The 72,089-nt window shown below is 40.4% G+C and overlaps 1 pseudogene; it reads left to right on the top strand.

Annotated features, from left to right (window-relative positions):
* Window positions 1–10,891: 10,891 nt before the first annotated feature.
* Window positions 10,892–13,884, top strand: LOC147529407 (uncharacterized; annotated as a pseudogene).
* Window positions 13,885–72,089: the final 58,205 nt, after the last annotated feature.

Here is a 72,089-nt window from a genome sequence, read left to right on the forward strand (position 1 = left end):
CAGTTTTGAAAAGTGTTGAAGGACATTGAGGCCAACACACCTGCTCTGGGCACGCAGCAGGAGAACAAGTTTTGTCTCATGACCGTGCAGCTGCACCAAGTTGCGAGAGCATGGCATTCAGTTCACAGGCTGCGTGAATACGCAGCAATACACAGGCTCATTTTCAAACAAGGGGATAGTTTTTGTACACCTGTCCCTGAGAAAATATTTCTTTCTGCACCGCAGTGGCCACAGGTATGTTTGTTTAGCTGCCTCCAACAGGAGGAAGTACCTCAAATAAACCATTGGTGCAAAGGAAAACAGAAAGCAGAGCCGTGAATCCAGGGTAACTGCCAAAACAAAGTTGTAAATATGTAAATACCTTGGTACGTTAGCTGTTAGAAAGACTTCCTCCCTCTCCCAACATTACAAACTGCCATTTACCTTCCAAGCTTGATACTGAATGTGCTTTGAGGCCTTTGCTAGGACACTGAGCACCGGGAGTTGTATGCTGTGCTGAGGGGCTTTTGGAGGTATCCTCTGCTCCACAGGGAGAGATGTGTGCACAGAGCAGGCATGGCTTTGCCTGGCAGAGCACCAGCCAGAGGATAAGCATGACACCACATTCCAATGGCTCGGCTGGAAGCACGTCCTGTTTCCTCAGCTCAAGCCGATGTACAGGGAAAGTCGTTGCAGCCATCCATGTAGATACACCAACAGCTACGGCTGGATTTTGTCAGCCTTGGATGATGATGGCTCTTAGGCTGAGAGCAGCATTATAACTGTGCCCACGCACTCTGCATGTGGCCGGAGGGTGTCTGCAGGGGCGCAACGTCTGCCTTTTCCTTCTTACCAGTGGTTTGGGTACAATACTGAGGTCTGAACAAATCTTTACCTTGCAATCAGCTTAGGCAGATGATGAGGTAGTAGTGGTTTCTGTTGTCCTGTGTTGGTCCTTCACAACACATGGGGGTGCACAAGAGGCTTGAAATTCTCTTGCAGCCTTTGAACCACCATAACCACGTAAGGGCCAGTGGGAATAGCTGCAATTCATATAGAATCATAGAATCATAGAATGGTTAGGGCTGGAAGGGACCTTCAAAGGTCATCTAGTCCAACCCCCCTGCAAGGAACAGGGACATCTCCAACTAGATCAGGTTGCTCAGGGCCTTGTCCAACCTGGCCTTGAACGTCTCCAGGGATGGAGCATCCACCACCTCTCTGGGCAACCTGTTCCAGTGTTCTACCACTCTCATAGTAAAAAATTTTTTCCTAATATCCAACCTGAACCTACCTCCCTCTATTTTAAAACCATTACCCCTTGTCCTATCATAACTGGCCCTCCTGAACAGCCTCTCCCCATCTTTCCTGTAGGCCCCCTTGAGGTACTGGAAGACCGCTATAAGGTCACCCCGGAGCCTCCTCTTCTCCAGGCTGAACAGCCCCAACTCTTTCAGCCTGTCCTCATAGGAAAGGTGCTCCAGCCCTCTTATCATCTTCGTGGCCCTCCTCTGGACCCTCTCCAACTGGTCCATGTCCTTCTTATGTTGGGGACTCCAGAACTGGACGCAGTACTCCAAGTGAGGTCTCACGAGGGCAGAGTAGAGGGGGAGAATCACCTCCCTCGACCTGCTGGCCACGCTCCTCTTGATGCAGCCCAGGACGCGGCTGGCCTTCTGGGCCGCAAGAGCACATTGCCGGCTCATATCGAGCTTCTCGTCCACCAGTACTCCCAAGTCCTTCTCCTCAGGGCTGCTCTCGATCCAATCACCACCCAGTCTGTATTTATGCCTGGGATTGCCACGACCCAGATGTAGGACCTTGCATTTGGCCTGGTTAAACTTCATGAGGTTGGTACGGGCCCACCTCTCCAGCCTGTCAAGGTCCCTCTGGATGGCATCCCTCCCTTCCAGCGTGTCGACGGCACCACACAGCTTGGTGTCATCGGCGAACTTGCTGAGGGTGCACTCCATGCCACTGTCCACGTCACCGACAAAGATGTTGAAGAGGGCCGGGCCCAAAACGGACCCCTGAGGGACGCCACTTGTGACTGGTCTCCACTTGGACATTGAGCCGTTGACCACTACTCTCTGAGTGCGGCCATTGAGCCAATTCCTTATCCACCGAGTGGTCCATCCATCAAACCCATGACTCTCTAATTTAGAGAGAAGAATGTCGTGCGGGACAGTGTCAAAAGCTTTGCACAAGTCCAGGTAGATGACATCCATTGGTTGACCCTTGTTCACCGATGCTGTCACCCCATCGTAAAAGGCCACCAAGTTGGTCAGGCACGATCTGCCTTTGGTGAAGCCATGTTGGCTGTCACCCACCACCTCCTTGCTCTCCATGTGCCTTAGCATGGTTCCCAGGAGAATCTGCTCCATGACATTGCCAGGCACAGAGGTGAGGCTGACCGGTCTGTAGTTGCCTGGGTCCTCCTTGTTCCCCTTTTTAAAAATGGGGGTTATGTTCCCTCTCTTCCAGTCATCGGGGACCTCGCCAGACCGCCACGACTTCTCGAATACAATAGCCAGTGGCTTGGCAACTTCATCCGCCAGTTCCTTCAGGACCCGCGGATGGATCTCATCAGGTCCCATGGACTTGTGCACCTTCAAGTTCCTCAGATGTTCTCGAACCTGGTCTTCAAGTACAGTGGGCGGTGGTTCATCCTCACAGTCCCTGCTAGTTCTTTCCACAGCTTGGGTGGTAAGACAAGAGGCTTTACCATTGAAGACTGAGGCAAAAAATTCATTGAGTACCTCAGCCTTCTCTATGTCCCGGGTAACCAGAGCACCAGTATCCTTCCGGAGGGGGCCTACATTCTCTTTGGACTTCCTTTTGTCCCCTACATACCTATAGAAGCATTTCTTGTTGCTTTTTATATCCCTTGCCAAATTCAATTCCTTCAGGGCTTTAGCCTTCCTCACTTGATCCCTGGTCACTCTTACAGCTTCTCTGTGTTCCTCCCAGGCTATCTGTCTCCGCTTCCACCCTCTGTAGGCTAACCTCTTCATTTTCAGTTGGTCCAGGAGCTCCTTGCTCATCCATGCCGGCCTCCTGGTCTTTTTGCCCGACTTGTTCTTCGTCGGGATGCACCTCTGCTGAGCTTGGAGAAGGTGCTCCTTGAATGTGGACCAACTTTCCTGGGCCCCTTGTCCCTCCAGGGCCACCTCCCACGGCACTTTGTCCATCAGGTGCTTCAAGAGGCCGAAGTCTGCCTTCTTGAAGTCTAGGGTACAGAGCTTGCTGAATGGTTTCCTTGCTGCCCCATGGATCTTGAACTCCACTGTGTCGTGGTCACTGCAGCCAAGGCTATCCTTAAGTTTCACATCGCCCACCAGTCCCTCCCTGTTGGTGAGCACAAGGTCAAGCATGGCACCCCTCCTTGTCGGCTCCTCTATCATCTGCAGGAGGAAGTTGTCATCCACGCATTCCAGGAACCTCCTGGACTGCCCGTGCCCTGCCGTATTGTCTCTCCAACAGATGTCAGGGTGGTTGAAGTCCCCCATGAGGACCAGGGCTTGTGACCGCGAGGCAGCTCCTATCTGGCTATAAAGCGCCTCATCTGCTCTGTCCTCCTGGCCAGGTGGCCTGTAACAGACTCCTACCGTAACGTCCCCTATCCGTCCCCGTCCTCTAACCTTGACCCATAAGCTCTCTGTCAGCTCCTCCTCCGACCCCAGGTGAAGCTCCACGCACTCCAGCCGGTTGCTGACGTAGAGAGCAACACCCCCTCCTCGTCTCCCCTTCCTGTCCTTTCTAAAAAGCTTATACCCCTCCATGTTGACACTCCAGTCATAGGAGTCGTCCCACCACGTCTCCGTGATGCCAATAAGGTCGTAGCCCTGCTCATGTACACGCATCTCTAGTTCATCCTGTTTATTTCCCATGCTGCGTGCGTTGGTGTACATACACTTTAGCAGGGCTCCCGACAAAGCCGACTCGCTGGCTGGAGTGACAGGGGTTCTCTTGGGTGGCAGCATAAGTTCATTTGAACATACCTGTGATCCTTTCTCAGCCTCTGGACCCTCGGTGCTGGCACTGGCGCCATGCTGACAGCAGTAGGCTGAACTGTGCTCCCCCTCCCCAGCAATACTAGTTTAAAGCTCTATGCACAAGTCTGGCAAGCCTTTGTCCAAGCACCTTCTTCCCTTTCTCGGTTAGGTGCACGCCATCTGCCCCTAGCAACCCAGGCTTCTCAAAATTTACCCCATGGTCAAAATACCCAAAGCCCTGGCTGTAGCACCAGTCCCTGAGCCATGAGTTAACCTGCCAGATACGTTTGGCCCTTGCAGGTCCCTGCCCCTCGACTGGAAGCACTGATGAGAACACTATCTGTGCCCCAGAGTCCTTGACTGCTGCACCCAGGGCCCTGAAGTCCCTTTTGATGTTTTTCAGATTGCTGACAGCTGTATCATTGGTACCCACATGAAACACCAGTAGTGGGTAATAGTCTGTGGGCCGTATGAGGCTAGGTAATCTCTTGGTAACATCCCTGATACGAGCACCCGGGAGACAGCATACCTCCCGAGACAGCGCATCGGGTCGGCAGATGGGTGCCTCCGTACCTTTTAGGAGGGAGTCACCCACTACCACCACGCGCCTCTTTTTCTTGGTGGCGCTAGTTACCACCCTTGTTGGTTGAGCTGCCTCGTCTTTCTCCAGTACCTCCCCCGAGGTGTTAGGTTTTACTTCTTCGGTCTGCAGAGTGGCAAAGCGGTTCTGCAGGGGTATCATGGGGTTCTGGGGAAGCTGCTGCTTCTTCCTGCTGCGCCTGCTGCGCCGTACAACTTCCCATTTGTCGGCATCTTCTGCCTTCTTACTTACCTTATGTGTCAGTGGAGGGGTTTCTGGTTGGTGCACTGGTTGCTGCGGTTCGGGTGCAGACTGCGCCTGGAACCAAGCATCCAGCTCCCTTTCAGCCTCCCTGATGTCCCTCAGCCTCCTGACAGCCTCTTGCAGTTCAGCCACCTGCCGCAGGAGCTCCTCCACCTGGATGCACCTTCTGCAGTCAGGGCTGGTGCCTGCCCCAGAAGTAGGATCCAGGCACTGCCTGCAGCCCAGGGTCTGCACCGCCGCCTCTCCCCTTGGCTGTTCCGTCTGCACGGAGACATCGACTGCCGCAGGGGGAGCCGGTGCAGACCTCGCGGCCGAAGCTGCAGCCCTTGCTCTAAGGCGGGTGTTGGCCATGTTATCCTGAGAACCAGGAACAGCAAACGTCCCGGGTCGGCGCCCTCCCTGCGCGAACTGCCGCGCAAACTGCCGCGCAAACTGCCGCGCCCCTAGTTCTGCCGCGCCACGCCCCTGTTTGCCCGCTCCTGGTCGCAGCGCTCCGGGTCGCTGCGCTCCTCAGGGCCAAATATATATAATATAATCAAATCAAATATAATCAGTTTGCTGTGAAGAAGTCCTTGCATTAATGACAAGTTGGTCCTTATATGTTGCAGAATTGACCTGACTGAGGAAGATAAGTTAAGCAGAAATGACCTTCTCTCCTTTTTGCACTGGAAAAATCTCTACTCCTGTAGATCACTTATTCTTGAAGGTGTCAGGAAGAATAAACATGTCAGAGTGTCTCATAACAACAAGAAAAGCTGCAGGAACAGCAAAAGCAGTAGATCTAAACAGTGTTTTGGCTTGCCAATGTATAGCCATAATGACAAATACTGAGAAGGCAATTTTAGTAAGATGTGTACACCTTATCTCCTGTCTTCCAGGCAACTTTCTAACATCTTTCTAAATTACTAAAGAGCAATAATATATTCTAATACTGTGACAAGTCTTATCAAGCCAGTACAATGTAACACCATTTTCTATTTTCAGTCATGTTGACCTGCAGTAAACCAGATCCAATGACTAAATACTGATAGCTAAATGTACTCATTCCAGTGTCACCCTGTAAATAAAGCAACACTTTTTTCACATTTGGCATGAACATTAAGTTGAATCTATATATTGAACATCTACACAAGCTATATATATCATTCTATTGTGTACAATATAAAACTCATTGAAACTAATTTTCTCAAAGTTACTTATGTTGTAGAAATAATATTTATATTAAAACAACAAACTTTAATTTCTGAGTACCAAAATTCTAGCTTTGCATTTTGCAACATTCAAAATAAATGGTATTATAAAGCCTATCATCAATAGCATCAAAAACACAGAAATTCTCTTTTCTCCATCTGGAAGTACTTGAAAAATAAATAAATACAGGCAGTGAGTCTTGACACAGTTAGTCATGGATATCATAAGTCATTGAGGTTGACTTGGGCTATAAACTGTCAGCTCCCATGGCGTATCTTGTCACAACAGAGAGCACTTTTCAAATATTATTAGAGATTGAAAATTATCTTATTCCTTTCTTACAGTTGACACAGATATAGTCATGTGGAAGATAGGAAATCTTATCATTTTTAATTTGAGTCTGGAAAATATTTCTCTAGTATATACTTCTATGCATTTTGTAAACTAAAACATTCTATATCTATAGGGAAGAAGTTAAAAAGAAGATTTACAGAGCAAGATACAGCTAAAAAATCAGAATTTCCACAAAACCAGAAAGAAATCTGTCACTACTTTGAGAAATCTTGCTGCTTTCAAATAACAAACTACAGGAAAAAAAACAACAAAACAAACATTGAAAATAACAAAAGTAATGCCCCTTTTAAAAGAACAGTAGTTTCGCTCCTCAAGCATTCAGAAGACAGAAAATGCCAGCTTTAAGACTGATATTTTCTGTGTGCATGATAATAACTTTGCTTGGTGTCAGAGATAACTCAGTGATGTCAAGAGGGAAAACATCCAATTCTTCTTACCTTCTAGCCCAGACACCTGAAACAAGAATATGTCTTTCTTCTGCCATATCTTTATCACATTTGCTGTCTTTATTTTGCAGTGAATGAGGAATACTTCCGGGTGAACAGTTCCTTCTAATTTTATTAAAACTTTATCTTAAAAAGAAATTGCAATCAGGATTAGTTAAAACATAATTTTATAGGTTTCGTATTTCTGAATAAGCACCTAATATTTATTTTTAAAAATACTGCAAAATACTTTGCACATGAAGACAGAAAATTATCACCAGGGCTCAGTCTTAAGGCTGTACGATTTGTATTCATCAAATCGGCTAAGAGAATGGCTAGTAATAGAAGCAATTTTTATTGACTTACCAGCCTTAGAAGGTGTTACCATTCATTTTTTTAACAGGTTTATTACCTGTTTGCTAGTGGAATAGCAATAAACATCAGTCTCTACAGAGGAAGAAGCTAGGACAAACAGAGCACAGATGAGGACTGAGGATCGGCCCAGGTTCATTCTCAAAGACTGAGTATTTCTTCTCGTTTGAACGAAACAACATGAAGTTTTAGGTGTGAGTCGCTTGTTCTTTTTTCATGTTGTTACAGTTCTGTTCACAGTAAAAACCTTGCTCTGATGCCAGAGTGACTTTCATAAAAACACGTAATATCAAATCAAACCGGTTTCTTTCTACTACAAAGTAACAGAGGAGAAATAATAGTTGCCATAGACCTTGGCTTATATAAGGCTTTGACACTGTACTGCATAGAATTCCAGTAACCAGACTAAGGAATATTAAGATGAAAAAAAGCAGTTGCCAAAGTCATGGGAAAATTCTACCTTGGAATTCATTAACAGATTCAGGTACATTATGTAAAGGACTGAGTAATGCTCTACAGACATCAGTCCTAAGGGAGCGGTACTATCAGATATTTTCTTTAATGATCTAAATGATCAAATAGAAAATGTGCTGATTACATTTGAAGACACCAATAAGCTGATAGTGTACACTGAGAAACAGGATTAGAGTTCGACAGGATTCTGATACACAGGGAAATGCTATAAAAAAGAAAAAGTACTGTTTAATAAGGGCAAATGCCAGACCGTGAACTTGGGTAAGAACAATGTAACTGCACAAATATAGGAAAAGGAACAAAGGGCTAAGTTAGAGCTCTGCGGGAGTATATTTAGAATTCTTGTGAATCATAGCTTCAATAGGAATCAAAAGGATTGTGTAAAGGCAAACTCCATATGATTAATCACCCACAATGATTAATCAACTGGCATAGCTAACAAGACATTTGAAGTAATCCTGCTCGTTTCAGCACCGACCTCTGCTGAAGTACAGCAACATTGAACATTGAGCAATGAAATTCAAAGACGATAGGAGTTACTTGGTCTGCTTCCAGAGGAAAAAAAGCTCTGGGAACCGAGAATGAAGAGAGGGCTACAAAACAGGTGAAGAGGAAAATTTGGGTGAGCTGGAGTATTTTTCCTTGTTGCCTCATTACTTTCAGGATGAGAACAAAGGCTTCATATTTCAAACTTTGAATGTTGAATTCTCCCGGGGAAAACGAAACTACTCATATGCCAAAGTCCTGTCATGGGGGATTTAAAGACTGTTCTCACTTCTCAGAACCACTGCAAGTGGCAGTGAAAGAGTCTACAATGTGACGAAGTTGCCAATCCCAGTTTTTCACAATTCCCTTCCTCATCCTCTGCCAAAAAAATCAACAATGTTCTTTACTTCACTTCTGTCATGGTTTAGACCGATCCAGCGACTAAACTCCACACAGCCGCTCTCTCACTCCTTCTGCAGTAAAGTGGAGAGGAGAAAAATACAATAAAAGAGCTGAGGGTCGAGACAAGAACAGGGGGAGCACCCACCAACCACGGTCCTGGGCAAAACAGACTCAGCTTTCTTAAAGCAAAACAATTTATTAACAGTTACTTAAAGAATAAAGACATTCAAAACCAGTTACTTGAGAGGATAAAAAGAAACAAAGCCAGATTGCAAAAACAACACCTCCCCTCCCCTCTTTCCTTTTCTTCCCGGCTCTGCCTCCTCCCCCAGTGGTGCAGGGGGACAGGGAATGGGGGAGTGCAGGTCAGTTCATCCCATGCTGTTACTGCCACTCCTTTCTTAAAGGAAGAGGAGTCCTTACACCCCTTTTTTCCCCTGCTCCAGTGGATCCCCTACTTACGAGGAAAATCCACAAACTTCTCCAGCGTGAGTCCTACCCACTGGATGCAATCCTTCCCCATCAAATTGCTCCAGTGTGGGCTTTACCACAGTCTCGAATTCTTAGGGAGTTGTGGCCACTCGCTCCAGCGTGGGTTGTCACACAGACTCCAGATGCCTCTCTACTGTGTCATGCGTCCCATGCTTCATGACTGTCCTCAGGCCCAGGCATCTCTTCTCCAACGTGGGCTTCTCCATGGGCCGCAAGTGGGCCTCTGCTCCACTGAGTCCATCCTGGCTGCAGGGGGCTGCCTGCCGTCTCGCCACTGGTTGCAGGGGAAACTCAGATCCGGCACAACTTGTCCCTTTCCATCTTCACTGACCTGGTGTATGTGTAGCCGCTTGTCTCAGATCTCAGTTCTCTCAGGGTGAACTCAGCCCAGTGGGCACCCCGGGAGCGGGGCTCTCTCCGAGTTCCCCAAGCGGCTCCACCGCCGCCATCCTCAGCGAGTGGCACCGGCCCAGCCTGGGCCGCCGCCCGGCCGGGAGCCGGAGAGCGGGGGCAGCGCTCCCCTCCCCTCTCCTCGCTCCTGGGCAAAGCACCTTTTCCAGTTCCTTTGTCCCGGCTTAAATAGGGCAATTCGCAGACGCGCCGATTGGCTCAAACCCCAAGGGGGATGGGAGTCCGAACTAGGGAGGTCACAGGGAGCAAATCCCCTCTCTTGCCACCAGAACCGCCACCCCCTATCAAGCCATCACAACTTCCTAGCTTTAGAGTCTTTAAGAAACTCTTATTTCACATCTTCAAGCCTTTCACTACTACCACAACACCTAAAAATATCTTTTTTATGTGCTCTCTTGATTCCAGGACTTCTTTGAGTCTTGCATCTTTGGGACTTGGGTCTATGGGTCTTAGAAAATATGACAGATACTTATAATATTGCCAGCAGTGACGGTCCCTGGCTTCTGACCCAGTTCCCATTGAACGGGTACTCACTGCTCAAAGCTATTATTTCAAGCTTATCCTGAACTCAAGCATTATGTCTGGATTGCATTCATTTTGCAAAACAGCCAGAGCTAATTTCTTTGTCTTAAAGGAAAGAAACAGAAAGGCAGAGAACAATTAAAAACTTCAGCTCCTTCTTCATGCTAGTTGCCTTCATTTTGTAAACTGTATTCAATGCTCTCTGAAGCCTCCAGAAGTGTGAGATACTCATTTAATCGGCAGAGTGCTGTGTCGCAAAATCACACTTGCCTGGTTGGAAAGAGAGAGGACACATCCTGATCCCTTGCTTGTCATGCCACAGTTTCTAGCTAAACAGTTATCCTTCAGAAGAGTCCACCATAGCAGAGGTGGTTTCTATGGCATGGACACACACCTGGGAAGCACCATGTTGATTTCTTAGCATACAGACGAGGAGTTAGTAGGCTGTGCAGTTTTCAGTGGCTAGTGTTACACAAACTGCATCGTTCTGTTGTTCTGGTGCCTTGATTGTCCAGATCAAGGACCTGACAGGAGGATTCATGGTCCAGGTTTCCTCCTCCAGATAAGCGAGGTGTGGGCTGAGAAGGGATGGGGCTAGTTTGATCTTGTCCTGACGTAGCCTTGGTATCTGGCCAGAGTTGGCACCTGGGCCCAGGGGCCGGGAGTGTTCACAGCTTCCACAGTATAGACACAACCACTAACACCTGAGTTTACCTAGAAATAAATCATGAAGTTGACAGGAAAATCTGGGCATGTAAACATCACTTTGGGCATCCAGTGTTCAGACACTACCAAAATTGCCATCCAGTTGCAAGGTACTCTAAAAAAAGTCTTAAGTGCCTCAACAACTAAATGCCCAAGGAATAACATCCTTTACTGCTACACTTCTATTCCTTGGGATGGATAAGGACTGATACACCAGGGGCAGGGAAGGGGTAGAGAGGATGAAGGGTGTGCAGTTCCGCTATGACAGTTACAGTATGATGCACTCCCGTTTGCTTTCTAACAGAAAGAGCATGTATGTGCTTGTTTCATTCATATAAAGGCTATCTCTGCCTCACATGAATGCTAAGCACCTATATCTCCCAACTTTTTGCTCCTATGACAATTCTAAGTGGTCAAGAGTGGCAAATAAGTATGATCACTTTATATGTCACTTAGTTTCTTCCTCAGTGTTTCAGTTATCCTTTTTTCTCTTCATTTTTCCACTGTGGCTCTTAAGAGACTCAGCTTCCTCTTTTTAACCAGTTATCAGTTGTGCTGGTTTTGGCTGGGGTAGAGTTAATTTTCTTCACAGTAGCTACTGTCTTTTGTATTTGCGCTGAAAACAGCATTGATAATACAGAGATGTTTTAGTTATTGCTGAGCAGTGCTAACACAGAGTCAAGGCCTTTTCTGCTTCTCACCTCACCAGCGAGGAGGCTGGGGGTGCACAAAGAGTTGGGAGGGGACACAGCTGGGACAGCTGACCCTGACTCACCAAAGGGATATTCTATACCATACGACATCATGCTCAGTAACAAAAGCTGAGGGAAGAAGGAAGAGGGAGCATTTGGAGTGATGATGTTTGTGTTCCCAAGTAGCTGTTAGACATGATGGAGCCCTGCTTTCCTGGAGAAGACTGAACACCTGCCTGGTGATGGGAAGCGATGAATGAATTCCTTGCTTTGCTTTGATTGCATGCACAGCTTTTACTTCACCTATTTGTCCTGGTTTTGACCTGGACAGAGTTAGTTTTTCTTTTCAGTAGCTAGAATAGTGCTGTGGTTTTGATTTAGTATGGGATATGCTGTGAGAAGAATGTTGATAACACTCTGATGTTTATAAATAGTTGGTGCTGAGACATGAAAGACGTTTCAGTTTACCAGTGTGCAGGTACACAGCAGGCTGGGGGAGGGAGCATGGCTGGAACAAAAGATTTGCAACTGCTAATTTACAATTTGAGCTGACACTTGGGATAGAGGACCAAATTGGCCAATTGAATATTCCATATCATGCAATGCAATGCCCAGTTTGACAGAGAAGTTTGGATTCTCTCTAGGATTTCTTGGACTCTTAGGTTCTATCTCTCTCACTGTCTTTTTGGATCTTTCATTTTGGGACTCTTGCTCTTCCAGGATTGCAGTTTCGTGACTTACCTGTTTTGAGATCGCTTGCCGGGACAGAATAAGCGTTGGTCACTGGGTAGTGAGCAGTGCATCACTTGTTTGTATATATTATTACAATTTTTATTATTATTTTAATAATTATTACTTTAAATTTTGTTTTATTTCAATTATTACATTGTTCTTATCTCAACCCATGAGTCTTCTCTTTTCCCCTTTAATTCTCTTCCCCAGTCTCCAGGTGAGTGAGTGGCTGTGTGGCGTTTAGTTGCTGGCTAGGTTAAACCATGACACTATTGAATTGTCTTTAAATCAATGCACAAGTTTCTCACTTTTACTCTTCTGATTCTCTACCCTATCCCACCATGGGGGAGTGAGCAAGTGACTGTGTGGTCCTTAGTTGCTGGCTGGGATTAAACCATGACAGTCCTTTTTTTTGCCCAACACGGGTCACGAAGGTTTGAGATAACAACAGACGTGCCTAGAACATGTTAAAACATATTTGTTATAAGCATTCATTATATTAGATTAATAGTTGCTGGTCACAATGTTGATTTATTTGCTGTCAGAGTTGTTGTGCTTGCTCTCAGAGTCATGTTATGTAACACTTTACTTGCTGTGTATGTTCCCTGTTGTGCTGTTTATCATCTCTGAGGGCTGGATTAAGGTTATCATTTTGTTATACTGTGTAACGCTGGCTTATGATTTGATAAAATTACTGGTCATGAGACTAACCTAGTATTCACACTCAGCATGGCCTCCATCTCCATACTTTGGGAACCATGTCTCAGAAATTATTAATAATTACACTCTTTATCTTTTCTCCTTTGAGAACCAATTTGTGGAGGAGACAAAGGGGAACACTTTCCTCCCCTCCTTCACCTTCCCCTTTTCCTCTGAGCTAGTTACAATAGCTCTTGAGAATTTTGAATACCCTTGGGATGTTCACATCAGCACATTCTTATTGCTATGTCTCCTGAATGTGTTTCAAGTCTTGTTTAAGGTTAAACAACTATTTAAGAACACCATCCAGAGATCTGTCCTGAGGCTGGATAGTTATGAGTGGCAGTGTGTGTGGGATAGTATAGGCAAGTACCTAGGACAGTGGGCACCTACAATATTTTGGAATTTTACCCCTGAACAAGTGCAGAATCCTGAAAGTCTAGTAAAATATTTGGGAAAAGTATGATGTCACCCTGGCAATTCCAGACACAAATCACTGCAACATGTTGGGGCCTTGACCATGCGTATCAAGCCCTGTTCAACACTATTCAGTAACTCCACGGAGAAGTGAAGGTCCCTGGATCTGATGACAAAACAACAGACACTGTGGCTACTCCAACTCCTGTGACAGGCACTGCAGATTAACCAGAGAACCAACACTTGCCGGTATCAGTCTCTCTTGTACACAAGAAGAAACATTGGATGAGAAAATCGACACATTTACTAAAAGTAGATGAATCAGGGCAATCATGAGAACAGGAGGAGGAAGAGGAAGAACCTATAAAGAAGGTGAAAACCACCTGATCCCTATCCTTGAGTGAGCTGCAAGATATAAGAAAAGATTTCAGCCATTGTCTAGGTGAGTACGTTGTTGTCTGGCTGCTCCAATGCTGGGATAATGGGACAAGTAGTCTCAAATTAGAGGGAAGAGAAGCCAAGTAGCTAGGATGCCTTTCTAGGGAAGGGGGCATTGACAAAGCGATTGGAAAAGGGGAGCAATGGAGAGAGGTATTCGGTACCTGAAGGAATTAGCTGTGCTGGAGGTGATTTATGATGACCTAGACAATGAGCAGCCGTCCAAAGATCCAGATGAAGTCAAATGCATGTGACTCACATGAAGGAAGCCTGTACAGAGTGCACCATTGTCAAATGCCAACTCATTGGCAGTACTGACCTGGAAAGACGGAGAGGAACAAACGGTGGATGAACTGGCTGGCCAACTCCAACAATGCAAAGAGAGTCTCTCTTCCTCCCTACGGACCTGCATCTCGGCTGTAGAGAAACGGTCCCCGGAGTTCTAACAATTCAAAGAGGATATGCCTTACTCCTCCCCTGTAGGGACCAGTATCTCAGCTATCAGGAGTGAAGGTTCCTCTGCTCAAGAGAGAGGATATAGTGGGTACATACTATGAGACACCCTGTGGTTTTGCCTGTGTGACCATGGAGAGGACACAAAGAAGTGGGATGGAAAACCTACCTCAACTCTAGAGGCATGGGCATGTGAGTTGCAAGGAAAAACAATCACAAGGGGGGCAGTGGTTAATGAGGAGGTATTGGATAGTGTGGGACCTGAGCATGACATAAATGGTGTGGAGAAAGGGGTGGAGAACGTGCTGGATTTGACTGGGGTACAGTTAATTTTCTTCATTCATAGTAGCTAGTATGGGGCTATGTTTTGGATTTATGCTGGAAGCAGTGTTGATATGACAGGGATGTTTTAGTTATTGTTGAGCAGTGCTTGCACAGAGTCAAGGCCTTTTCTGCTACTCACTCCACCCCAACAGTGAGCAGGCTGGGAGTGCACAAGGAGTTGGGAGGGGACACAGCTGGAACAGCTGACCCCAACTGACCAAAGGGATTTTCTATACCATATGACATCATGCTCAGCAACAAAAGCCGAGGGAAGAAGGAAGAGGGGAACATTTGGAGTGATGATGTCTTTCCAAGTAATCGTTACACATGATGGAGCCCCGCTTTCCTGGAGATGGCTGAACACCTGTCTAGTGATGGGATGCAGTGAATGAATTCCTTGTTTTGCTTTGCTTGTGTGTTGTGGTTTTTGCTTTGCTTGTTAAGCTGTCTGTCTCAGCTCATGAGTTTTCTTTCATTCTTCTGATTCTCTCCTCCATCCCACCAGAGGGGAGGAGTGAGCAGCGACTGTGTGATGCTTAGTTGTTAACTGGTTTAACAATGATGTCAGCATAACCATTATTCAGGTATACTTAATTAAGAAGTCACATCAAATCCCTTCACCAGTGAATAGCTGCCATGTCCTAACTCACATTTTCCCATGACAACAATCTTTCTACAGTGCTTGCCTTTCTATCGTCTCCGGAGTGATCCAAGCTGCTTTCCAAAACTCTGGATTTTCATGTTTTCCTGGTAATTTCTTGGCCCAAGGTTTTAAAGAAACTCATCTGACACATGTTTGCATTCTGTCTTTGTCACTTGCAGCATATTATTCTACATTGTGAAAAAAGTGGAATAGATCCAGCACTTGGCATCTATTAAGCATCTGTATTCCAACTAACAATTAATTAGGATTAAGTGTTCTTTAAAGTATATCTTGTTGCCGAAGAAAATAATTACCAACTATTCATCACATACTTCTTTCAGATATTTAAGCACTAAATGTATGTTTTTCCAAATGATCTTAGGAGACTTGTGAAATATTTAAATTGCATTATACTCTAAGATCAATTCAGAAATGTCCAAGTTTCTCATAGGAAAACTAATGTTTTACTGCAACGCTTCTGTTGCTCTACTGGTAGTGTTAAAAACACAACCTTTTCCTCACAGCACTCCAAAATGTAGTTTACTGCTACATAGCAAGAAAAGCAAGTTATATCAATATAAAATCTTTGTAGATTGTAGAACTACACTCCCATGTCAGTGAATGGAGAAGAGCACAATGTGGGATGCTTTTGCTGGAAGAAGAGAGTGATGACCAGGATTTCTTGCAACCAATGTCATCTAAGACACTTGTCAGTGGAGTGGGTTGTCAGGTGGGGCTACGGACCTTTTGGTTTCTACATAATGGTTCATAGATGTGTGCCCAATGCTGTCATGCTGGTGAGAAAGGATGTATAAAAAGAGTGCTCCTTCCCCATCACATACTTTGAGAGGAACTCTTCTGCACATTGGCAGCTTATGTCTTTCGAACGACCTAGATAGGAAGTTCTCTCCAGTTTCACATCAAAAGATCAATCATAATCTTTCTGGGAAATCAGTGATGAAGCTCAGTCTCTCTGGTTAGGCCTCCGGGTCTAGGAACATACTATATTTCAAAATTCAATGTAATGAACCTAAGCATTAGCATTTTATAACTTGTAATAATCCATTCTAAATCTGAAGGATAATTAAACTAAACATACCAAACTTGCCTGCAACTAGAACTGGTTGTATGTCATTTGAACAGATAAATTGCAAAAGTTTATTTGCATATCCAGATAAATTAACACCCACAAAAATATTCAATAATAAATAAAGTAAGCTTAGTTTTTGAGTACTGGAACTCACGTATCAGAATAAAAAAAATGCAAATAATAATTATGCAAAACTTATTTTAACTCCACAAGAAGACTTATAAAATACCAAATCTGAAATACCAGAAAAATAACAAAATACTGCTGGGTATAGTGTGCATATTTTGTCAATTGCTGATATCAGAAGCACATGTAGTAGTATCTTTTCTGATTCTTTAGGTACAATGTGTTTAGAATAGAATAGAATAGAATAGAATAGAATAGAATAGAATAGAATAGAATAGAATAGAATATTATTTCAGTTGAAAGGGACCTACAATGATCATCTTGTCCAACTGCCTGGCCAATTCAGGGCCGATCAAAAGTTAAAGTGTGTTATTAGGGGCATTGTCCAAAAGCCTCTTAAACACTGACAGGCTTTGGGCATAGACCACCTCTCGGGAAGCCGTCTTTGACAACCCTCTTGGTAAAGAAATGCTTCCTAGTGTCCAGTCTAAACCTCCTCAGATGCAACCTTCCCCAGGGAGAAGAGCTTAGCATCTTCATCTCCACTTCCCTCCTCAGGAAGGTGTAGAAAGCAATGAGATCGCCCCTCAGCCTCTTTTTCTCCAAATTAAATAAACTCAAAGTCCTCAGCTGCTCCTCACAGGACAATCCTTCCAGCCCTTTAACCAGCTTTGTTGCCCTCCTCTGGACACCTTCAAGGACCTTCACATCCTTCTTAAATTGTGGGTCTCAGAACTACACACAGCACTCGAGGTGAGGCTGCACTAATACTGAATACAGCGGGAGAATCACCTCTTTTGACCAGCTGGTTATGCTGTGTTTGATGCACCCCAGGGTGCGGTTTGCCCCTTTGGCTGCCAGGGCACACTGCTGACTCACATTGAGCCTTTTGTTGACCAGCACCCCAGATCCCTTTCTTCAGGGTTGCTCTTCAGCCACATGTCTCTCAATTTATACTTGTGTCTGGCATTACTCTGTCCTAGGTGCAGAATCTAGCATTTTGGCTTGTTAAATTTCATCCCATTAATCAAAGCCCAATGCTCCAATCAGTCTAGATCCCTCTGCAAGGCATCTTATCCCTTAAAAGAATCAACAGCACTTCCCAGTTTGGTATCGCCAGCCTATCATCAGCTCTGCTGTACTCAAAGCATTGATTCAAAATCTTTTTTTTTTTTTTCATCATGTATAAAAGTTCATCCTTCCCTCAAAACAAATGTTTTATATGTTCAGAATTATTTTACTAGTCCTGTAGATTGTCCACTCACTTATAAATGCAAATAAGTCCTCTAGGGAATGACCACCTGTTTCAGCCTTTTCTTCTCCATAATGAAATTAGAGTGAAATGGTTTTAACAGTGAAATTGTAATAACCAAGTGATTTCAACTTATTCTGTTTAAAAAAAAATAAATCTTGAGTCTAAGTTATGCTTAAAGAAAATAATTAAGGAATTTTATTTATTTTTGTAGCATTAAATTTTTAGGAATAAACACACTTCAGACAAGGTCTAATTAGCAGAATAGTATGATAGGTAAATATTGAATGTGACTGCCGTGATCGCTGCTCAGTTGAAGGCAGACCTGTCCTTGCAGATAATTTACACACAGAAATACTACAAGGAGATGGGACACCACTTTGAAATACTATCTAGTACATTATTTGCCACAGTTATCACTATTCTTTAAAGGTTTCATGGTTACTTACTGACACAGATATTTGTGCTTAAGAAGTGTTTGTAACACTTGTTGACTGCTCATTGTGTGCTGCTGCTGGGGGACTCTGACCAGGAGTCATTAAGAAAAGATGGACATTGAAAGTCGGGGGTGAGGGTCCTCTGTCTCCTTTCTAAACATAGATCTCTAAAGAAATAAGCTTCCAAGGAAGTCATGAGCTCAGGCAAATTTCATCCCTCTATTTTACAAGCCTTGATTCCCACAGGACTGCCTCACTAGAAAAAATACTGTGTCTTGTGTGTCGCAAGCCCCATAATGTGTGTAAGAGCATATGAATACATAAAACAAGAATTTTTGAAGTTAATCTCACCCCAAAACAAACACACTTTAATAAAGGTTTCTAATGCCATAGTGTGAGATGGTTTAGCGCTGGTCAGCAGCTCAACTCCACCCAGCCGCTCACCCACTCGCTCACAGTGCGATGGGGGAGAGAATCAGAAGGGCAAAACTGAGAAAACTCGTGGCTTGAGATAAAGACAGTTTAATACATAGAGCAAAAGCTGCACATAAGGCATTCATTAACTACTTCCCATGGGCAGGCAAGTGCTCAGCCATCTGCAGGAAAGCAGGGCTCCATCACACACAATGGCTATTTGGAAAAACAGCTCCCAAAGTCCCCCCTTCCTCTTGCTTTACCCCAAACTTATTGATGAGCACAACGTCATACAGTATGGAATATCCCTTTGGTCAATTGGGGTCAGCTGTCCCAGCTGTGTCCCCTCCCAACTCCTTGTGCACCCCCAGCCTACTCACTGATGCCATGGTGTGAGAAGCAGAAAAGGTCTTGACTCTATGTAAGTGCTGCTTAGCAATAACTAAAACATCCCAGTGTTATCAGCGCTGTTTTGGTCACAAACCCGAAATACAGCACCATACTAGGCTGCTGTGAAGAAAGTTAACTCCATCCCAGCCAGACCCAATACATAGTGATATTCAAACACAAACATGGAGATTTAATCGAAACAGATTAGGCACTGTTCCTTCAAGCGTACATATGTGTTAAATATATTATGCATTAATACATTGTATATGGCAGATATGGATGGCAAACATAATTAAACCAGGTATCTAGGTCATTAACTAATAAAACACTATAATTAATAAAGCATGAGTAATCAAAGTCAAATTATTCATTATGAATTATAAACAGTTAAAGTTTGATTTAACTTTTCTGCATTTTCTTTGATCAGAATGAGATAAGACTTCTGTCAGATGTTCCAAAAAATTCCCATTGCTCAGAAGTGAAGGCTTGATCTAAATATGGAGGACAAATGACAAATTTGAGTCATAAATGACAAATTGAGTTAAATCTAATCTGTATGAAAGTGCCTTTAATCTGACACTTAGGCCTCTAAATTTTCTTTATAATCGACATTTTAGAAAGGAATATTCCAGGTTGTTTCATTTAAGGTTGTTGTGCCCTGTATATTTTGGGCAGAACAGATAGGACAGCCAGTAAGTTCTACTCATGTTTGACACATCCCCGACAATCATAAATTTAGGCAGACCAAAACACTTTGAACTCTGTGGTGTTGACTGAGAGCCAATTCACCAAATGCACAGGTGAAAATAAATGACACGCAGCTTTTTGGTAGATGGCAGAAAAGCAAAGCAGATGGAGGACAGGCTTGTCCTTGGCAACTCAAGTGCAGGACTTAATAGCATTCGAATTGGGAAAGGTCAGTGAACACCCAGGCTGGACTTTAGGCTGTGGTCCAGGACTGGCGCTGCTGGCAGTGGGGACGGACAGGACGTCTCCAGGGGCTGGAGACCATGGTGGGGGCATCTCACCACCTGCAGCTTCCTTGGGGCTGACTGAAAAGCGAGAACAGTAACCATGGCTGAGGGCCACTCCAGCTTGAGCAGCACTTGGCAAGGGCAGATCTATCCTGCTCTTTAGGTACCATAGGTGCCCAGCAAGGTGGTGTCAAAGTTATCTCTTCTGAACTACTGAGGTAACTCACTGAAGTCAATAAACTTGTTGGTGTCTGTGCCAGCAGCAGGAAATACGGCATCCTCCAAGCTCTGGCAAAAAGTCAGTGGCTAGGTTAAAAACTTGAACACTTTGTTCTCCTTTCAAATTATAAGTAAGGATGTACATGCCCCTGTGGACTGTGAGGGAATAGCTGATGTCAAAGCACCATCTTGCTCTGTCTGCCCTTTTCTGTCTATTAGAGATGATAAAGCTGCAAGACTAATACCCTTTCTAATGAGACTGACAAGGGAAAGGCTGGTTATTAGAGGGGAAAAAAAAAAAAAAAGAGAAAAAATTACTTTGGTAATTAATCCATTGTTTCTCAGAGATTCCAGTGGCGTTGCTTACAGTAACTCCTGCAGGGATACTGTATTTGCTTGGTAAAACTAATAGCAATTTCATTAAGCTAACAGCTCCTAATGCTAATAATAATTCTGTTAAATCTTTATGGATATATTTGTCCTTGCCTTACTTTTCCTTTTTCCATTTATTGTGGATACACTTCACGGTCTCTTGTGTCTCAGATTAGTGTGCGGTATTGCCACAAGATCATTGTCGAGTCTTACTGTGCCTTTTTAAAATGTGAAATATCTGCCTCACACTGTCCTCAGGGACTTCAGGAAGAGCAGGAGTAGTCTGTATCTCATTTTAAAATCTATGAAATATGTTTATCTCTTTATATTTTTGTTTATGAAGGCATTTATCTTTAGATGCATTTAAAGAGTTTTAAAATAAGTGAAAAATAGGAGCGAAAATGGGACAGCAATGTCACATTATGACAGAAATGTGACAGAAATGACTTGTCAAGGTCTTTCCAAATGAAAAGTCTACCTTCCTCTTTCAGCCTTCTCTGAGGCAGACTGAAAACAGAAAGCTTTTGTCCAAAATTCAATCCCTCTCCAACTTTGATTGTCTGCTTCTCTGTGCAAGACACTGTGAGCTGCAATGCAGCTAGTAATGCCGTGCTGACTGCTATAGCGGCCTTTTATGTATGTGGTACATGAGGTCTGGCAATTCAGATCCTAGAGGGACACTCATCTGGAATAACTCAAGCAGTCTGGTCATGAAAAAAGAGGAGGAGGAAGACAAAGGTAGCAGCAGCCAGCTGATGCTGATGCTTCTGTGATGCTAACAGTGCAGCATCAGGAAGAGTGGAGAGGCAAACAGAGAGAAATTAAGGGAATAGTGAGACAAAAAATATTAGTTTTCATCATAAGAGGTAAATTATTGACACTAATGCAATTTCTGCCAGTTCCCAGGACTGGAGTTAACCATGTGCATAGAAACATTTGTTTTCCAGGTAGTAGCACAGTCTTGACTGACTTTTCCCCCAAAAAAGGAATATTGGATACAGCACGGGCATTAGCAAAAGTGTAGACATCAAAAGATTGCCTCTTGGATGGATGCTTTCTAGGGTGAACTGGAAGAAAAGTGAATTTTTGTCCAATTAACACTTTACATTTTCAGAACTCTCAAATTGTGGGGAAAAGAGGCAGATCTCCAGTGAGCTCTGCCTGACAACACTGCAAGTGTGTAACACTCAAGTAACGGTTCCCCCAGATTTGTACTGCTTGGTCTCTCATTGCATGCACACAGATATTCAAGTATTCGTTTGACACAGTCGGCCTGAACTAAATAGTTTTACTGCTAGGTATCCAGAAGCTTGTGTGGAAACTGTTGGTGGGCTCTGTCCAAACCCTAATGAACAGGCAGATGATACTCACGTTGCTAAAACGCTTCAACACCAGGAGTCTTCAGGGTTGGTTCACCAAAGAAACTTAAATGTCAGGGTGCCTCTTCATCCTTTGATGTGATTTCCTAGCTGCAGGGGAAGCTGACTAATATCAGGGAAGGTTGAGCAGCCGAAGGAACACTTTGCCAAATCTCTGATTATGGAATCCTCATTCTCCGTAGCTGAATATTTTACAAACACTAAATTTACTCTTCTTTTCCCAAAGAGTTATTGTATCTTTTTTACACAAGTAAATTTTTCCTTACTATCACAGAACCACTTGTGTACTTGAGTTATTTTTTCACTTACTTTGCTGGTGAAAGGTGTAATAACCCGGGACAATTATTTGCTTTCTCAGGAACTGTTAGTGAATTACGTTTGTACTTAATTTCTTTGACTTCGAAAACAAAAGCTTCTGATTTTTGATGTGGGCATATAAGTGAGTCATATGTTAGGTGCGAGGAGCATTTGTGAAGACTGATACAGTGACTGATTTTCTTCAGAGGATTTGATTCGATAAGAAAAATGTTAAACTGAACATGCATGCTGGTAATGCAAAAAAAGTATCACCTTCCTCCATAGGTGGACTAGTTTAGATTCTCATCAGAGATACTGCAGTGATTCAGCACTACACAGATTCTAATTAAATATGTTGGGGAAAAAAAAGGTATTTTGTGTTAAGAATGTATTTTTCAAGGTGTTAAGAATCAGTTTAAAATAATAAATTGCCATTGCACTGGAATGCTTCTTTGAAAAATTTTGCTGCAGCTTAGATTTCACAGACATACACAGCATTTCTATTTGCTGGCTTCGTATTAGATTTGGCAAGAACTACTGCTCTGAAAAATGTTCTTCAGGCAAAATTGTGATGAAAAGATATAACAGATCCATATCTAAAAAGGATGATGATAGGACTGCCAATGAGAACTGTAGTGGCTCAGTGGAGCCATCCTGTGTATGTTTAAATTATACTTATATGACTATATACAAATTTAATCTAAATATCTTTATTTTCTTGAAGCTGCAATGTGCAAACTAAACCTAACAAAGGCAGACCAAGTGTATTTTAAATCTATTTCTGAAAATAAATGGAAATGGACAGCTAAAACATACTCACAGACTTACGTGATGACTCTACCAAATGACAAGATTTTGCCACAAGAAAGTTTTTAAACTGATAGTTCTAGCACTCAGGAAAAACAATGATCCTGTGTGATTTTTAGAGTAGAAAGTCAAGGTAGAAGTGGTGCAGAGACTTGAGGCACGGTTCAGAAAAGAGGAAAAACAGAGACTAGTAGCACATGGCAAGATACGGACATAAACGTAGGGAAGAAGTCAGTGATCGGGCGAAGGGTTGGATCATGAAGCAAAGACAGGAGTCAGGTCTGGTATGGAAAGATAGGTTAGAGTGAAAGTGGAGACAGCCACTAACTAGCCTTGCTGCAAAAAACTTACATGTCTTTCAGCAGACAACCTTCCCTCCACTTGTAGGGAGACCACTCAAGTCCTTCTTTAGGGGTCACCATGGCAATAGCATGGCTTATGGAGAATTATCCAAAGGGATTACTAGTAGCTGTGGCCACACAAACCATATTTGAAATACTCAACACAAGAATAGCTTGAGTGTTGAGAAAGGACATCACCTAGGGACAAACTCTAGGCTCTAAGGAGTAGGAATATGGAGGGATGGGCTTAAATGATCTGATAGAGAAAAAAGGCTTTTTGGCATTCTCCATTCAGACCTATATTTGCTAGTAAATTAGTAAAGATGTTAAATTTGGACTTACCTATTTTTTCCTATCTGGAATCCAAGAATATCTCAAGGCTAGCTTTTCTTTGAAGAAACAGGAAGTATGATAAAGAATCAAAAAACATATACTGTTCCCAAATGAGAAACCAAGAGCTCATTTTACTAGCCACACTCTTTTGGTCAAGGGATAGCCTACAAATTCTCAAAAGAAAAAAAAAGATTTAAAAAGGTGTGAATTATTGCATCTTTGGAAGGAGCAAAAGACAGATTACTGTAAGTATCTATGAAGTATTAAAATTAAACAAACATCAGAACAGAGTGAAAGCAAGCAGATACAAGATCAGGCATATTAACATCTTCTTGGGAAAGGATCATTTCAGATAAAACCAAAACCAGTTGACCGTGCATTGTGTTTAATGTACTAAAGGAATTTTCTGTGTCAAAATAAGAAAGATATTATGTAAGCACTAAAACATCAATTAATGTATTTTTTCCTAATACAAGAAAACTGATTTCCACAATGTTTCACATTACTTTCCCTGAAGAACTTTCACTAGAAAGAAATGGAAATGAATGGTGAACGTTTCACTTGCTTGGAAGTTTGGAGTCTAAAAAGGTCAGAGTCTAGAAAGTGCCCTTTACCATCTACTCTGTTCTGATTAATCATTTACTTTCGAATTGTGTAGCTGGCATTTTACGGAGCATCTTTATAGGTGTAAGAGTATATTAATTTGCGGAGCTGAATTAAGAACAAAAAGAATTTTTTTCAGTTGGATTTTACTTTAAGCCCATTAAATGAACTAAATATAAGTTGCATGTAAAAGTTTCATAAAATTTAAATATTTTCTAAGCACTTAATAAGAACTTGCCAAGATGGCTGTGTTTTGCACAGTCTTGAGTCTCTGCTGTGAGCAGTAGAAGTATTTTCTCTTTGCCTCGGCCTCTAGTTATCATTGTTCTTTGGACAATATTGTTCTAATACTGTGCTGAAATTCCTGAAAGAATTAATTCTCAGCATGGTGGTTAAGAATATGTGTTCCATGACTAATATTTATTTGCAAATCAAATTAGTTACATTCACTATATCTCCAGTTCTACCACCCCTAGTTCTCTAATGGAAATATGATTGCAAGAACCTTATGTCTTACATCTCTGACTGGCAATGTTGATATATGAACAAAGTAACAGTAGTACAACATCAAATAAAACTAAAATAAACCACTCTGAAGATAGGAACTTTTCAATCTGACAAAATAATTTGTCTGCTGTACCTTGATTCCACTCCTGAGGGTATGACTGATGTGGTCATATCATGATAATGTTCTTGTCAAACACCACTACCACCAAACTGTTAATCTTGTAGCTGAAATGATCAGGAGTTTTTACCTCCGAGATGAAAATGATTGTGAAATCTTGCAAATAGACCAAATTTAGTAAAATCACATCAGTCACAAAATATAAAACTGATGTTTGGGCTGCCTTTTATCAGAAAACCTACTGCCATCTTCTTTATTAGGTAAAAAGCTTGAACTGAGATATACTGGCTTAGAAATAATGAAGAGTTGGTTGAGAAAATGTCTATGTTTTTACGAGTTGTGAATACAGTAAAGCTATGAATTTTAGATTTAAAAGACTTTAAAAGAGTTTATAAAGGTGTGGAAGGCAACACAGGCTGAATAACTTATGTTGTGAGCATAAAATGAACACACGTAAACTTGGTGTTCACAATTTTGGACTGGATGCCACTTCGCTTAGTGCCTAAATCCCCTAATCATAGAATCATAGAATGGTTAGGGTTGGAAGGGACCTTAAAGATCATCTAGTTCCAACCCCCCTGCCATGGGCAGAGAAATCCTCCACACACCAAGTTGCCCAAAGCCTCATTCAACCTGGCCTTGAACACTTCCAAGGATGGGACATCTACAACTTCTCTGGGCAACCTGTTCCAGTGCCTCACCACCGTCAATGTAAAAAATTTCTTCCTTATATCTAATCGAAATCTGCCCTCTTTCAGTTGAAATCCATTGCCCCTTGTCCTATCACTTCACACCCTTGTAAAAAGTCCCTCTCCAGCTTTCCTATAGGCCCCCTTTAGGTACTGGAAAGCTGCTATAAGATCACCCCGGAGACTTCTCTTCTCCAGGCTGAACAGCCCCAACTCTCTCAGCCTGTCTTCATAGCAGAGGTGCTCCAGCCCTCGGATCATCTTCGTGGCCCTCCTCTGGACTCGTTCCAGTAGTTCCATGTCCTTCTTGTGTTGGGGACTCCAGAGCTGAACACAGTATTCTAGTAATGTTTGGGCTTTACTTTTAACATGCTATAAGTACATCAAATTCGTGTGAGTTCATCAAATAGGATCTTTCAAGAGAGATTTGTCATTGACACCTTAAGAGTGCCAAATGTTATCTGTACCAATTCAAAGAAATTCATCTACAACAGATGAAAAGTATTGCTTAAAAAGAGAAAATCACTGAAGTAGTCAATCAATTCTGTTTGTAGACCTCCTCAATAGACTGCTTTAGTAGAGCTTGGTTGCACTACTTTCTCTCCATGCCAAAAAGATATTTCAAGCTTGTTATATATTTACTAACCCTATTTACTTACACTTCAACTCTACAGTACTCATCAACATTTGATTTCGGTCCAACTGGGGTCAGTTCAGATCACTGCGGTATGTCTTTCTATAAAGATTCAGGCTAGTAATACAGACTGTGATTTATTTTGTCAACAGCTGGCAGTTACTATTAATGATTCCTGGAAACACCAGTCGTCGTAACTTTGGATTATACCAATAGGTGTGTAGAAAGTGATTAGGGCATCCAGCCAGTTACACTGGAGAAACCTGATATGAAGAATGGATATAGACAGCAGTTGTTGGGATTCGTATTTCCCAGTGATATCATGATTATTGACTTCTTCCATTACCTCAAGTTTGATCAAGAGATTTGGTACCAATGTGAACAGTTGTATTTGAATTGTTGTTGGTTGTTAGGAGTCATCAGTGATTAACAGACTTTAGTTTGTGAATAGATAGAATAGATAGAAAAATTGATACAGGCAACAGTTTTCTGCTAGTAAAAATGTTTGCCTAATTTTGATATTCTGGTAGATAAAGTAACAGATTTTAATGGAGAGACCATATCAGAGTCAAGCTGTCAGGCAGCTACCTGCTTTCTGACACTCCCAAAGTCTGAATTTTCAGTTTCTTTTAATTTTTTAACAATATTATTTCAGACCACCTGTGCTGACAAGTCCCCAGTAGGCCTATCAAACATCACATGTAAGGTGATTTTTGCACTAGCTATTGCAAGTAAGGATCTACCACACAGTAAGTGTCCTCAGAGATGTTTATTAAGACAAAAAGAAGGGTCATCTGGTTTCAAGTTTAGAATACTGTCAACTCATTGCTGAGAAAAGATCATGTTCAACTTGGAAAACCTTCTAAAAGCCAGACATCTTGAGGCAAAGTTGGAGTGTTTGGTGTGGATTTAGAACAAATGTTTTGCTTTTAACTAGGTTCCCACATTACAGATGTTTTCTGGGGAAATAACTGAATTTATTGAGCCATGTCTTGTTCTTTCTGTCTGTCTCTGTCAGGCACTTAACCCAGTACATCAAGCAAGTCTAGAAGACCTGAGGAAGTGACTCAGAATTGCAAGGAAAAAGTAATACTGATGAAAGAATTCCCTAAAGGAATGGAAAGTTCTATTTGGATGAACGACAGTTCATTTTCCATGGGCGCATGGAACAGTCAAGTCCTACCCATTCTGACTATTAACTGTTAATGTCGCTCAGCTGATGAACATGTTGGGAAAAACAACTGCTGGTGGTATTGTATTGTACACAGTTCTGCTTAAAGAAGACCTTAGATATACTGATGGCATTTGCCTTGTTCTCTCAGCATGGTGAATGTCTGAAGCTGACAGTCAACCTAGTCAAGCAAAAAGCAATGTGTAGTGGAGGAGAAATTATGAATCAGAGTGTGGACATATTCTATTTATAACTTTTCTGTTAGAGATACACATTCCAGGAACAGAGATGGACAAATGCTACTTATAAACCCTTTTTCAGTATTTCTGGTGGTCCTATTTCAATGCTCAATTCCCTGACTCAAGAATTAAGTGTTGTCAGAGAGTGAACTGCTGCTTGTGCAGCTTCTTTTTAACAGCTGCTGTCTTGTGCTTTCCATAGTATAACTCATAAAAGCAAAAATGAACTGTAACTTCCAGTCTATTTTCCCAAGATTCAAGATTTGTTCTCAGAAAGAACTTGAACACCAATATATCAGTGCAATATGGTGTTATGAAAATAATATTAAAGTTTGACTGTTTAACTATTCACAGGTTTTTAACTACTAATTTCTCACAAATTAAAAGACAGTACATCAGTCCTCAGAAATATTCCTGAAGTGCTCTGATACTTTAGAGATTTCCAATTTCAAGCTGATAATACTGTTGGTTTGACACACAAAAAAATATTTCTTTGGGCAGAAATAAAATTTCTTGTTCATTTCCAGTTTAGTGTGGTCATTATTCAACGTTTTATAAGAGCTTTTTTTTTTTTTTCTCTTTGAAAGCAGTAACACTTTTCCTTAACTATCTTGAATATTCTAATATGACATATTTTAAAACATCAATAGTGTCTTGACATGTAGAAAACAACGGTGGAAACTTATGAGCTAATTAATCAAAAGGAAAAGGTTGCATGTATGTGACACAGACAGATGACATGGTATCAAACCTGATTCTTTTTCAAATTAGAAATGAATGCACTAGCTGTGTTGCACTTTCAACCAGAGAACGGGAGGGAGAGTAGAGTGGATGAATTTGTGCTCTGCTTTTACCAAAACAATGGCTGTATGAAACCAGATGTTGTCACTGTGTGTGGAAGCATTCATATTGTTTTAACCAGTGAAAACTCTCTTCCACTTACCGTATTTGAAACAAAGAGTTCAAAAACTGTTTGCTAGCGAATTTATAATTGTGAAAACATGAATTATTTGAATTATTGTATTAAAATATTATATAATTACTAGTGTCCTTTAGATATCTTTTCTGAAGGAAACAGATCAAAAATAGACAGAAAGCAGTCAAGGAAGAAGAATACTTCCTTCATAGAAAGCATAATTTTTGAACAGTCAATGTAAAATTGCAATAAGCTTATCTGCAAGTATTACTTCTTCAGCTGTGATCCAGTGCAAAGGCTGTGTAAATCTACAATTGCATTGGAAAACTCCACAGATAAAATAGATTTCCACAGAGAAAGCTTTTTGTTGAGCCTGTGGCTTATTCTCTTTACTTTGATTTAGCACTGGATCTACACCCATTCCTTCTACTGATGACAGAAGCAACTGATGGATGTTGGTGATGATAGCAAGAACCCATTCTCTAATGGATATGAAGGACCTCCCATAAAACCTAAGAATTTGAGCTAAACCCTCTCTAAATTAAGCTATAAGCAAATGTTTATCTTCTGAAAGAGTTTTCATGGAAAAATGAATTAGCCAAATCAAACTTCAGGCTGTTACCTGGTCATCAGTATTCCTGAGGAAAAAACACACAAGTTCATGGGAAGCTTGGATTTCTTTCAAAGTCTCTTAGTTACCAGGACTGGGGCAGATGAAGCCTGTTGTAAAACGTTCCAGGGCCCATGGCCACACAGAGATTTCATATCCATACAGTGAATCCTTGTTGCTGGCATCCTTTGGGCTAACGCAAGAGCAGCAAGCTATTTGCAGCCCTGATTCTCTATTGTTAGTGTTTGTCTGTTCTCCCTACGGGCCCTGCCTTTGGTTTAGGGCACCCGCACTTGTTGGCAATGGCTGCTGAGTCAACACAAAGCTGAGCTTGTGCTTTTCCAGCTAGGAAGTTAGGGAAAAAGCTTGTCCATTTACGCAGTTTTTTGCTTTCTGCCCCGAACACAGAAGAAATCGACTCTCAGTTAACACCCCTTTTCTGGAAAAACACATCCCCTAACAGCATATCCAGAGCCAATCCTCAATCTCACACCACCAAGTCCAGTATCTGTATTGCTGGAGCCGAATACAGCCTGCACAAGGTGTAGTGAGAGACATCACTATCATCCTTGGGAACACCCAGTACTTTCTGCATATTGTTCCTTGATGTGTTCATCTGACTAAACTTTGGTTGACTCCCTCATGAGATTGCCAAGTGCAATGGTTATTCTCAGCTACACTCATAAAACCAATAGAACAAAAGTAGCTGGAGCAATTTAAAAAAGGGAAACAGTCTAGACCAATATTTCTGGGTTCACTTCTACTATAATAACTTTCCTCTGTTCCAAACAATAAATGTAACTTTCTGCTGCAGACAGAAGAATTCCAGCAGAACTGAAGTGTATTCTGTAAAATCAATATTAATAATTTTCAAATTGTTTGCTCGTTGACTTTCCGAGGACAAGAAGAAATCCTCAGGGCAACTTATCCACAGCACAAACAAAATGTTCAACAACAAGAAAATATGTCTGGCATTTTTTTGCCTCTTACATTTCTCATTTAACCTTTAGAATACATTCACATAAAGGACAAAAAATGTGATAAATAACCAATATCTAATCCATAGTCATGCTTTTGTTGTAGAATTCTAAATCTACTTAAGAATAGTGTTAAATAACCAATATTCTAATTTAAACATTTTATTACCTTATTTTGTGATTTCTTGACTACTGCTAATGAGCTGTGAACTATACAAATACGAAGAAAAAACGACAATTTTTGTCCACAAGTACAAGTCAGTGGCAAAAAATGAAGTCCAGACCTGTAATTTGGTCTCAATTATATTCTTTCCAACAGATAAGCTGTTTTTATTTTATTGAGCAACATCGAAGTGTTCTTATTTTATCAAGACTCATCTCATGCTGCTTTTACAATGATGGAATATTCATAGCAGTGATTGGATCCTAGGGAGAGGATTATTTTGCTCCTGTTCTATGAAGACTCCACTTGAGATGACTGTTTCAAAATGAGAATGCTACCAGAGTACTTAAAGAAAACATAGCAGTCGGAGATTTAATCAACTTATATAAGCATTAATCTAATCATTGCTAAGAAACACAAAGCATGTTAAATATTGCTATTAACTCTAACCTTCTCACTGGTTTTGGGGTAAAATCTTGGTTGTTGGCTACCCCATTTTTTTGACAATATGCTAGAGTAGCAGTAGCAATAGCAGCTATTGCATCAGTCAGCCATCAGAAACTAGTACTTCACTTGCTTTCTGTGCATCCCTCTGAAGGCTGATTTAGTCCTCAAGGGCAGTCTGTTTAAACAGCAATTTCACTGAGATAGGATTTTCTGGGAGTAAGGAAACAGAGTAAACTGAAGAATGCTTTGTTTAATATGCTTACATTTATACGTTGTGGAAATAAAATGAGACAGGAAGATCTTGGATAATTTTACAGAAAGAGAACACTAATACATATATTTTCCCCAGAGCACTCTGTGGCTCTGATCCCAGAATCACAGTTCTAACCTCCACATTGTACTCAAATATAGAAAGAAGCTAACTCTGCCATTCTTATTGTCCCCCATTTGATTTTCCAGCTTTTGAGACATCAAGGCATGTGATGTTTTTTATTCAGACATCTTCTCTTAATCTGTCTTGTGATACATAAACATATTTATGAACATGGACACATCATGCTCACACGTAGAGCTCTGAATTAATGCCTTTTTCTGCAAGTCTATTTATCTGAGGATATTAGAATTTTTAATTGCCTTTTGATGGTTTATCAAATAACTTAATAAGCCCCAAAAGGTTATATTTTCAGACCATCCTCGTATCAGGTACGACAAGCCATATCTGTTTTGCATTGACAAAGTATTTTTCTTCCACTGGGCAGTGTGCTTTTAGACCTGCTTCTCCTCAATTCACTTAACAGTTTTCTTAGATATTATTTCACTGGCAAGCCTATGCTGTCTGGCACATCTGTGTAGAGGTGTTATCATGGGTAGAGATGAAAAGGTTTCAATAAAGTAATTTAAGAATAACGTGGGTAGGTATTGGGCTCTTGTTTTTAATATTTCGGCCATATCCTGTCTTTCTGGTCTTTAATTATTTCAAAGAGAACCTTCAACATATAATGAGACAGAGAGATATATTCTTTTCAAAGCATGGAATTACTGGCTGCAGTTTTACAGCTCACGGCAAGCAACCTAGAGGACTTATTAATACTTGATGAATCCCTCTCAACGTCTCAGCGGTGAGGAGAAGACAAACAACTTGCTGGATGATTGATGCTGTGCCTGCCAAGGAGGAACTTTAAAGCTTGATTCTCTCTTCAAAATCTGTTAAAAAAAAAAAAAAACAAAAAAAAAAAACAAACAGGTCTGGGTGTGATCCTGCAATAGCAATAATGTGGGCTGAGAGAAGATGCAATCTCTGCCCTGTTGTACAACGGAAAGTGCGATAATACGTGGTATAATACCAGTAGCAAGGTCTTCAGCCTTTCATCTCTGCCTTCTCCGTACCCACAACGCTTAGTAGGTCTCCACGGCACAGTGCTCTCCGGCAATGTTTGTTTGCATAACTGTGTCAGGCTGTGAGCTGCTCTGTGAGGTGAGTGGAGGTGGTTTACCTTCAGCTACCCTGATGTGGGGTGGACACTGCAGGGTGGAGGGGTAGAGCTGGCAAGGGGGGATAGCAACCATCGGGTCCTGTGTGTTACCAGCTTCAGGGCATTCAGGAGCTGTGTGGGCTGCCCTGACACCTAAGTATGTCTTTTCTGAGATCTTGAAGGTATTCTGGGAGATTTGGGTTCAAAATTCCACTCTTCAGACACACATCATAACTGAAATAAATATCAAAGATACATATAGATGTCAAAACTGAAATAAACAAATATCAAAGATATGTATAGATGTCAAAACCTAATCACTATTAAGCTAACGAATATATAAGTGAAAACTAACGTTATCACCAATCTTAAGTATCTCCGAACCTTGTAATTCCAAAGAGTCTGTTATCCCCATCTTTCATTGTTTTTCTCCTCCAAATATTAGACTCACTCTGTCTCCTGTGCAGCTGGTTTCCTTCTGCTCTGTTTCTTCTTGTTCTCCTCAGATGCCCTGATATGTATATCCTTTGTCAGATGAAACACATGGTGGGACTTACTGAACGATCTACTGCGAACCTGCCTGACCCCTAGAAATCAGACTAGAGAGCTCCTTACCTAAGCATGATGCCATATGGGCAGAGAATCACACACCTTTCCTGGAATTTGATTGTTCGCACCAAATTGCTGCGGTTTGCAGTTTTTTACTGGAATAAGGCCATCAAATGGGTGAAGCAAACAGACCTATATTTTCTTCCAAATGAAATTTTGGATCACATGGACATCACACAGAGTCCCCCATATCAAACAGAATCCCTAAACTCTACATAGACTCCTCAAACTACAGGTGCCAAATTGCAACTCTGCTTTTTAACCCCTGTGCCAAATCTACCTCAAAAGGAATGCTAGTGATATACATTTAAAAGGTATGACTATTTCAATTACCACAAGAATATTCAACTTCAAATAGGAACAGTTTCAATAAAACACAATTTAATTTCAATTAACTCATCTAGGCCCATAAATTTTCCTTTTTCTTATTTTGTTTTTGTAATCACAACATATTTGAGCCAAAAAAACCCAATTCCACTCCAGGGCATAATGAATTATTGATTAAGGCAGCTAGATCAGTACGAATCCATATAGGAAGCCAAAAGTAAATCAGTAAATGAAAGGGTTTTAAATATATACTTAGAAAAAGGGATTTTGGCAAATGCTGAAATGAACATTGGACAGAAAAATATCTAATGGTCTGAATCACGATCCCTAACTGACAGGTCAGTCCCTGATCTAAATAAATTGCAATTTAGAGTCTGCATTATGTGGGCAAATGAATCCAATAAAGAAACAGCTTGTAGAAGAGCTAATACTGACAATGTGGAAGCATTTATATCCTGATCATGTGAAAACATTTGTTATACAGACCACACAAAGAATTTATGAAGAATAGAAAGACTGAAACGCCTTTCCTCAGTAATTGCATAAAATGAATGTCCACTGAAATCAACACTTGCATGGGTAATTATAAACCAAAAAAATGTGAGGTTCTCCAGTTAACAACTTTTCTCAGGTCTGAAAAGTGATATGTTGGGATCACTGAAATTTTTTTGTGTGTGCATTTCACTGGTCTGTGGATTTTAGTGAGTGGATCAAGTTCATCTTTAACTTAACAAGTATAATTCCTGTTGCATGCAATTCTGTTACCTATTCACATATTATTTAACTTAAGCCTCTGTTTTAAAAAAGTCAGAAGAAAAGGAAGCTATTTCATTTCAGAGAATGCCTAATGTATTAAATGTTGTCCCATATTCCCCTGATTACAGTGACCTCTGCTGCTCTCCTGTATGTCCTGTAGTTTTCAAAATGTGAAAGAAATGTGTAGGCTTCTAATGTTTTCAATGATGATAAATCAGAAAAATAAACAAAGAAAAAAATCTAAAAAAAAAACAACAAGAAACCACCTAAGTCACCCACCTTATGACCAAAATCTAAGACAAATTTGTCTCAAGAAACTGTGAGGGACATCCTTGAAATATTTTTTTGTTGTTGTTCTATTTTTTCACAGAAACCATACACCAAACCCCTTCTGCTTAGAAAATACAAAATTTGTAATTCTGTGCGTGGAGAAATCAGAAAATACTGATATTCCAGTCAGTTGTCGTATTCAGCAAACACCAACCTGAATTTTTGAAAGCAAAAACATGGAACAAGGAATATATATAAAAACTCCCAGATTTGTTAAAATTTCTATAAATGGTCATGCTACATTAGAAAGTTATGCTTAAAATAACTGAAAAGCTCTAAAGCGTATAGTAAGAGACCCACAAGAATATTTCTACATGGTGGGGAAAGGCAGAGGGCTCAACAGAGTGCCCGTAACCCTTGCTGCCCATCATCAGGGGCAGGTGATGTGCGGGAGCACACCGGGCCTCCCTCTCCAGTCTGGCTCCTTAGTTTGCTGCCATAGTTGAAAAGAGCCAGGAATCTTCTAAATGATATCCAGGAAAGAGAGATGTTTAGAAGTCATTAGGGCTGTGGTTCTTCTGAGGACATCAGGTCAAACTCAGCTACAAGCTCTTTTTATTCTTATATTAACAACATAATTTCCATGCGGAGCACTTCATAACAAATATTTTCTCAACTAGTATCCACAGGTGAAATTGTTTCTATATCACAAGAGTTAAGAGGCTGTCAAAATCATACAAGTACTAATGAAAATTAATGTCCGCTTTAGAGTTTACATGAAGACTAGCAAGACTATCAGGACCAATTTTCAAGTAAATCATAAATGTGTCAGGATATCTTTAGAGATTAAATGTGTTTCTACTCTGAAAACAAATTCTGTCAAACAGCACTACAGGATTATGTGCATTCTGTAACTCAACATTTTTCCACTACTTTGATTTATATACACATTAAAGGAGTATATGTTTCTTCTAACTGCAAGTGAAAATTCTTCAGCGAGGTATGAAATTTATTTATTTCTTTCACCTTTTGAAAACTACAGGATATACAGGAGAGGACATTGTAATCAAGGGAAAATGGAATGACAAATAATCAAAATAAGATGATGCGAAATGACAAACAAAAGAAAATCATTCTGAGATGCTATATAGAAAGAAAATGGATGGATGATTTTCAGGACATAATATTTTATCTTCAAGCCTGGGAGAAAATCCTGCTATTTCAGAAGATTTTAGATCTGAATCTTAGTCCAAAATGTAGAGAGCTTTGGTTTTCAGAACTGTTATTTCAAAAGCCCAGCTTGTCACATCCTTACATAGGTTTTCATGTGACTTTTATTGTAAACTTCAGTCAGCCCTTCCCTAGTATAACAAAATTGACATGCTGTGTCCCTCTTCATTCTAGTTGAAGTTTCTGTTGTTGAGAAAAGAGTTCTTTGAACATCATATTTTTTCCAGCAATATGAGTCCTGAAAATCTTCCACCCATTTTCTTACGCATAGAGTTTGTAAGTTTTGGTTTTATCTTCTAAGCTTTAATTAAATTCTTATGGCTTTTTAGGAAAACCCAACATAGTTAGAACTCCCTTTGCATAGATGAGGATGAAACAAGTATCCCTAGGAGTCACAAACTGATTAATAAAAGCAAAACAATGACTAAACATTGCTCTGTTTGAATGAAGTGACTTTCATTTAGCATAGATGAGCAACGAGCAAAAGAAATTTAATGATGTAAAGGAAATCTTATCTCCAACAAGTTATGCAATTATGCAAATAAGGAAGCAACATTTAAAAAGTAACTCAAACATGCAAAGAAGCTTCTGTCTTACACCTTTATACATCAGGTGATAGTGTTAATTCATGCTAGTAAACCCAATGATGGATAAGATACAGTGCATGTAAGAGAATCACACTGTAAATCCTCTCAAGCAAACTAAATTCTGAGAATGAAATCAATAAAAGGCAAGAAGATATTAACATGTCAGCAAAGTTAAGGGAAATAAAACTACTTACCACATGTTTAAGAGGAATAATATAAAAGAATCACTTTTAATCTGTGTTATGGAGAGTCAAATTCTGAAACACTCCCCAGTTTATTTTTCAGAGTTTTCAGAAGGGGCTGTCTGGAATCCTTTGCCATTGAAATAGTGCTAATCAATAGATATTCTTAATTTGAATATAATTTTATATTTTCTTCAAGCAGCTTACCTTTTCCTCTGTAATGGTAGCTGACTCTACCTCTCGGCATGTGGTAGGGGACATTTATATCCCAAATTGAGTTACGTGTTTAGGCCATATAAAATTAAATGATAGTCTCTTTTTAGCACTCCTAACTGTAAAACTGTTACTCAACTTACATGTGTTTTTCCATACTGCTGGACAATGCTTTCAAAGCTTCTTTACTCAGTGACTTTAAAGATGTGTGTCGCTGTGCACCAAGCAGCAGCAATTGCAGCCTGCACTGGCCCGACTCAGCAGAGATGCGCAGGCAGCTGCATCGCAGGCAGCTGCCAGACAGCTGTATGCACTGAGCAGCTGCACCGGGCAACTCCAGCCTGGGGATCCCCAGCCCCAAGGCAGCCCCTGAGCCGTGGGTGCTCTGCCTGTGTCCCACGGCGGGTTCTCAGGAGGGAGATGTGAAGGGATGTAGTTGAGTGAACACCCTCCTGCGGTTTCACGGCTTTGGTACCCAGGGTCTTTTCCTCCAGGTTTGCCTTCCTCCCCCTGTAGAGCTTAAGGGCCATTAGTTTCTCTAGGATCATGAAGTGACAGTGATAGAGAGAGACTGCAAGAAGCAGAGAATTCACATGGAGGAAACTGCAGAAGTTACAGAGGAAGTCACCATCCTCTCAAACCCTCTTCTGCCTTGGGCTGTTTCGCTGGTAAATGATGGCACTCCTCTGCACGGAGAGCTACCAGATTTATTGCTGAGGCAATGCTTGACACTGGTGGAGCTTTCAGTGAAGGGTCTTCACACTTACCAGTAGGGTTGAGGTTGGATTTTGTGAGGTTACGATATTCACTCTTTCTGTTTATGCTTTGCATTCTGGGATGTAACGTTTTCTATTTCTGAGAAGCTCCGCTAGCTAAGTCTTTTTGTCATGTTAGACACAAACCACGACATTTTCAGTCTATTACCTGCATAGCACATGTACGTGGGGATTTCCCAGAAGATGAAGATCCTCTTGGGAATCCACAGAGCAGGCAAACATCAGAAGCATCCTCATGTTTTTCAGACCAAGGCAGAAGATCCCACTCACATCTGCCTAATCAGACTTGACTAATTAGATCACTAAAGCAGGATAAGAGTAGGACTTTACTATCAATTGAAGCAACCTCTGTGCCCAGCAAGTGCATAGCCATGGTACAGGGATTGAGTACAAAAGACAAGTTTGTCAGTGGCTTTTCTTCCAAACAATGTCTTTAGTGCCCATACGCAGGATCAAGTATGTCATGTAAGGAAGATATTCATATATGTTTAGGAAGTGTCAGTAAAACCAGCACTGTGCTTTCAATCACCTCCATCTATTCTGGAGAGGTTATTTCTTCAGTTCAAAGTCAACAAGTCCTGGAACATGTTTTTTCTCAGAGTTTCATTACAATAGATGGCCACAAGTGCCTTTATAGCTCTACTTTCCTGTTGATCGGGTGGAGTTACCTCACAGCAGGCTCGTAGGGGACAACACACAATTTAGTTTTTGCTAACACTCTTTTTTTAAGACAACATTTATACCATCAAGGTTGTCTGTCCTTACGAGTAAGTTGTAATCCTGAAGTTATGACATTCCTAGAACTGAAAAGTGTTACTCTTTCCTCTGCTATCAATGGAAAATACTCCCTGACAAGTTTTCCAAGTACCGTCGCCTGCGGTTACACAAATGCCTCTCACTCAGCTGTAGCTAATTGCTGCCAGTTAGACAGGCGAGAAGAAAGCGATGATTTCCCCTTGTCAAGATTTTCTGAACCACAAACCACAAATATGAACAGAACGAGCAGCTTCTAGCTTATGATATCGCATTGCCTGGAAAAATTAATAAATAAAGTGGCCTATATACAGATTTCTGTTGTTGCTGCCTGTCTCTACGCCTGCTGCCTTGAGTACTCTGTACTGTCACTGCCATCTCTTCTCCTGACCCTTGATTCCTCCCGTTCCAGTCTTGGGTCTGTCACTGGTAATTATCCATCATTTGAGCACTGACATGTAACTACGAGCAGAGGACACCTGATCTGTCATTGTGCTTGCTGATGAAACATAGTGGTGCTGTACACATCACAAAAATGCCACATAAAATCCAGACAGCTTTTTCTGTGGTAGGGAGGTTGGCAAGCTAAATGTGAATGGAAGAAGAAGGAAATACATTTTAAAAGGGCACAGTTAATTATTTAAGCAATCTTTGTTTTGGTGTGTTTTGGTTTTTTTAGCAGCAAAAGCATTGCAATAATAATTGTTTTTTTTTATATTTCAGAAGCAATCACAGAAAACACATTTTCTGTTACCAAATTCAAATGTGCTCTTCAGAAGTTTTGGGAAGCTGCTTACTCAGATAATGAGTAGGAATCATAATATATATATCTTCTCTGTCCCATTACATCTAAGTAATACATAAATCAAGCTCAGAACAAACCAGACAAGCACTATAAATTGAATAATTAATATTTCTCATGCCATATCTATCTTTTTGTTGTTATTCTACAAAAGAGATTTAATTTGTTGAGTATCTCAATCTATTAATCATTTATTAGGTTATAATTATACCTACAACCTCTGAAATACCAAGTGAAAATATACATATATATTCATATTACTCTTCTCTCATTTGTGTTTAAGTTCTCAAATCTTGCTCATATTTCTTCCTTTTTGCTGATAACTTTGTGGAATGCCTTATTGATTGTGACTTGCCATCGTTTTCATAAAAGTATAATCCTATTGATGCCATAACTTATTTCTGGGGTTGTTAGACATCATGTCATGGATTAGAAGGGTCTTTAATTGAAGTAGTGAGAACACAGAAAGCCATAAAAGTCTCAAACCAGCAAATCTAACTTAATTTGTTATGACAGAAAGCAAAGATGAAGGAATTAAAACTGCAGTGACTTTAATTTGAACTGCTGTAAATGTTCAGACTTATGTGGGTTGAATTTGAATTACATAAATCAAATTAGTTTTGTTCATAGTCTTTTTTGAGCATTGTAACTTCACTCAATATATTTAAGGAGTTTGGTGAAAAGACTTGTGTAATAAGAGTCACCTGGCAATGTATTTGAAAAATCAAACCAGTAAGCAGATATAATTTAAAGTCTTTGTTGATTAATTCATTGGTAAATAAAGTTTGCAAGGTAGTTCAACCACCCATCCCTGTGCTTATCCCAGAAATACTAAATCTATCCTTTTGAGGCTCTGCAGTATGGAGGTCTTCTGGTTCAGCACCACTGCATTACACTGTTTTAGGACCAATACCTGCATTGGTGGCAGGTATTTCACATTGCACATCTACCATAACAAACACAGACTCAATGCTCTGCAGAGCTTCTCTGTGAAGTAAATTCGAATTAAGTCTTGGAACACATCAGACAGCTTTATTGTTAAACATGAGTTGTTGAAATAATCTTTATATCTGATGAAGTGTGGCATTCTGAGGAATAGAAACAAGGAAAACAGTGCCTTTCTTTATAGTAAAAACTTTATAGCTCATTTTTGCATTCTGGGAAAAGGCGCAGTATGAGCTGATAAATCCTCTGGAGTGTTTATGAATATGTGTATCATTTGCTGCAGGGGTAGAAGAGATTGGCAAGAATGCTACGGATGTGATCCCATCTGTTTCTGCACAGAGGCAACTGACAGCTTTGAAGAGAGCTCTTGTTTCGACTTTAGTTATCGGCCCATATGACTCAGGTGAATATATAGGGTTCTGATGATTTGTATTAGGTTGTGATATGGTGTATACTGATTCACATGAGTGGATAACCACAGATAAAAAGAAAGAGCTAGCTTTAAAGACATGAGAGGTAGCACTGTCCAGTAAAAACAGGATTCCTTTATTTCTTTCCATCCCATTGCCTTTTCTGTCTACAGTGGTAAAGGTGTAAAGATGAAGACTAGCTTGCAGAATGTAAAAAATACACTCTAGAAGTAAATATTGTAATAGCAAAAAAGGTTGTTGAACAATTGTCCTGGTTTTGACTAGGGATAGGTAAGAATAGGCAGACCAGAGAGGATTGAGCTGATGAACTTTGCAGATCTTTTGAATCCAGGTCTGCAACACAGGCATCTCCTTCCAGACTAATTACCTCGACCCCCCTTATAGTCAAAAGTTAGTCGAAGCCTATTTCTCTCCATTGATTACAATGTGAATGTAATCTTAATTATGAAGACTCTGAATTACTACAGATGGCAATTATTACCTTTTAACTCTTTAATATCTACATTTAATTAAAGAAGTTCTGCTCAGAGTCATGGCTGGCAATTTGACTATATCTTACTTAACAGCATGCAGCAGGCATACTTATAAAAGCATCACTCTCTGGTAACAGAGTTAAGTCACACTTAACAGCCCAGCCACTATGGATTCATTTGGCTTTCAGTGTAATAGTAATGGTCATAACAAACTCTTTTGGTATATATGTAGTATTAACCTGCATTCCCAAAGGTACTCTGTCATTCAGCAAAAGTGAAACTTCACTTAACTGACACTTAAAATAAGATGGGCCTATGTGAATCTGTACTGAATTATAAACTGCGATATACAAAAAGGTCAAAAGGCAATTATTGTGCTTTCAAGGAAAAGAGAACAGTCTAATTTCTTTATTCATGACCTGCTGCTGCACTCCAACTGATATACTTATTCCTAAAATTACTACATAATTACTTTTACTGGTCAAACACTTCATAAGAGATCTTGACAGAAACCTGTGCAACTGCCTCACTGTGCTACTCTCTTTCCTTAGCTTTTTACTTTTCCCTTTTGCTGCCCTGTAACCTTCAAAGCTTTTCCCACTCTTCATAGTTCATCAGAGAGGATAATTAATGTAAGTGGAAGGCTACATTAACATCCTAACTGGTAAAAAAGGTAGTTGGTTCAGCTTGGGTTTCTATGTACAATATCGCATTATGTTAAAGATATCTATATATCCCTTCCCAGTCTGCTAATCTGTCAGATTTCCCTTGGCATTGAGGAAGAAAGCAATAGTTCCTGTGTAAAATGCAGTTTGCTATCAATTTTATCAGAATCATTCAGTTATGTACAAGGCAGAAACCTACACCATGTCGCAATATTTGAGATATGCCCCAGCAGCATCCTAGTAAAAATCTTAGTCAATGGAGAGTTACTCTCAAAATCCAGTTCAAAGCACTGCTGGTGAATAATATAATCTCAACTCCTCTGCAAGTTTATTCTGAACTGTTTCAAGGTTAGGAAAGCCTACAAGTATTTATCTTCAGTCTTTTAGATGCACCTCTGTCTCAGGCAGCAGTATTAATTTATTTGAGAGCAGCAGCCTTTTGTTCATGCTGCCATGGTGACACAGAAGTTACAGAAATTAGTAAAAAGTGATCATTTCTCTCGTTCTTATAGTTTCCTTTGCCTTGTTCCACTTACTCCATGAAACAAGGGTACCACATTTTGTCCCATTGTTTTGCTACACTTGAGTACAAGAGGGGGTGTACTCAGCACCTTCCACTGAACCTTATCCCAGATAAGTGTTTAATGTATTTCACTGCCTGAATTACATGGAAAATACTGCTGAATCTTTATTTTCTTTTCCAGTTACTTGGCTAGACAGTGGTCTAGCCAAATCACTTGTGTATAGTGGTTCTCACTCATCTCTGTAGGCGTTCACTGGAATGTAGTGTGCGTAAGCAAACCTCTCTTCAAAGGAACCTTTTCATGCAGGCTGAAACATTGATCTCTTCTTTGTACCTGTTCAAAATATGAGCTAGAATGAAAAGTCTGGATTCACTTTGCCTTTTAAATTGTATATAAGATGTTTATTAGCATGTTTTAAAGAGGGTGTGGAACAAAATCTAGACTAGCTGCTCAACTGCTTTTTACCCCTTTTCATTCCATTTACTTGTATTAGCTAATAAAAATTTATAATTCAGTTGTAATCCCATTAAAATAATATGGAGAAAAAGTGTTTAAATCCCTTTTATATTCAGTAAAAATTGCATTCTGATGTTTCCACAGCTCCCACAACATATATTGATTTACTTTTTCATTGCCAAGCTATGACAACTAGAGAGAAAAAAAAACATTAGTAGAAGAAACTAATCTGCATATATGATAGTGAGAAGGTTAAAGGTAGCAACTCAGACTCTCTTTTTCATAATTTGCACTTGTTGGTCAAACTCTAGTCTATAATCTGTCTTTAGGAAAGATTATAAATTCATCTCAGAATTGTGCTAAAGCTTCTGTTTTTCTATTATATTTATTCATTGCAATCCTGGTTCTTCATGGCCTCAGCAGAGAAAGCCCTACATTGTGACCTTCGCCGTAACTTAAAATAAAGTAGGATCACTTACATGAGTTCTCATCTGTATAAGAAGGGAATGTAATAGGTAAATTAGCAAGGGGCTAAACTGTGAAAAATCAAATACAATATTGATATAAAAGAGATGATAAAACGTGAATGAAAATATAATCTTCACTTCAAAAAATCTTAACTATATGCACAGCATGAGACTTACATAAACTGGAAAGATTCTGCATCCTAAACAAGAAGCTCCTCCAGAAACTAAAATCTTAATTGAGAAAAAATAGATCTGAATTGAGTTCTCAGTTCTGCCATTATTTTCTATAGCTAGTTGTTCAGTCAAAAGGAACATAGACAACAAATCCAGGATTTAGTCAGATTTTCATGCCTTAATTCCAAGCAACATAAAAAGCCTAGTGCTCTGGGGCTGTCCATATCTGAGGTTACTTTATTTCGTATCAGAATTGCCTTGGCAAGTAGAGTTTAACTTCTACATTCACACAAAAAAAATAAAGGCTCTGCATCACTTTTTTGAGCCAATGCAGGTAGTAGTGCAAGATTTACAACACCAGAAAGATGGAGAGCAAGACTACGTGTGAGTCAAGATGAGTGGTTAAGACTCTCACAGGGAGAGCCTGAAGTTCCGCATTTGGTATCCTGTCTCCATACTGCACAGTGAACCCTTGAATACAGCGAAAAATGGTATTGGCAGCAGGAAGTAGGGACAATGTCTACCTTTTTACTTCACTGGCTGAAAGCCCTAGATATCTGTGTTTGGAATATTTTTTCCCTTTTTAAATGATGCTGTTACTTTTGCATTCTCTTCTGTCCAGATGCAGAGTTTCTGCAGGAGTGCTGGCTATTCTCTTCCAATTTCTCGTCAACTTGCAAAAATTAAACAACTCTACACTGATCACCTTCTGCCTGATAGAAATCTGTAATTTTATGCTTCTACTGTGGATGTATCTTTTACAAAAATTTTATTTTGTTGTCTCAGTACTAAAAGTCTGGGTCATGATTGCCAAATAATTACAGGACTGTAGTCATCTCAAAATTTCTTATCTTGATGGATCAGTGGGATGTAACATGATGGACAGCCTCTAAGAAAATAGTTAAAATTTCACAGTTTGGCAATATTAGGTGCTGTAGCTCTGAAAGAGACCTGAGCATTTTCAGCGTTCTCACCCACGAACACAGCAATGACATGACAGAGACTGACACTAAAATAATTGGGTGTAAAGTTGCAGGACTTTTTAAAAAAAAATAGAAAAGAAAAGTGGAGATCATTACATGGGACAAGTAAGGTAACAGGAAATGGACCCCAAATTCTCAGAGTTCCCAGCAAGTTATGTTGCTATTCCACCATTTTTTTTCAAGACATAGAGCCCAACGGGGAGCAAGGGATGCCTCTCTACAGCACAGTAAACTGTATTTTCTGTCAATCTAGGCAACCTGTGCTACACAGGTGGAAGAAAATGCTTTGAGGATAGATATGTTCAGATAATATAAATATTAAATGAGTATATTCAGAAAATAGATGGCAGCAGTAATACTCCTATTAAACTTTCTAGTGTAGATGTGGCTTTAAATTGTGTACTAACTTCACCTCAGTACTTCTGCACTACATTTTTTCCTGACAGGCCTGCTTCAGCAACGTATTTTTCCTTTGTTATTTAGAGAGAGAAGGACCATAAAATGGAGAAGTGACTCAACTGTGGAAATAAGCCAGAATTCCTTAAATTATGTGGGGCTATAAATGCTACCTCCCACATGATTTATATCACTTTATAAGACCTGTCACTCTTTCGCCATAAAATTAGAAAGACTCCAGTAATTGCAGATCTGCTTACAACAGCAACTCCATAACCTGATCTGAAATATTCTGCCTATGACGCACTGGGACCTAACAGCTCTTCAGAAAAATCACTAGAAAAGGGTAGGAAGTGTCAGTGAAAATCTTTGGATTAAAACATAAACCAAGGAAGCAGTTGGTGCTTACAGTTCTCATTCTTCCTCTGTTTCTGCCTTTTACTTAGTCTCTCTATTACTATTAATTTTATTACCATGACTATTGTGTAGAGTACTGATGAAATTGTAAATATATTGATCCAATGACTTATCTGAAGTTTGTTTTGTGTATCCTTTCTTGAATACAACATCAATAAATATTATTGTATTGTGCTAAACTAGAATTACTGACTGTTTAAATGTGGGTAGTTCTGTCCTTATCTGCAAGTTTTATCAGTGACAGCCTCCCATTTAACCAGCAAACCACTAAACACTTGCATGTTTGAAGATGTATGCAATTTCTGTCATTGTCTGCATGACATTAAATTGCAAACTTAAGAAAAAAAGTTTTGTGAATGACATCTCTAAATGTTTTGCATTCTTCCCTGTAGTGCTCAAAGGCTTGTGCCATATTATTGACTACTTCGATTTATAGAGAAGTAGATAAACTGAATGCATGGATTATAGAGATTAGCTACTTGGATATAACTGACACCTTTATTCTCTGTTTAATGTGATAGTCTTCTTCCTAAAGAAACATGAAAATGACAGCACCTACCCTTGCTATTTGTTGTTAAGCTCATCTGCATTTTTTCAATTATGAAATAACTCATCCTAGAAACCCAAGGGAACGTGAATTATTAACTGAGCTAAGACACACTTGTACTAAAATCTAATGGGAAATCACAAGATGAATATCTACTATGCAGTGAATATATCTTTTGAGTTTTATTCAGAAAAGACAGAGATTGCTGTTTACATACGAATGCACAATTTACTTCTACTATACTGTTTTGAATTTTATATGCATAGCAAACACTGGACTGCAAACAATTTCAATGATTTTTTTTTAATTAATAAAAGTAAATGGAATATATAAAACCAAAATTACTTTATTATGTATGGAATGCATTATCTTTACACTGCTAAAATTAATAAAAATAAATATACAATATACACTGGCTTTAGACTATGATGGTTGTTTTTCAGAAAAATGAAATTGTATCTTTAAATTTGAAGCAAACAACACACCACTAAGCTTGAGATTATTCAAGGTATTGCACTGTTGTATTTCTTGAAAGGAAGAAACTAAGCACACCAACTTTTGGTGAATAAAACCACCGTTCCATAAAATCAGAGAAACAGAGCTAATCCTGTCCTCAGGACTACCCTATTTAAATCAGTATTACTGCTTTACCTTGGAAAATTGGTACAGGAGCTGATCACCTGTGTTTCTTGTGTAATTCAATATCCAAACAGGGTGGGAGGAGTCTGACCATCAGTGCCTAGGAAGTTTGTACATCCCAAGAATACAATATATTTGTAAAATTTTCAAGGTTTATTTGTAGCACAAAATTAAATTCAGTGAAATTGATTTTATTTAGATGACTTTTTCATTCTTTATTTTTTAAAATATTGATTCATTCAGTTGACCAAGTCCAAAATATATGCAAAAGAATTTACAGGCTTGCAGATTTTTAGGTACCATTTTGACTACCTTTTTCAAGAATGGTTTATTATAATACTTGCTCAATTGATTGGAATCTTTATTTCCTATAAAGTATGTTATAAATAAATAGAAAAACAACTGGTAGAGCCTGGTCTTTTTTAGTTTCATATTTGGACAAAACCTAATTCTAAACAATCTCATCTTTTCTCTCTTATTTTAAAAATAATTTCTGAGGAAATGAGTATAGCAGGAAGCTTGATGTCATTCATTTATTAAGACTCCCTCATTACCAGTACTGGAAAATAATCACTCCCTAACTTAAAATATCTCATTACCACTTCTTCAATATTGCACACTATTAACTGAATCTTTGCCTTGTTAACTCAAGCAGGGCTTTTTCTTTCTGTATTTTAGATGATGGAGCACTCCAAAAGGCTTCTTGAGAAAGGCATTACCACTGGCACAACTATCAGTGATGCTTTGTAATAACTTCTGCCAGACAATTAATACTAGAAAACTCTGCTTATAGTGACTTGATCCAGATCTGAGGGAACCATAACCAGCTTCAGTGGTGACTTGGAAAAGGGAAAGGAGCTCTCTAGTGCTATATTGCATAAGCTGAAGCACATGCAACACACCAAGTCATAACAATGGGGGATGGTAGAACGGCAGGGCCATAACATTTTCCCTTTGCATGTAAATGAATACATGTGTGATCAGAGGCAGAGTCAATGGCAGGTGGAAAGAAAGTGGGTAAGAAAGGATTCATCCCTAGGAGTTTCATCTTGCAAATATTCATGCAAGGAATACACTCACCTTGTCTGACTTTAGCCTCCTAAATTACTATTTTCATTCCCTTGACTTCAATATGGTCCCTAGACTTTTTACAATGTACACTGCTTCACAGACACTTACTTGGCTATTTACTCTTCATGCTCCCTTTATGTCCTACTACTTTCAATCTGTTTTCCTGCCATAACGAGTGTGTGTCTGTGAAATTCATCGGAACTGGACTGTGCCATGCACGTCTCTTTGGTTTTCATTTTAACCCTTCGCAACACTACAAAACAATTTCCTTGCAATCATTGCTCCTTCTCCCAGCTGCAGATAGGCAAGTAGTAACAGACAAGTTACATTTTAAAAAAACTCAAATAAGGAACACATTATGGATGGATTTGATGGCATGGAGTTTAAGCAATGTGCAATTTATGCCAATGTGCGTTTCAAGCCAAGGTAGGTAACCATACAACTTATCCAATGACGGGTCATGCGAGTGTCTATGTGTGTTATGGTGTGGAAGGGTTATTACGTAGCCTCTGCTCATATCCAGTACAACATCAGGTCTTATTATGAGCTGGTATAAAGGCAAAATGTGACTCTTGAGCTATTTTCATCTACTCTACAAAATGGAAAGTGCGTGTACATATGTACAATGTTGTGTTTTTTTTTTTTAACTGGAGGAAATGGCATACACTATGCAAAGTAGTAAAACAAAAAACAAGCAAAAGGCATTACAATTAGATGGATACATTCAAGGTTATTCTGAGTCTTCCTGATGACACACTGTGTCTTGCTATAGAAAAGATGTTCTAGCTGAACCATAGCTCTTGAACCCAGAAGTGATTCATTGCTTTGGAAGGAGCAAAAACTTCCACTTCGGGGACTATGGGATATGATCCTTTTGCTTATGTAATATAGGAGTCTTTCTGACTTTCAAAAGCACAGCTATAAGGTCTTAGCCTGTTTCAGGCAAGGGAAATTCATCCATTGAAGTTATTGAACTCAAGATTTCGAGGTAGAGAAATAATAAATTATGAATTTGCTGAGCTAATCTCAAGTATATTTCAAATACGGAACAGTGAAAAAAATTTCAGTGAGAATTAATAGATGTAATAGTTAATGAATTACAGGTTATTGACTGAATCACATTTAAAAACACAGTGCAAACAAGGAGTACCTAAACACTGATATATCTTGGTTCCTGTAGCATAGTTCCTATGAGGAACTATCTTTATGTTAAGTGAATCCCTACCACTATACATTTTCCTGACATGATATGTAAATTGCATTGACCTTGTATCACTACCTCTGAGGCCTTCCTCTATTTCATCACAAATCAACTTTGTTCTTCCAACAACTAGTTATTTTCCTGTGTCTGCAAAAAGACTTAAGCAGAGTCCAAAGCAAAACTGATCAAAATAATAACATACAACTATTTTGCTGATGACCTGCTATGTTTATTATTGCAAGAAATCAAGTTTCTGATGCAACTCACAATTGAAGAAGCAAGTAGGACCTTGTAATCTTTTCGAGTATCAGTGTTGCATGTGCCATATGCCACTGCGTGCTGCCTTCCCTGTTTTCAGTTTATATGACACTCGCCCATTCCACAGTGAGCACTTGCATATGCTGTATGAAAAACTGCAGCAGATCAATGAAAAATCCTTCTATCCTGATTATAATACAAATTTCAAAGAAATAAATGTATACATGATGTATAAGAGAAAGCCAGGTGGGATGATTAAATCATCTACTGTTTCTCATATTTCTGTGAGGTATATAAATGCCAAACCCTTACCAAATAACTTACCTAATTAGTAATAATTCATAGCCACCCCAATTGTTTCAATTAAAGAAGCTATTTTTCACTTCCTTTCTGAAACCATCTTGCATAAAATGGAGTAGAATGCCAGCTACATTGCCCTCCTGAGAAAATCCATAGAGATTTTACCAGAGTGAGATGTGATCATTCTTCTGCAGGTGCTATGTCTACTGAAACCCATCATTAGTATTTCTAAAGTGTTCCAATTATACAGTGTCACTTCCAGTTATTAAAACTTCTCCTAGTTTCAACTTTTCAATAAGATTTTTTTGTGTTCCTAAGAAGGGATTGGGTTGCAGAGAGCAAAGAGAATTTGTTCATTTGTTAAATGGGTGGTGATGGCTGCTATTTTTCATGAGACTTTAAGTAAAACCTAGGTAAGCTGTTTATATTTGTAGCTGAGCGACTTATTTGTTATTTAGGATCTTCCTTATTCCTCATCTCTTCTTCTATACTTAGAACTCTTTCTGCAACATGACCAGCCTCCAGTGTCAGACCTAGAAGACGTTTTCCTGCTCTAAACCTTGGGGTAAGAGCATTCCTACTGATTGGGATTGTGGTAAAAGTTAAGAAGCCAGACCTCCCAAATCCTGGAGCAGGGCTCTTCACAGTAAACTACACTGTGAGAAGTGTGCATCCTCTGTTCAAGAGGTGACTAGAGACAGCAGAGAGCGCTTTGAGTGATGAGTATTTCTAATAAAACCCAGAGACTTAGTCGCAGAACCAGATACTCACCTGAGAGCGCCACTGTGTACCTGCTCAGCTCACGCATGTAAACAGTTCTTCTGGAAAGACTGTAAATGCAATGCTTTAATCACATAACCAGTGTACCTCAGGTGGGTATCTGGAATACCCCTGCGAGTTAAGTAGAATATTTGAGATCACTCAGGGGCCTGAATTTCGCTCACATACCTCTGGAAGCTGCTAAGAGCTCTTTGGACTTTGCCTCAGCTGCTTCGCATAGCACAGAAGTGAAATTAAGTGAAACTGCTCACTGTAAATTATTTACCAACATTAGCTTTAGGAAATGTCACTAAATGTAAACTACAGTAGGAGAGGTGCAGTATAAAGAGAGAGACTTCCAACAAAATGGCAATTTTATAAATTATCCTCTTAAGAAGCCGCAGGCTTTTTTATGCCCTATCATGTTTAATGCTTAGTTTGGCCCCTGCTCTTCAAGCATTATTATCCCAAATTTTTCTGGGCAGTCATTGATGCACTTTCCTCATCTGTTTAGCCATCTGTGTCCTGTGGTGGCATATACATGGTACGTCGTAAAAGAGAAGTGCCTGGCCTTTTCTCCAGGCTGCCACATGCTGGGCTAGGGAGCCAGCAGGGAAGGAGCAGTGTGCTGGAAATGTCTGTAAAACCACTGGGCAGCATCGCTTTGTGCCGCTAAAGGGATCTGCTGCAGCTGGAGGAGAGAATTAGCTTCTTTTGGAAGGGAACAAAGAAAGGAACTGACATTTAATCAACAGGGAAGAGAGAGGGAAATGAAGTAACTATGGAAGGGCTCGGTTGATATTTCCACTAACAATTCTGGTAGCAAGCGATCTCGTTTGAACTGTATTGTCTCCATTAAGAGACTCCTCCAAAAAAGCAAAGGAAAAAAGCTACTTTGAAAGACATTAGCAGGGACCAGATTAGCTGACTCCAGAGTGGATGGGTCCAAAATCTTGATCCCTGCATGCCAAAGGGCTGAACCTGCAGCCTTGATGCTCACAAGGCTCTCCCTGCACACATCCCTGAAGTGCACGTCTCTCTTTGGCCACAACCCAAGGGTGCTGGCAGCTGTTATGGGCAAAAATGTCCCATGGGAACATTAAAAGGCTCCATGATAATACTAACCTTCTGAATGCCCCGGTGGCCTATTAGACGTACTTGTGTAGCATACGTGACAAATCCCCAGCTGAGGCACCAGATGACATCCTGTCTCCACAGAGAGTCACTGGGGAGCTTTACAGAGGCAATGGATGGGGCTGTCTAACTACAGACAGCCTTGGCTCTCAGTTAGTGACTCATTTTTCTTCTCTTAGCAAACAGCCTGTGGGAGATAACTAGTGTGTCGGGCCGTAACCTGCTCCTGAGCCATGACTGCGATAGGCACCCATGTTCCCTGATGGCAGCAGGTCCCTTGTCACAACACTGACTGCAAATGCAGATGAGTGCACATCATGCTTTATGTATACATGGTCTTCAATACTTTCCCATTTGCAGACCCTAGATATGGCAAGCTGGTGTATCCAAATTTTTACTTAGTGCATTTAAACCTACTGATACTAGGCTGGCGTTTTTTAATCTACTGTTTGATGAATAATTTAAGTCAGCATGTCCATTTTTATAACTGCTTAGTGAACTGGACCAGAGTACCAATCTGGCTGAAAAGCAACCTGCTTAAAGCAAATCAGTCAGGGCAGCTCCTCATTCTGGCTTACCAAGTAACCACATAAACATTTGTGCCAGAACATTGCAAAAGGTAATTTGGGGACAGAAATGAGTGGCTGGGTTGCTTTTTTTGCCAGAAGTGTAGGCTTATGATGATCTAAAGCATGTGCTGAACTGTAGCCTTCGTTGCCTATTGTGCAGTGCCTTCAGCATAGATCCCAGACAGTTGGGATTTTTTTAACCACAGCATGAAAACTACCGCCCTAAGCATAAACCAAAGCAATGGCATGTCCTTGTGCTGACTCTGACTCCCTGTGAGTAAAACACATCAGGATGAACTGCTCCTCTGGGCCTGTTTCTGGTGGACCAGGCATTGTGTGAGTACTACCTGAGTTGTATTTAATGGGCATAGCTTATATGAAAACTGGCAAACACAGCAACCCATGCAGCCAGAGAATTAAGCCAAGAGCATAATTTAATGTGGTCTGTTCCTCAGAGTGTTGTTTTGAGCTCTTATCTAAAGGACCACCTAGGGACATATGATGTTCATCAAGTGTTCTTTTGGTATCCATTGCATTCCAGAAAAGATGGAGGTCTCTTGTGCCAAAAAGTGAAGAAGATGTCTTAATGCTATGCAGTCACAGCCAGAGACACCATGGTGGTAAGGCAGCCCTGGAGTAGACTCAGGCTTTCCGAATTATTTATGCCCATCATCCCCAGAAATTCCTCCTTTCTCAGTTTCTGAAAAGCAAAAATTATGAAAAATACTTAGCAAGAAGTAAAAGACTTTCTAGAAGTAACCATATAGGGTGCTTAGCCTTGTTAGATTCAGTCCTGAAAAAAACATAGTTTTCTGCCAGCTCCAAACCACCACCATTAGCATGCTACTCAATGACCATATGCCTCCCAATAAGACACTTGTACAAGTTGTTTATGACCTAATTCTGACACCCTTGCTCATAATGACTGCTGCTTTGCTCCACCAGTAAACCTAGCCCCACAGACTCAGGACGCTGCTAACAGATGTAGAAGCTCCCGATTTCCTGATGGGTCAGGTTGGCAGAATTAGGTTTTTAACAGAGAACAAGGGGGAAGAACGTTTTCTCATTTCTGATGCATTCCTCAGTTTGAGTGTGTCAACAGATGGAGTGGGGATTAGTTATAAAATAATGTGGCTTCTCAGCTTATGTAAAAAGCAGTTTTGATGTGCTGGGGATTTTCTGATGGCTCATTAAATGTACTCAAGCAAACTAAAGGATGCTTACTGTCTAAGTAAAATGCTCATCTTCAGTGAGTGTTTGCCTTTGATACATAATGTCAGGGTGATGTATACATGTTTAAAGAAACATGCAGAGAAATGTTGGCAAAGAAATAAAATCTGTTATTTGCTTTTTATAATCTAGCCTGAAATTCTAGCTGTTGATGTCACACTCAAAGAATTGTGGTGAATGGCGCAATGTCTACATGGAGACCAGTGTCAAGCGGTGTCCCTCAGGGGTCTGTTCTGGGTCCAGTGCTGTTCAACATTTTTGTCAGCGACATGGATGATGGCATTGAGTGCACCCTCAGTAAGTTTGCCGACAACACCAAGCTGTGTGGTGCCGTGGACTCACTTGAGGGAAGAGATGCCATCCAGAGGGACCTTGATAGGCTTGAGAAACGGGCCAGTGCTAACTGCATGACCTTCAACAAGTCAAAATGCAAGGTCCTTCACCTGGGTCAGGCCAATCCTAGGCACAAATACAAACTTGGCACAGAGTGGGTTGAGAGTAGCCCTGAAGAGAAGGATTTGGGGGTGTTTATAGATGAGAAGCTCAACATGAGCTGGCAGTGTGCTCATGCGGCCCAGAAGGCCAACTGCATCCTGGGATGTATCAAGAGAAGTGTGGTCAGCAGGTCAAGAGAGGTGATTCTGCCCCTTTACTCTGCTCTTGTGAGACCCCATCTCGAATACTGCGTCCAGTTCTGGTGTCCCCACCATAAGAGAGACATAGATCTGTTGGAGCGTTTATAAAGGAGGGCCACAAAGATGGTCCAGGGGCTGGAGCACCTCTGCTACGAGGACAGGTTGCAGGAGCTGAGATTGTTCAGCCTTCAAAAGAGAAGACTTTGGGGGGACCAAATAGCTGCCTTCCAATACTTGAAGGGAACCTACAGAAAGGATGGGGAGGGACTTTTTACAAGAGTGTCCACTGATAGGACAAGGGGAAATGGTTTAAGTTGAAGGAGAACAGATTTAGATTAGATCTTAGGAAGAAATTCTTCAGTACAAGGGTGGTAAGACTTTGGAATAAATTGCCCAGAGAAGTTGTGGATGCCCCTTCCCTAGAGGTGTTCAAGGCCAGGTTAGATGGAGCCTTGAGTAGCCCGGTCTAGTTGAGAGACGTCGCTGCCCATGACAGGGAGGTTGGATTAGATGATCTCTAAGGTCCCTTCCAGCCTATGCCATTCTATGATTCTATGATTCTATGTGTGGCAGGAGTTTTTACTGCTCACTACGTGTTTCATATCCAGCTGAGGCTGTATATATGGCCTTTTGCAGACTGACATATGTTCCCTCTGCCATTACTCCAAAGTAGCAGCCACAGCGGCCATGTAGCTGTGGCTGCCATGTCACACAGTGCAGTGCTCTGCTCCAGCTGCACAGTGGGGTCCAAGTTGCAGGGTGCATGCTGCAGCAGCTCAGGGCTGATGCAGCTCTGTGGCTTGCAGTCTCAGGATGCTCCTTGCCAGGCTATGTTAGATCGGGGACTGAGCTCATGTAGCTGGACAGGCCAACAGCCTCAACTTCTGGGGATACAGGTAAAATGCCAGATCAAAATTATTACTTTTGCCAGTATAATATATACAGCGAGAGCCCAAATTCATGGGCAATGTTTAACATTAGGCATTCCTACCATGCTGTTCCTCTCCCTTCTTCTCCAGCCCCTAAGCAAGGGGGCTGCCTTCAGTTTTGCCCACAGGGCTCTTTGGGACTCCTTATAAACTTAAGCCAAGGACTGATATGGGTGAAAATGTCTGGGGAAAGACAGGATTTTTCTGTATTTGAGCAAGACTATTTCCTTGATTCACTTCACAGAAGCAAACACATTTCACATCATTCTGTAAGGGAATGAGTCCTTATTCTCCAGCAGCAGAAACACTAGAGACTTATTGCTCTTAACCAAGATAACAGCATTCTATACAAATACTGCCTGCTCTCCTCAGTGCAATCATTTCCTACCTAATCTTCCACTAGAAATCTGGCCCCTGCACAGAAGCTCTGTTGCTGACCTGCTACGCAGATGCTGAACTGATGGTACCAGGATGCGTTCCCTTGGTTAGAGGTGTTCTGTGCTTCAGGAGGTACTGTAAAGATGAGACATCACACCTCCATAGAAGAGGATTTCATAAGTGAAACACGTGTTGCAGGGCTAGAAGCTGGTTGAGTTGAGGAGTTTCGTTAGCTACAAGTAAGGCGCAGTACTATCACTGCACAAGCAGTCAGATCAGTCTGAGTTTGTGGTAGTTCCTGGGAAAATTTTTCTGAGTAGGTACCTTCTGAGGTTTAATATAGAACCGATACTGTAACTTAGTTTCTATCTTACATTTCCTGACTATCTCCCTCTATTCTTAGGAGTAGTGGAAAGGCTTTAGTTTTTAGGAAGAACGGAGGAATATCAATAGTCTTCAAATCCATAAAACCCATTGTTAATTCTTTTTCTCCCTCACATATACACACTGATTGAACTCAGTAAGTTCTCTAATTATTCTTTTAAATAACAGCACTTGACATTTTCCCTGAGGGCTATGTAACAACTGTGGCTTTAAAATAAGAATGATGTCATTAATAGATTAATAGCTGCAATAATGCGTATAGCAGCATTAACAGGATGAGTGAACTAATTTAGGTAAAATGGATGGATCTTTGCTTTTATTCATCTACCTTTTGTAACTTAGGTTTTTTTTAATGGTTAGACAGGACATGGGAAAAGACAATTCTTGCCCTCATTGTCCCTGTATTTTCTCTTTTCTCCTGACATTTTTATTTTTGGCTCTACTCTAGTTTCTCCTTCTTCCTGTGAAGACCTATTTCTTCACTGAAAAGAGGACCCACAGCCTTGTACATATCCTGACAGCTAGTGTGCAAAAGGAATAGCCCCACTAATGCTAGTATTTACTCAACACTTCCCCCATAATACGTCTACAAAGCAAGTAAGCGTATACTCTGGTTGTTTATGCTTTTATTATGCTCATTTTACAGAAATAATGAGAAGGGAGAGGAGGATGGTCTATTTCAAAGCACTGCATTGAACAGCACAGTACTACATGAACTTCTCAAGGACTGCAGGCAGAAGTGTGAAGCAAGTCTCCTTCTTACAAGCAAAATTATTTTTGTTATGTGTCAGATTTAAACAGTGAGGACTAAAAGTTGAAGGGACAGAGTTCAGCCTCCCATGCTGTGCAGAGAAGGAAGGGGAAGCCTGATTCACATCTGTGATGGTAAGTCCCAAATCTGGTGTTTACTCACAGAATTTTGGTATTGTTCCCCAGATAAAGTTTACAGATGACTAATTTACTAGATGACTGTGTCTGTTTTGTCCTCTGTGAATCAGTCAATACAATTATGACTACAATCGAATATCTGCACTGACTTTCACAAACTTGCTAGGTTGCCTCCTCTCCAATTTTCCTGAGGTACTCTGCAGCAAAGCTTCAAAATCTCAGGTTTGTTTTGCAAATCTGAACTCACTGAATCAGATTTCATGTATTCCTTAGCCTACGTGTAATCTACAGAGGAGTATTTTGCAGCTTTGCCAGAGACCCAGCAGAACAGACAACAAAATTTCTGGACCTTACTAGGCCAGATAACACTCACTAAATGAGTCAACTTCCTCTAAATTTTCCTATTATGAAATTTTCTAAAAGACCTTGGATTCTACTAATTGTTATGAATCATTGCTTATATTGATTGATGGGAGAAAAAATGACGGATTCCGGCTTGTATGAGCAAGAAAATCTAGAAGAAAATTAGGGCAGGCAGAGTGTCTTTTACTGGAGTTTTACTAAATGACTCCAATGATGACCATCTTTACTAAAATGTAGCTGAGGAGGAACACCAGATGAAAGAGTAACCCTGTGAGAAAGTTGGGTGAAATTGCAATAAAAGAAGAAACAACTATTATTTGATGTGGGAGAAACAAAGTTTTGGATAGAAAGTGGCAGGTAGGAACAGAACTAAAATTTAATAAAGGAAAAGAAATCTTTGAAGAAGAATGTTGTAAAAGTTTGTTATTTTCTTCATCCAGGATGCTTAAAAGTAAAGTTTTAAAAAACAAATTTAGGAAAATAAAGATCGACAAAACTCTTCTGAGCTGGACCACTAAATCTTTTGGACACATACCTTTATGACTTAGCTCACAGCTGCTTGCTACATTTAATTTTAAAGTCGATTCTTATTTCCTGATTAGTATTCCAGGTAGGATTTTTCCTTGCATGATAGTTTAATTTAAAAGAAAACATGAGCTGCTTTTGTCAGTTAGTTTTTCGAGTATTTAAGCGTTTATACCTTGACCTTAAAAACTATGTATGATAATGCATTTGAGGCTGGCTTAGGAGATGTCGCATTTTTACTCTGGCTTTATGTGAGTTCTGTATGAATGCCACTTAACACTCCGTCCATATATGTTGCTCTTACTTGTTCCTCTTTTTCATTAAGTGTATGTTACAGAGGTTACAGCTACACAGAATAAGCTACAGTCAGACTTCTCATAAATTGTAAGCATTTTTCCCACTTCACATTGTCACCAAAGTACGAAAAATGTCCCTGGGTATTAGAAAAGTACTGTGCATGTGTGTCAAAATTTAATGATGAGCTATGCAGGCATCTTGCAACACATAGGATATAGTTGTGTCCAAACAGACAACTGAAATTATAGGTCATTGCAGAGAGAGAATTTGGAGCTTGGATCTCTGTTAGTTCTGGGTAACATACGGAGCTGTCAACTGCTTCTCTTTGCAGCCAGCGGAGCATTGCTGTACATGCGCACGCTACCAAGATGAGCACGTTAGTGGGATGCTTCAAATGTGTAATGTAAAAGCCACAGTTTAAGGCTTCTCCTGCATCTCTTGTCAGGCTTCTGTCTGACTGCATGTTAGTTTTGGCACACTTCTGTTAGCCCTATCTTGTACCCTGGGCAAACTGCATTACTTACTGGGAAGACTCGGGTAAACACATGCAGGACTGGGTGCTGTAGGAGAGGGTTCAGAGGAGAGTGTGTTCACAAACATATTACACTGAAATGTGCTCTTTAGGTAAAAAGATGCCTCATTTTTCCCAGATGCCTCACTTTGTGTATTGCTGAAAGGTATTTTTAATATAAAATTTCTTCACCAGGCGTTCAAGTGCATCTCAGCCATCAAGACTGAAACAACAAGCGTGTTAACACATTTCAGAGATGCACACGATTTCCCAAATAGCTGACGTTAATCTGTGCTTACTGTGTACTCCTCAGAAAAGCACTGCCAGGGTGCTTAGGGCACTGTCAGGCCTTTCTGGCTCCGGCGGACTGACTGGCCCCCGCTCACACTCTACCAGCCCCTTCCGTCCGCTGAGTCCCACATAGTGCCCCCATCATGGCATGTGGCTGTGCAGGTCCCCACACACCATTGCTCACCAACTGTCTGGTTTCGTGGCATCGTTTGTATTCTGACAGGTCACTGTGTAGAAAGTCATCATTAATTAGCAATAAATTAACACATTAATTAATGTAGTAGCTGTTCTTAAATGTTTCCGGAAGAAAAATCCTCTGAGCAAAAGAAATAAGGATGTTTTTTATGGCTGGCAGTGGAGCGTGAGCTCCTCTACTGCTTTTGCTGTGGTTCCATGTGTGTGTGTATATATATATTCATCTATATATAGGTAAGGCATTTATGCCACATGGATTCTGCTGCATTTAACAGGGTTTGCACGAGGACGCCAGCCTGTCCATCAGACAAGGCATTTTTAGGCACTCTCTCCTTTTTTCACCAGCCTGTTTTCATGAAACCTATACAAGCCTCTTTTTTTTCCTTTTATCTTTTTTTTTTTCCTCCTTCGTCAAATCTGGCTGCAAACCTCCAAATAACTGATAATGCGAGAGCACACAAGCACGTTTCCACAAGCAGTTGCGTTGGCTGCTTTCCTCAACAGCTGACCCACGTGCCACGACCATTTCAGCAATACCTGTCGGGTAAAAAATCAGTTCCCTCTAAATCTGAATAAAACTGAGGGTTTGGGGTTTTGTTTTGTTGTTTTTCTTTTTTTTTTCTTCCAGACATTTCTCTGGTTATGCAAAAGAGTTTTGATGAACAGTGCTTTTTCAGAGAAAGGGCAGCTTGAATGCTCAGCCATGGAGAAAGCCTGCAAAGTGCCACGTGCTGTCAGTGAAGGAAGAGAGACAGACTTTACTTCCCGGTCCTGCCACGGATTTTAAACACATAAATAATCCTAGTGCCTGTAACAGCACTGCTGCCATTGCTGCACCTGCGCACCAACCCGCTGTTTGCGAGGTGATGGTCTGTGACTGTGTCTCAGTTTGTCAGATACTGACACATCCTTCCTTTCTCCCATCGTTTGTTTGAGGTTAGTAGTTAGACTGTAATTTTTTTGCGATGTAAGTCAACTCAAAATACTTCTTAAAAATGGGAGTCTATTCCTCACTTTCTACTTTCACATATTAGTAGTTATCATTAAGCATACTTTTTGTTAGATTATGTTAAATTTCATAAGGATTTAATAAAATTAATTCAAATTCACTTTAATTAAATATACACATTTACTTGCCATTTTTATTATCTTTAAACTATCTTTCATTTTTTTAATTTTAGACTATTACTGGTCTTCCAGATCTAGGGACCAAAAGATATTTTCTTAATGCATTTTATAACTGTTATGTCTACATAATACATGAAAGAGGCATCAGATATTAAACGCAGAGAATAGTTGCAGTCAAAATCTTAGTGTGATTTTTCCCTAGATAAAGAGGATAAAATTGTAATAGTGTTAGAATCCTTCATTCTTGCAAAAGAAAAGCTGAATTCCCAGGCTGACCAGTGGGTAGACTGTGCAGCCTGAGATTTCTGTATTAGGATGAGATTGAAAGACTCAGGTTAAATGCAAAGCTGAATCCTTCAGGGCAAAACTGCAATCTTCTTGAGAATTTCTTCAGTCCAAAGAGGAAAATGTTCTGCATCATTAAGTAGAAGAGAAAGCTTCATGGCTCTTCTCTGGAATATCTGAAGTCAAGGTCTTTTATTGTATTGCAAATATATGCTCAATAATGCATAGGCAGTAAAATCCATTCTGTTTGCTGGTACAGGGAAACATATGGTCTTGAACAACTCACAAAGAAATGAGCAGAGAGAAGCAGAAAAAACTCTTTACAGCATAGAAAAGAAAATGACAAACAATAATTTGACACACTCCCCCAGCCACCCATGTAGGCTTTTAAGATGCTTGAAAAAACATTGACTGTATTCTATTTCCCTGTTTTCTTTTTATGTGCAAGTCCTTGCTTCATCTGGGAGAGAGAAAGAAAATATTGTCATAACAAGGGAGATGGGGAAACATGGCAACTAGCAAAACAAATCTGAAATGTTTAAATTCATATGAAATGCAGTCATCCAATTGAGCATCGTACAGCACTTAGACATACTGAAGTCTTTCATAGTCAAGACAAAGCCCAGAAATGAATTCTGATTATGTTTTACATCAGAAATCAAGACAAACATTATAGAGTGGTTGACTCTTAACAAAAATCTTGAAAAGAAGAACGATTTTTTTTGGTAAGGAATGTTTTATCTTTTTAAAGTTTGAATGTATGCTATAGAAATATGCATGCTAAAGGCAAAAGACTGAGTACTGGTGCAGCCCAGAAAAAAATTGAAATTACAGATAAGAAAGCAAAAGGAAATTATTGATATACCAGAGTTTTGAGGGGTGACAGACCTGAAAAATTAATGTCTTGTATCAGCATCTAACTTACTGCACAGTGAAGCAAGGTGAAGATATACACAATCTGAAAATATCTAAGCTAGCTCAGGATTTAAAAACAACATAGCCATATTGGCATAGTCCCATACTGGAAATGCTTGACCTTATCTTGTAGATTAATAGGAGTATTCTTTAGCTTGTGCACAGCACTGTGTTGACTTTTAGCTTCTTCACAGTACTACATTGACTCAAATATATTACTGCTCATCTAGCCCAGCTCGTAAGATCAGAAGTGCCCAAAAGTCAAGGAGACTTGACATACAGTGAGAGCTAAAGTATCAGGATACAATTCTGTAAAGATGGGGGCTAAAAAACCTTAAGACCATTAAACCCTGGCAGTGGTTGGAGGGGATGGGGACTGCAGATGACAAAATGTAAGAAAATAAATGGTGATGGGGAAGCAAGGGAGCATTTCCAAAGGAGAAGGTGTGGTGTGATAATAGTCATCTCAGGTTTGACAGTAATGGATACGCTTTTCTGACAGGGTTTTTTCCACCCAGCAGAAGAAGATAGCAAAGGCACAAGAGGACTTCTTCAATACTAGATCTCTATCAGAAACAGTGATGAACTGTGACCTTAACAAACTGCACCAGAAGGACTTTCGTTCTCAGAGCAATGAACACATCTAGAGTGGATTAATAATTAGAGAACATTGTGTAATGTCTACCATTAGGTGGTCATTAAAATAATTTATTACTTTTTAAATGCATCAGCCTTTAAAAGAAATTACTCCTCTCTTCCAAATGTGAAATTTCTGCCCTATTCCTAAAGATTCATCTCTGATAATACAAGATTTATATGTATCAGATATTGCAGCTTTAAATACCAAATCTTTCCTGGCTGCAGGGCTCTTGAGTGTTAGAAAGAGACAAGTAAGTTATACCTGTTTTTTAAGGAGGTTCATCTCTCTAAAACAGTGGTAGGAAAGATATTAAAATTATAGGAAATATAGTATGTGCAAATTAAGTACAGAAAAATATGTAATTAACACTCTTTATTACCAATATGATGTAATTTTAATAAAGTGAAACTCTAGCAACTTTTACACAGACCACACCTCTCATTTAGTAAGAATTAGACAAATGAAGATGTCAGCACTTTTTTCTAACCATTCTCTGTAAAACCACCTCATCTACATATTCTTTGTAACTTGCTTGAACTGTATTATTTTGCTAGTTAATGCTACATGCATGTCATTCCATCACCAAGATTATTAGAATCACAGCATTCTGAAATGTTTATTTTAAAAAATAGCAAAAGGCGGAGCTGGATTTCAGCGATGTCTTATGAGATCTCTTCACATGAAAACATCTGTGTTTTTTTAAATTTAGCACATGCTGAACTACCAAATTATCAAGAGTTTTCTAGGCTTTGGTTTGTTTTTGTTTAAATCACTCCATTAACAGACATTACACATCCTTTTTACACTAAAGACAAGCCATTATACATTTTGCAACTGAGGTTCTACCTTAATTCTTCTTGGTTTTATCAAGAAGATAAAGGCTATTGCCTTGTGTCTGCTGTGGGAACTAATTTTCAGATAGATGTCTCAAAACTTAACCGTGGCTTATACTTTCATAACCACTAGAAATAGAACACAAATAACAAATGTATAAATACAATCAATGAAACTAAGTCAAAGGAGCTTCTCGAGAGAAGAGCAGTATTGTGTGGGAACAGTGCTGTGAGATTCCAGGACACTGGGAGTTAAAACTGAGACAATCATCTCATGTATTAGGAGTCTATTTGGATCATTTTGGAGGAGTTTTTTATTTATTCTTTTAATTTTCCTCTCCCTTAGAAGTCTTGGTAACTGCTTTCATGGTAGCTAATACCCTCATTTCCCTAGGCAAGGAGATCAGAAAATAATTAAAAAGAGTTTCCACTCATGTTTTTAAAACCTTTGAAATGCTTCTTTAAAATAGCTGTTGCTGATCTTGAAGCACCAGTTCTATATAAGACAAATCTGATTAGAGTTAAATACCTGAGTGTGTTTTAACATGATGATCATTTTGAACATGGACTTCAATAGAACATATAGCCACATGAGAAGACAGGAATTGTTCACATGATGTCTAAATTGGGTAGGGATACTGAGAGCCAAGGATAGGTTGTCTTGTCAGAGAAACTATGAGACTAGAAGATTCTTGCCAGTGTTATTACTCAAATATCAGTTTTGAGCTTGAACTTATTTAGAATTGTTCATGAAAAGGAGCAAAAGAGCAGGATTACGCTAACAGAAACTGCCACTAACACAAGGTTGGGAGACATTAATGCATAAAAGGATGAGAAGGTAGTGCAAGAAGTTTTGTATGGCCCTGGGAATTGTAGGAATGTGATAGAAGATCATGCGTTTAGGAACTAATAATAACCAGCTTGGTTATAAACCAGGAGCTCATCATTTGGAGCACTATGGACGAAAAGAAAAATTTGACATATTACTTGGCCATACAAATGACTGTGAACAGCTAATGAAATCTGACTGTTAAAACATCAAATGTGATAAGGTAATATATTTCTAGTAGAGAGGAAGAAGCACCAACATCTCTGCACCAAGGAAATATCATGTATAATATTATGTACTTTCCTGGAAAAGAGAATAGAGAATTAAAAATTCATCCACTCCCAAGCTGTTGTCAATACAATTTTCTAATTGAGGTGAGCTGTGAAGCGAAGTAATGAAATGACTTTCTATGATCCTAACATTGGCGGTACTGAAGCTAGATGCAAAAAGAGACATCTGTCCTATCTAGTCACTCATAAAAAGCCTGGATCATCTGGCCAGGTGTTTACAAATTGGTGCAGGTGACTGGAAAATAGAGATATCTGCACCTTGTTGATGAAATAGTACATGTGGTGTAGTATTCCTGTTAAATCTTGGCTTCATATTTGATTTCTTTCTGAGAGTGATTGCTTTTGGTTGGTAATTAAGGCACTCTCCTGGCTTGCAAGGGCATGTATATATGCTGTAATGAGTGGTGTAAGGATCTGAGCTCTCTGAGATCAAAGTGGCAAAGCCACATGAGACAGCGCAGCATTGCTCAGATCCTAGCGCAAACAGCCTGGGTGTCTCTACGCTGGCCCTCCTGCCCATCTGGCTCTCTTCCATGCATGCGCAGGCACTTTGGCTGTTTCTGCATCTATGGCTCAGCACTTACCAATTAGGATTTGCAAACAACAAAATCCCTTTGCGAGTTAGCCCCAAGTATTTATAAATTTACTATTCTCTGAATAATTTGTTTTAGGAACTGAGTTGTCTTCTAATTATCATTGGTTCTGGTAGAGGAGATAGATGGCCTGAGGGATAACAGACAATCTGTGTTATGAAAAACTGTTAAAGATAGAGGATAAAGACTAAAACAAAGATACTCATTGGATCTTATCAAGTTCAAGAAAAGTTGCACTGAATGATAGTAGGAATAAATGATGAGATTACAAATTTCTGTTCTTTAATAAAACAGACAACTACAGCTTCAGGACTGTGTCATCATCTTTGATAGAGATCTGAGTTCCTTCCAATGGAGAGGTACATGTTCCACAAAGGGTACTGGTATGGTCATCTCTTCTGATGAGGGTTGTCTGCTCAAAATGGTGCTGAAAAATCAGAGTCAGCACAACACTTTTTCCTGATGAGATGTTGAGATGGACAGATGTCAAAGTACCTTTTCAGAATGCAAATTACAGATGGCTGATCTAGTTGTGATGAAATCTCTGCTGAGATATACTCAGCTGGTCAGGAAATGGTCCTGTATGTTGTAGTTTTTTGTAAGTAGAATTCAATCACTTAAAAAAAAAAGCAAAAACAACCCACCAACAAGAAAAACACTTTCAATACAGAATTTTAATCAATAAAAGGATGGAGGGATAGATTGATATAAAAAAAATTACACAACTCTGTTCTAATACAGGGAGGTGGAAGCAATGTTCTTTTGTCCTGTTGAAAATAAGCCATTGTACCAGCATCTGAGATCTCAGCAGAATTCTGTTTTCCTTTAGCTGAATGTATTTCTAAAAATATATATTTTCATGAATTATTGATTTCCAATTTTCTTCCTTTGACTCTGAATCAGGAAAGGAAAATATTATCTAGAACAACCTTGTTTTGATTTAGGATATTTTTTGGCATTCTGCTTTGGTTATGAAAAATTATCTCCCTTTTCTTTCTACTCTTTTTCCCCCTTGTCACAGAAAGGGTCTTAAAAATCTGTCCAACTCGTGTTTTCATGCTCCTTTCAAGAGATGGGGTCTTGTCTTCCTCAAACCTGCAGCACAATAGCAAATGAACCACACTTTCAGCCTCAGATGAAATTTAACAGAGACATGGATGTCTTTGCCAACAAACCCAGTGAACTTTCAAATGTGACATTTCCAGGGGACGAGTCAGAATCAGCAGAGTTAGACTGCTTATATTGAGGAGTCCTCTGGAGGAAGTCTGGAGGGTTTTTCTCATCTCTATGTGCAGGGATGAGTCACTGCCTTACACTGAAGGCAATTTATTCACATCCACTGTAGATGTTTTTGGGATACAGGCAAATCCAGGTGGAAGGAGTCAAATAGCTGTTTGAAAAAATGAGTGAGAATCCTGCCACTCTGCAGGGATATTAATTTTATTAATCTCCTTTGAAGATATTTGGTTAGTAAAATCAAATTAATTAACACGAGGAAATCAGTTTAATACAGTTTGCTTCATCATATGCTGTGAAAATAGAAAATTCCTTTCCTCAGTACTTGATACATGTCTATGAAATCACTTGTAATAAAACCAAATTTGTTTCCATGGAAAAAGGATCAAATCCGAAATGTTTCTACAAATTATGATTATTTCAGTCTTGCTATGGTCAGAGACGTTTTGCATTTCCAGAAATCCTAGGTATAATTTATAACACTGGTGAGCAAATCTGTAACTATCCTTAGCAGATACACAGAACAGAGCTGGCACTAGAAGTGCCAAAAACTATGCAAAAAAATATGCCAAAATGCCAAGATTTTAACTTTAAAATGTTACAAAAAATTATAAATACTAAAAATACAAATATTAATTTTAGAACTTAACTTTTCACTGGTATTGCATCTTCTTTGTCAGACCAGTGTCGACTGTTAGAATAAGTCCTGGAGAAATAAATCAGTGGGCAAAAGGTGGAGATGGAAATCAAAGGCAGGGCTGTATTCACTTGTCCTAGAGTTCTATAACTAGATAAGTATGCATCAATAATGATCTGACTGTTCACATTTTTCACCAGTAAAGTATACAAAATGTGTTGGTAAATCTATATATCTGTATCTATACCTATCACAGAAAAGATGATTTGTCCATCATTGAACTACAGCTGTTAGACTGCGTTAGCAACAAAAGAGCATTTTGTCATTTTCTCATGCTAATGAAAGCTTTAGAGAGGGAAATGCAGAACAATGTGAAGCATCACAGGAAATTTGATGTATGCAAATATAATTATTTAAATTGGAATCTGGTCAGACAACATAAGCCCATACACATAAACACACATACAACTCTGTCCAAAGAACAATAACTGAATTTTGAAATTTCAGATGAGTTTCTGAAGCTATGACTAACCATCCAGGCTTGATTTTCATGGTCTGTAATTTTGTCCAAAACGCTGACTTGATTTATAACCTGATTATCTATTCATACCCTTTCATTAACTGATGTGCAATTTGTCATTACATTCATAAACCTTTTCTGACATTGATTTACTATTCAGCAAAGCAGTGATTGAACAAAGCTAAACTAAACTAAAGTAGAATAATGCTTGACAAATGCCACCTCAGTGAACTCTGGAAACGAAGAACTGAAACTTTCTAGGGAATAACTTGTAGAGATTGAGAGCTGACTCCTCCAGACCTGTGACAGTATACCATGACTGAGAATCTACCTTTTGGTGTGTCTGGTTCTTGGCTCCTCAGTACAGGCGAAACATGAACATACTAGAAAGAGTCCAACAAAGGGCCATGAAGATGATTAAGGGACTGGAGCACCTCACATATGAGGAAAGGCTGAGAGCTGCAAATGTTCAGCCTACAGAAAAGAAGGTTCAGGGGGGATCTCATTAATGGAAATCAATACCTGAAGGAAAGGTGCAAAGAAAAGGGAGCCAGGCTGTCCACAGTGGTGCCCAGCGTCAGAGTAAGAGGCAATGGGCACAAACTTTCACAAAAACACAGCAGCTTCCATCTGAACATCAGAAAATACTTTTCTACTGTGAGGGTGACTGAGCACTGGCACAGGTTGCCCAGGGAGGTTGTAGAGTTTCCTTCCTTAGAGATATTAAAAAACTGTCTGGACATGGTCCAGAGCAACTGGCACTAGGTGTTCCTGCTTGAGGGGGAGGCGGGACTGGACAATCCCGCCTCCAGAAGTGCTTTCCAACATTGACTGTTCTGTGATTCTGTGATTTGTGTCCTAAAACAGGTAAAATACAGGTAAAAAATTCGAAACATAACATCATAAGACCTTGCTGCAGAATGCAGAAGAGCAGAGCTTCCTTACGAGTCCGATGACAGGATACTGAGTCAGACTCAGGAAGATCTTAGGCAGACTCATAACAATGTCAGAAAAAAAAGGGACATGAAACTGAGACACTAATGGAGACAAACTATAGAAGAGAATATTTCCAGGATCCTTGCAATGAGCTAGCTTCTGACACAGGACCAGGCTAAATTGACTTCATGTCTTAGATGCCAGAAAAGGTTTAGTACCCATCTCTGCAAGCTTGGTGCTTAAGATAAGCACTGCATGTATCTTCAAACAACATACATAAGAGTAACAGGATCCAGAAAGCAGCTGTTTCGAATCATCTGTCAACTGAAAAGCCTACTAAATAGACATGCACACACCTAACATACATTAGCAGAATCATAGTGCCAACAAAATGGAGTTTTCTTTCAAAGCAGAGATGGTGGTGTTATATCTCCCACCAAAATAATGGTCTGACAGCTTCACAGAATCACAGAACCACACAGAATCGCACAGAATCACAGAATGTTAGGGATTGGAAGGGACCTCAAAGGATCATCTAGTCCAATCCCCCTGCCGGAGCAGGACCACCTAGATCAGATCACACAAGAACGCCTCCAGGCGGGTTTTGAACATCTCCAGAGAAGGAGACTCCGCAACCTCTCTGGACAGCCTGTTCCAGTGTTCTGTTACCCTTACCGTGAAGAAGTTCTTCCTCATATTTAAGCGAACCTCCTATGTTCCAGCTTATATCCATTTCCCCTTGTCCTGTCATTGGATGCCAGTGAGAAGAACCTGGCTCCATCCTCATGGCAGTCACCCTTTACATATTTATAAACATTAATGAGGTCCCCCCTCAGTCTCCTCTTCTCCAAGCTAAAGAGACCCAGCTCCCTCAGCCTTTCCTCATAAGAGAGATGCTCCACTCCCTTAATCATCTTTGTGGCCCTGTGCCGGACTCTCTCTAGCAGTTCCTTGTCCTTCTTGAACTGAGGGGCCCGGAACTGGACACAATATTCCAGATGCGGCCTCACCAGGGCAGAATAGAGGGGGAGGAGAACCTCTCTCGACCTACTAACCACACCCCTTCTAATACACCCCAGGATGCCATTGGCCTTCTTGACCACAAGGGCACATTGCTGGCTCATGGTCATCCTGCTGTCCACCAGGACCCCCAGGTCCCTTTCCCCTGTGCTGTTCCCCAACAGTTCGGTCCCCAACTTGTACTGGTACATGGGGTTGTTCTTACCCAGATGCAAGACTCTACACTTGCCTTTGTTGTATTTCATTAAATTTCTCCCTGCCCAACTCTCCAGCCTGTCCAGGTCTCTCTGAATGGCAGCACAGCCTTCAGTTGTGTCAGCCACTCCTCCCAGTTTAGTGTCATCAGCAAACTTGCTGACCATGCACTCTATTCCCTCACCCAAGGCATTGATGAATATGTTGAACAATACTGGTCCCAGTACCGATCCTTGAGGGACTCCACTGGATACAGGCCTTCAACTGGACTCCATCCCATTGACCACTACTCTCTGGCTTCTATCCTTTAGTCAGTTCACAATCCACCTCACTACCCGATCATCCAGACCACACTTCCTCAGTTTAGCTGTGAGGATGCTGTGGGAGACTGTGTCAAATGCTTTACTGAAGTCAAGACAGACCACATCCACTGCTCTACCATCATCCACCCACTGGGTGATGTCCTCATAAAAGACTATCAGGTTTGTCAAGCATGACTTCCCCTTAGTGAAGCCATGTTGACTGCCCCTAATGACTCTTATCCTTGATATGCCTAGAGACAGCACCAAGGATAAGTTGTTCCATTATCTTTCCAGGGATGGAGGTAAGGATGACCGGTCTATAGTTACCTGGGTCTTCCTTCCTGCCCTTTTTGAAGACTGGAGTGACATTTGCTTTCCTCCAGTCCTCAGGCACCTCTCCCGTTCCCCACAATTTAGCAAAGATGATGGTGAGTGGCCTGGCAATGACATCCGCCAGATCCCTCAGCATCTGAGGGTGCATCCCATCAGGATCCACGGATTTATGGATGGTCAGGTTGCTTAACTGGTCCCTAACCAAGTCCTCATCAACCAGAGTAGACTCGTCCTCTATCCTGACTTCCTCAGGAGCCTCAGGGTTCCGGGGCTCATCAGGATAGCCTTCAGCAGTATAGACTGAGGCAAAGAAGGCATTCAGTAACTCTGCCTTCTTCTTATCCTCTGTCACCAGGGCACCCTCCTCATTCACCAGTGGGCCTACATTGCCTCTAGTGTTAGTTTTATCTGCAATGTATTTGAAGAAGCCCTTTCTGTTGTCCTTGACTTTTCTTGCAAGGTTTAATTCCAAGGAGATCTTAGCTTTCCTAGTTGCCTCCCTACATCCTCTGACAGCAGACCTACATTCCTCCCAAGTGGCCTGCCTCTCCTTCCATGATCTGTACACTCTCTTTTTCCACTTGAGTTTGCCCAACAGTTCCCCATTTAACCATGCAGGTCTCTTGGTATCCTTTCTTGACTTCCTACCTGTTGGGATGCACCGGTCTTGAGCTTAGAAGCAGAGGTCCTTGAAGGCTAAGCAACTATCTTGGGCCCCTTTACCTTCTAGTACTCTGTCCCATGGGATTTCTCCTAGCAATTGTTTGGAAATATCAAAGTTGGCCCTACTGAAGTCCAGGGTTCTAGTTCTGCTAGTTCTGCTTACCCAAAAAGTGAAAAACTTGGATCTGTCACCACCCTTAACTCGAGTGGCTCCATCTCCCTTTCTTTCACTTCCTACCAGAGGTGTCTGTCGACAAGACTAGCCTGAATTAAGATACTTTTCAAATCTTCTATTCAAACTCAGGGCATTGTATGAAGAATTCAGCAAAAATGACAACTGGAAAATGACAGTAAGGATAAGATTCAGATTAGGTGCTCCTGAAGTAGGTATCTCCATGTGCATGAGGTAGCTAAGCCAATGGAGCCCGGGGAGTTCTCCAGCTGACCACGTGTATGTACCTGCTTTAGCATGATCTGAACATCGCTCCGTAGCAACTGGATCTCCCCTGAGTTTAGTGAGATTCAAGAGCCCAGTATTTCATTTTCCCCTTAGGACTTTTTGCTTCAGACCTTCTCCTCGTTGAAAGCATGACTGGGCAAAACTTCATACATATGCAAATTCTCATGGCTGGCAGTGGAGCTCCACAGACGCCCTTATTCATGATTAATAGGATTGTGAGAAGAAAGGGGAGAAAGGCTATGAAGACAGTAGGAAAATCAGAGAATAAGTACACAAGAATAATTACAAGAGAATATGACATATATGACTTCTCAGGGAGGGCAGCTGGCACAGAATAGCCGTCCTACACAATTCCCTGACTGTAGAGAAAATGTCAATGAATGTCTTCAACTCACTGCTCTGCAATTCCACTAAGAAATGGGGCTTCAGCAGGGATCTGAAGCAGAAGTAGCGATTACCTGACATGCAGAAGGTAAATTTATTTTATATGAAAAATGGTATGAATAAAGGTGAAGGGAATGACAGGAAGAAGTCAGGGTGATATTACTAATTGTGAACAGTTCTTGCATAATTGTTTCAGTTTCCTCAACAGAAAGGCATTTCTCCTTCCACTGCAGTGAACAACAAAACCTAACAACTTTTTCCATGTCAAGCAAAAAAAATTGTAAATAGTAGAGGCTCAGTACATCCAAAGAGACAGAAGCTGCAGGGAATATTACGTTCTCCAACCACTTAGAGATTCACTGTCACTCACACTCACCTTTTTCGTTAATACCAGCTGAAGTGCATGACAAACAATTGCTGGCTGCCAGTACTGAGCTGTTCTGTGCGTTAACACAGCAGGAGAAGTAGCCTGGTTCATCAAGAAGATAACCTGAAATTAGAGTCACAGAGTTAGAATGCAGTATATCAATTTGGAGCACAGGGAAGGTAATATTGCCCGATGGCAGGATAACATGCTAACTCTCACATGCTGTTCAAGTCATTAATGAGTTCGTTGATTCTAAGGCTAGAGAGAACCATTGGACTCTCTAATCATAGAATCATAGAATCATAGAATGGCATAGGCTGGAAGGGACCTCAGAGATCATCTAATCCAACCTCCCTGTCATGGGCAGGGACACCTCTCAACTACATCAGGCTACTCAAGGCTCCGTCTGACCTGGCCTTGAACACCTCCAGAGAGGGGGCATCCACAGCTTCTCTGGGCAATTTATTCCAAAGTCTTACCACCCTCATACTGAAGAATTTCTTCCTAAGATCTAATCTAAATCTGTTCTCCTTCAACTTAAACCCATTTCCCCTTGTCCTATCAGTGAACACTCTTGTAAAAAGTCCCTCCCCAGCCTTCCTGTAGGTAATCTCACTTGATACAAAAAATAGTCTACAAAATCTTCCATAAAGAAGGCAAGTCTTACTTCGAAGGCATCATGGGAGGGAACAAACCACTGCCATTAAAGTTTGTATCAGTTGTTTATCATGATAGCACACTTTTAAAAATGAGCCTGCCACTTCTCAAGAGGGTTGCTGTTTCTTTCAATGCAGCATTTCTGGGTGGATTCTTATTGCCTGACCTTTTTATTTTGCTTACCAGATATTGATTTAATAGAACCAATGCAACTTGCAGTCTTTTTTTTAACACTTGATATGGGACTATCTCTGTAGGGCATCATTTACACCTTAATTCTGGCTTTCTCCAGGTTTGCAAATCTCTTTTATGGGATTATGACACAATACCCATACGTGGTATTCTGGTGTCAGCCTCACAAATGCAGACGTAGGATCTCACTACTATTCTTATTTCTTTTCTCTTCATACACACAAAGAACTACATCTTTTCAATAGCAACACACCTGGCTGTGCCTACTCTGAACTCCACAGTGCAAGCCTGGTCCTCTGATCACCCAGAGGGAATCGTAAGGCACACCCTGGTTCTCACCCTGGGGGCATATGAGTTTCCTCTAAAAGGAATCATAAGAGGCAAGAATTCTAAACATATCCAGGTTTCATCAAATCTTACAGTTGAGATATGGTCAAGGCATGTTTCCCAGGACAAGGACTGTAAATGCTGTAAAACCAAGACTATATGTTCATACCATTCCATAAAAACAAGGCAATTTTGATTGCCTCATTTTAGATGGAGTTTGGTATCAGAGTACGAACTTTTCTTAAAAGAAATTGAAAAGAAGACAGACACATCAGGCCTTCAGAGTGACCTTTTGGGTAGTGATTATTGCTGTAAATACCATGAGAAAAGCCATTGTCTGTTGGAAGGCTGGCAAGAAATGAAACATCTTGAGTGCCACTCATCTGACCTAACTACCTCTACATCTGACATAGGCTCCCCTATAAGTCAGTAGAAAGAAAGTGGCAGTTTTTCTGTGCAATTCATCTAACCTGTCTTAAATATCTCTTTAATATACTTGAAAATATTCCCTTCACTTGCTGTAAAGGGAACCAAAGTCAGGTAACTTAAATGTAGACATAAGATTTTAGAAAGATGAGTCCTGCCACAAGTAATTGACCCTGACCAACTCTTTTTACCTATTTTCATCACCTTGAGGGCATACAATTATATTCTGGGAGGAAAGGAAAATGGAAGTGGATGATCATGGTAAGAGGTGTTAAACTCTGGCACCTCTTGAAGTATGATGTCTTTGATATTTATTTCTTTGTCTATTCTTACTTGGGGAAAAAAATGCTGTAC

This window comes from Tauraco erythrolophus, chromosome 1 (genome assembly GCF_009769465.1).
Source record: "Tauraco erythrolophus isolate bTauEry1 chromosome 1, bTauEry1.pri, whole genome shotgun sequence".
Taxonomy (NCBI): Eukaryota; Metazoa; Chordata; class Aves; order Musophagiformes; family Musophagidae; genus Tauraco; species Tauraco erythrolophus.